At 36.4% G+C, this 72089-nt stretch overlaps 1 protein-coding gene across 1 annotated transcript; it reads left to right on the top strand.

The window, feature by feature from the left end:
* Positions 1-28758: 28758 nt before the first annotated feature.
* On the top strand, positions 28759-48649 carry LOC131166911 (uncharacterized). Its single transcript, XM_058125541.1, has 10 exons — positions 28759-28772; positions 33444-33564; positions 33857-34091; positions 34186-34257; positions 36482-36579; positions 45283-45418; positions 45638-45754; positions 46481-46841; positions 47299-47515; positions 48206-48649. The coding sequence occupies exons 2-10, from the start codon at positions 33454-33456 to the stop codon at positions 48377-48379; spliced, it is 1521 nt and encodes a 506-aa protein (XP_057981524.1). The 5' UTR covers positions 28759-28772; positions 33444-33453; the 3' UTR covers positions 48380-48649.
* The last annotated feature ends 23440 nt before the right edge of the window (positions 48650-72089 follow it).

Consider the following 72089-nt stretch of genomic DNA (forward strand, 5'->3'; position numbering starts at 1 on the left):
CAGAGGTCGGACGTGTGGTAGGTGACCGTTGCTCCCCGAACGGTCCTCGTGAAGGTTGAGGAATACCTATATAAACGGAGGAGATGGGGTAACTTAAAATGTATGTCGTTTGCTCATTTATTTTGAAATTGAAATTCATATTTTTTATTGAAGAGTTGTTAGTTTAATTGAACATATTGTTAGTGTATCATATATTACTACATAGCTCCTTCAATTTTTTGATTGAAGGCTTCGTTTGGAAATGCCCAAAAACTACAGGTTAGGGTTCTTCTTGGTTCATTTCGTTTGTTATGTGTTATCTGAAATTTAATTTTTAGTGTGTTGTAATGTAGTTTTATTAACATAAGTTTTTTCTTATATGTATGTCCAAATTCGTATGTTGAATGTTGTAAGGTTAGGGTTTTTCTTGTATTTTTTAAGATAAGTTTAGATATTGTAATTTTGATAATTCTGTTTGCTGTAAAATTGCAATTTTTGGATGTTATATCTGTTATGCTGCTTAGATTTTTTATTGTATTGATTTGTTATTCATTGGTCAACTTTTTTCAAAATTACATGCTTTTATATGCTCTCAAAAAATATCTATATATCTATCCAAAGATCATATGACTTTTACTAATTAGTATTTTTATTTAATTTTTTTTTAAAAAAATTGACATTTAAAGGTTTTCATTATTAATAATATCATATAGTATAAATATATAAGTAATAAGATATTCTGACAAATTATTGTAACTTTTAATTTTTAAAATATCTCATAACTCCATATTTTTAAAAAATCAAATTGTTAAAGTAATTCTTTGCCACCAACTACAAATTGCTTAGGCAAATATTGGTTTAGTGTTGTAGTTTTTTGTTCTTTTTGGTTTGTTCTAGTTTAAAATAATATTGTTGGTTACAATTTTATGGTCAGTGAAGTTTGATTTTGAATTCCACATGGTATTGGGTGTAGTGTTTAAATGATATGAATAAATTTAAACAAGAACAATTTTATGTTTTTCAGTAATTTCATGTAATTGAAATTGTTTTGTATTAAGAATTTGTCAAATGACAGTTTGCTACATCATGATTTAAGAATCGTACTTATATTTGTTGAATGTCATTATGTGAAACTTCATGCAAATATGATTTAATAATATTATTGTAATACGAGCATTAAATTTGAATTTATGTCAATTTGAAGAAAATAGTATTCTGCGTCGAATGTCATATCCAAACATGGCTTCTTCCTTGCCAAGTTGCTCTTTCTACTGTAACTCTCTGCTATTTTCTAGACCCACCTCTTTTAGACAGATTAAGCAGCTCAATAAAGATTGAAATTGACTCATTAAGTCACTCTTTCTTGTTGTTTGCTAGCTTAGAAACCCAAAATCCAGCCTGCAATATGAACTAACTCAATTTACTTCCTTAGGATTGCATGCTAATTGACCTGAATGCCGCCTCCATAGTTGATGTAGTGACTTGTGAATTGCATGCCGTATAAACTCATAAGATATCTGGCGCATGGTTTGTGATATGCAGGATGGGAAAATGTCCTGTTTGTAGATGGAATGCTGCTGAATTGTTGATAAAAATCTTTCCAAAATAATCAAATTGTATAAACCATGTGCCGAATGAATAACAAATGCTACATGCTGAACTTTATTTTAAAGGATTACTATATAATGAATTGAGTCATGATTATAGTTGATTAGCTTAGTATAAATGAATAGATGTCTTATGCGATGTGCTTATATATACAATTCTATTTTTTCGTAGGTCTTTACTATATCTTGAGGGTCGATCTAAATGGAAGGAAGCTCAAACAGTGTTCCGATAATAGTGTTGCTATATATGGGGGGGGATTATCATTGGAATAGAAGGTGTTAGTTATAGTATTAAGCCTGTTCGACCAATTCGAATTGGCCATAAGTGTAAATTAAATAAATTGTATATGAAGATATACAAATATTTGCATATTGATCCAGATCAATATGCATTGCGGGTGGTCGCAAGATATGATATGTGAGGGTTCAATGATATAGTCCTCTCTATGAGGTTGTTCTCATATCGAATGATTATGGTGTGCACATTGTGTTGGATGCACTGCGTAGGTCCGACTTATTTAACTGTGCAGTTATATGTCGAAACAATTCCTCAAATGGGTGTCGCTGTGGATAGGCAGGCGCCCTCGCCTGCCAAGCATTTGGCTGAAGTGGAGGAAGACACTCAACAAACACGTCATTATGATATGGGTGCGGAGGTTGGTGGTATGCCTACGGTGGATTTCAACTAATGTTCGAGATCATCGTTTGAGCCGCCAACGTACGAAACACATATTTTTGACATGGATGATCGGGGAGGTTGTGAAGAAGTTCTGACATAGGGTCCAGGATCATTGTTCACCACTGAGAATGATAAGGATGGCATTTGCCTTACATCAGATCGGCATCTAGGAATTCTCGCTGTAGTGTAACGCAATCCTGATTGGCAATCGCCATGTGCCCACCACTGATTTTGCCTTCGACATGTGGTCAGCAACTTTAATACGAAAGTACGGAGTGTAAATCTTAAGCACATAGCTGAGCAAGCGGGAAGGGAGCATCAGGTAAGAAAATTTGACAAGTGGATGGAGAGGATATTCGATGAGGGTGGAGAACCAGTAAAGTCGTTTATCTATCAGATCCCTCCTTATATGTAGACCCAGTGCCATGACGGTGGAAGAAGGTATGAGAACATGGCCACTAACCTTGTGGAATGTTTCAACGCCATCTTGAAAGGTGCTTGTAGCCTCACAATAATGGCCCTTGTGCAACTAACATTTTATTGCGTTGCACATTATTTCAATATCCAACGGGAGGCTGTTCATAATGTAATATCTGGAGGAAATGCATTCACTCCATGTATCCTGCTAGCAATGGAAGGAAGGAAGCTAAAGGCGACCAGACATTGAGTCATGACGTTCAACCGGTCTACAGGTAGTTTTAGCATTACAACCGTGTAATTAGGGCCACATAAAGGAAACAATGTCCAAACTTTAAGCATTCAAGGTAGACACGAATGCTCATGTGGGAAGTGGAAAACTTTACACTTTCACTGCTCCCGCATTCTCACCGCATGTGCAGAGACACGGCTGAACGCTGTCTAGTATGTTGAGTCATGTTGGAGCATTTCAGAGTACTATACGACATATGCTGTGGATTTTCATCCAATTATGCACGAGGCGTATTGGCCAGCATCCTCATTGCCGACTTTGCAGGCAAATCCTGCATATGCTCAACATAAAGGTTGGCCTAGGAGCTCACGTATACACAATGAGATGGACGCAAGGGAAGGTAGGAAGAATATCACATGCAACATATGTCACCAAAAAGGACATAACCGCACAAGGTGTCTGAGAAGGACACAACCTGGGGATGCAACTGGGCTTTCACATTGACTTATCACTTATAGGGGTTTGTGTACGCATCCTATTATTATTATATTGATTGTACTTCATTGGTAACTTTTGTAGGATCGATCCAGGGCCGTCTGATGCTAGTATCTTGACAATCGGCGATCAGCACCTGTCCAGCCGAGCATGGGCTGATTCTCATGCCTACCCCTTATACTACCAAGGGGGCACGCAGTTAGTCCAGCACCGGATAGATACATATGCCAGCATCACTAGATGGATACGAGATGCGGGCTTCTATGGGATATATCTGATTGACCATATCCAATTGGATTGACATCTGGTGACTGCTTTTATGGAGCGATGGAGACCAATGACGCACACATTCCACCTACCACACGGGGAGGCTATATCACCCTCCAAGACATTGCGGTTTTGTTTGGGTTGCCGATTGATGGGAGGCCCGTCATTGGTTGTATTGCTGGACTAGTAGAGGAGGAAGCAGCCGGTCAGGGAGGAGCACTGCGCCATATGTGCGAGCGATTGTTAGGGGTGGTGCCACCTGCTAGCGAGTTGATTGGTGCCCGCATCCACATGCTTTTTCTTGAGGGGGCAATGTTTTGCAAGCTCCTAGTAGATGCAGATGCGCATACTATAGCGTGCCACGCACGAGCCCACCTGTTGCATTTGATATGTGGGACGCTATTTTTTGACCTTTCGAGGAGCTTTGGCATCTCATGTTCCTTCCACTACTTGCAAACCTGACAGAGATGCGCTCGTACAGTTGGGGGTCCATGACGTTAGCATGGCTTTATAAGGAGATGTGCCACGCTATTGACCACGAACGGAGGGAGATCTTTGTCCTATTCCACTTGCTATAGGTTTGGGCTTGAGAGAGATTCACATCCTTAGCTCCTACGCGCCGTGGTGTCCTATATATTAAGAGGGATGAGCACGGTCGTCCGATTGACCCAATCCCACTTGCATTCCGATTAGTAACTTCATTACAATGCATTCATGGTATAAGTTCTACAAATACTAATTCGTAATACGTACTAGTCGTTACACCTATTAACTTACGTTTGACTTTGTACAGATGGAGGGATGAGTTGAGGGCGTCATCGATTGCGTAACACACGTTGCCCTAGTACAGGTTCAAGTTGGACATGTACCAGGAGCATGACGTATAGTACGATTCATGTGTAGCACATCATAATCGTTTTCTATCAAAGACATATAGTTCTCTTACATTTTACTTATGTTTAAGTGTAGTTCATATTCTTTCATATCATTGAGTGGTATCTCCTTGACCGAGTTATGTGTTAGTTTGGCTATCGGCAGGGCATTCTCGACCGCTTTTTGACGTCAATGGTAGATGTACATGGGGAGGACCTACACGACATTTATGCACGCGGTCGAGGGGTCATGGACTGAGCAAGAAAGCACGAGATGTACATGACTACATGGCATCATTGGTGAGAGTACATAATACAAGGAGTGGCGAAGGATAGTCCAATGCATCCGAATGACCCATACCATACGTGGTATAGGTCCATCACACAACGCTTCATGGATAGGACCACGGCTATCTATTTGAGCCTTGTAAGAATACTTTAACGCACACTTGCTTTTTTATTGTCTATGTTACAATGTCAATATGGTAACCAATTTTTTTCATATACTCCAGGCCGACGTACTACACAAGGTTGATCTACACTCTCTAGATCCAGTAGTTCAGAGCTTAGTGAGAGTTGGATTGGAACTTGTTCACGAGGATGGTTGACAGATCCCTAGACAGTGACCTACCCCGCCTGCACGAGGAGGTCGACCAGCTCTAATACAAGGAGGTCGAGTAGCTTCTTCCAGTCATCCATTGAGTCCGGCTTCTCGCCGCTGATTGTACAGGCGGAGTACGTATTCAGATCATCTGCACCGTATGCGCCTTCAACAGGGGCCGATATTGCGGGTCCTTCTAGTAGACAGCCAGATGCGCCGTCTGACTCTGCTGTCACCCTATCAATGTCATACCTGTTAGACGACCTCCTTGATGTGGAGGAGGTGGATGCACCCGCTATGCCACCTCGGCCTCGTCCAAAGCCTTCATATGCATTATCTCCCCATCCACTTCGCATAGATGTAGATGATGCAATACCTATTGGAGGAGATGTTGGGCATATAGCACGTTGACGAGATAGGACACAAAACACAGATGAGCAGCTAGGAGAGGGTAGACGCAGATGACAGCCACCCCGAAACCGGAGACGACCTCCATGCGGCACGGAGTAGTAGGATCGATTATTTTTATTTCATTTGTACAACATCTTTTTTTTTTTTCATTTGTATAGCATTGTTGTATTATTTTTGTATAATTAGGAATATTTATACATTTTCCACATTATGTATATGTGAATGAAAGTTGTGTATGACAGTTGTGAATGAAAGCTGTAAATGAATGTTGTGACCATTTCCACCCTCATGATTAAAATTATTTTCTTTTAATAGTTGCATGGATTTGAATAGGTGCTCTTATGTATTGTTTCCCATGGACTTATAAATGAAACTTTGAATGAAATTTGTGAACATACTGATATCGATTGCCGAGGATAAATGTTTTCTTTGAACAGGTGCATGGATGGATATGATCATTTTTAAAAGAAGACTCTACCGAAATTTTTACATTAATTTGATACTTTGAATGTGTATGAAAGTTGTGAATGAAATTTGTGAACATACTGGTATCGATTGTCTAGGAAAAATGTTTTCTTTGAGCAGGTGCATAAATGGGATATAGTCCTTTTTCAAAAGGAGACTCTGCCGAAATTTTTACAGTAATTTGATATGTTGAATGTGTATGAAAGTTGTGAAAGAAATTTTTGAACATACTGATATCGATTGTCTACAAAAAATGTTTTCATTGAGCAGGTACATGGATAGGATATGGTCATTTTTTAAAAGGAAACTCTGCCAAAATTTTTACAGTAATGATTATTTATATAATTGGATGCTCACACAATGCTAAATGATATTATTCATATTATAGAATATTCGTTCAACAAAAAATAAAAATTATAATTTAAGTTTTGTAACAACCAATGATAAATTTATAATTTATTTTTTGTACATTAATGATAAATTAATTATATTTTAAGAATTAGTTAACCAAAACATGAGCTTGTAAGTTGCAAGGTGGATATGTATATCAAATTTTGAGCTTCAATACTTACTTGATATTATTCATATTAAAGAATATTGGCTCAACGGCAAATAAACAACTCAAAGTGCATGGCTGAATATGGGCAATAAGAGTCACTAGTCAACAATATAACAGTCATACGTAATAAGTATACACTAATAACAAGATTATTTTTTATTAAAACTCTTCAATAACCATCATTTCAGTAGCTACAATGGCCTGAATCTTCTTACGCATATGACAGAGAATGAACAAGATTCTACAAGTCATCTACAGAAAAACCAACCTTATCTAACAACACATGGTAATGTGTGGGCCTTGTGGTCCCCTGCAAATTAAAGCAAGTAGTAAAATAATTACAATTGGCATATATGGTTGAAAGGCGTAAATAAATCTAATTATCCCACCTTATTAACATGTGAAAAAGTAACTGGGATTCTGGATCGTTAAATAGTCAGTTTAAGAATTTGTTTATATCTCCCAACCCACAAGACCCCAGAAGACAAAAGAAGAAAGAAATAGCATTGTTTTAGCTAGGCACTAGTTCGCATTTGAAAACATGGTATCTATAGCTACAACATTCCTTTGGACTATAGTAGAGTCCTCCTGAGTACATCTCATGTGGAGACGATGTTGACTTTTTGAGTCCGATCTTTATTTTGATGCTGACAAAACACCAATATCTTATGTGCGTTTAAGTATGTGAACAGGTCTAAATTTCAGCACACATAAGATCAAGGGATTTGGAAGTCAGAAGAAAAACCTCATATTTATCTGGTGCATTCCATGAATGAGCAAAGAAGAAGAAGACTATTTAAATTGTAAATGTATTTTTATTTTGATTTGGTCTGTAATATAATGCATGGCATGCGTGGTGTGAATGATAAGCTCAAACAACGATAAACTGACCCTAGGGACCAGCACTTTTCACAGAAACTCTTTTCTTAAATAACTAATTTGTTAGGGTCAAAGATTAGGGCTAAAACGAAATTTACAAAACTTTGGTCGACCAACGCCAGATTCTTTGGCTTAATTCAAAAGCTTTGACCATAAGGAACCGGACAAGGACCATAGCTAACCTTAGGACACAAAATCTTTCATGGAAAAATCCCTCACTTAAAAAACCATACTCATACATTGAAAGGGAAATTTTGTTAAGGTCAAAATCAAGGGAAAAATAGGAATTTCACTTGCCTCGGTTGACTGACCATCGCAAGGTCATTTGACCTTAGTCAACCGAATTGAGAAGTTGACCAAAGTCAAAGTTCGGTTGAACGAACCCTTAGTAGTATTAATGCCTCGGTTGACCTAACCGACTAGAAGTCAACATATTGACTTCACTCGGTCGACCGTTCTAAAATGAATGTGTCATCCACGGTCGACCGAACTAGCACGTGTTTGACCCCCAACAACAAGGTCGACCGAACCATTAGTTCAAAATAGCCTTGGTCGACCGAACCTTAAAAGTAGCTGACCGAACTTAGCCTTAGTCGATCGAACCCACAAAGGGGTTCAAAATCGCCTTAATTCAGTCGATTATATCTGTAGTTCAAAAGTGCCTCAGTCGATCATACTTATCAATATAGTCAACCGAACCTATTTTTCAGTCGACCGAAAACTCTCGGGTTGGATACTTTTATCGCAAGTTAAATGAGGTTAATTTTAATAAACCTTCATTAATATTTTCTAAAATTCCATCTATGTCCCCCAATGGTTATAATTTTGAGTATGTCTATATATACTCCTTTATTTGGAAAGATTAAATATGAATTAGCAAATATCATTAGCCAAAAAATTTTTTAATTTCCAAATCCTTGTTTTCTTTTGTACAAGCCAAATATCCCATTCTTACTAATCCTTCTTGCAAAAATCCTTTGGTAAGAATATTTTGGAAATTGTTCATATTAGCTTGCACTCTCAAATTGCTTGATTGATAATTGATTTTATTGAGAGTAAGCTTGAGTGTTCCCTTGTGATTTAATTCATAAGTCTTCATTGGGAATAACTCTCAAAGGCTTGTGAGTCTTGCATTTGTATTGCAATATTCTTGAGCTTGTTTTTGTGCTTTTGTGAAATACTTTTCAAATTGATTTCAAATATCTCCTATATTTTATTCTTGATATTAGTTCTAGAGATATTTGAGTGTGCTCTTGAGATCTTTGAGGTAATTGCTTGTGATTGGCATACATATTTTTTAACTCAAAGATATATCCACACCAGTCTCACATATAAATTGTTATTGTTGCATATGACTAAGAGTTGACATTTAGACTTCACTGAGCTTATACATTTATATCATACTAAAATGTAATTTGTTGTCGTATTGTGCATATCGGTACATATATGCTTGTTGGAAAAGCATGTATATTGCACACAAAAATTATACTGATCATCTGTTGTATTCCAGGTGTGGCCTGAGGTGGGTATTCTCTGCCCCGTAAGGAGAGTTTGTAAAGGTTGAAATCAGCCCTGGTAATTTGACCTGGTGTTGTATACGGTGTCGCTCCACCCATTAAGTGAGTAATAGTGGAATCCTCGGGCTTGCGAGCTTAAGGCGGAGACGTAGGCAGTATTGGCCGAACCTCGATAACATATCTTGAGTCTACTCTTAAATTCCTGCATTTTATATTCCTGCATTTTACGTTCCTGCACATGTATGTTATATTTGATATATTGTGAATGTTGTGCATGATTTAAGTACTAATGATATTTAGGAAGAAGTTTTTAAAATTCCAATTCACCCCCCTCTTGGGAATACACCAATTCCAACAGTAGGTCAATATGAGAGGGGAAGATAAATGAAAACTGACGAGATAGACAACAAAAAATGCACCAACACTTTAGTTGTAGCTCAAGATCAATCATGTACATTAAATTTAGTACAAACAAAAAACATGAAAATTCGATTGTAAAAAACCAGGCTTGTAATTAATACCACAACTTCATGTTTATACTCACAATCATTCCAGCATGTGCGCATAGGTAGAGATCACAGGGATTGCAAACTTTGTTGTCTATGATAGTTCTTGTAAAGTGAAAAACCAAAAAAAAAATAGGGGACATGTATGCGCAATGTTGTAACAAGTTTTCCAGTTTGAGCTTATAGAGTAGCTTACTAGGAGGAACATTGTTTGGACACCCACCAGCTTGGAAGAACTTGGTGTGATGATTCTTCTAAGTAAAAATTATCACAAATTTCGGACACCACTTGTAATGCCATGAACCCTAAAACTCGGTTCGAAGCGTTTCACCTGATTAAAATCCTGTTAATCCATAATTAAATCATACATACGCAGCGGAAAACATAACTATTATCCTCAATCATAATAATAAATACTAGAGTTTACTAATTCTATCTGTAATCCACAGTAACCATTCATCACCTCTATTCTCATATATACATATCTCCAAAACATTTCAGTATTCACAAACACCAGTATCTTTCACAACCATCCATATCATAGAAGACTTAAAACATAAAAACATAAAACATAACTGATATACATCCCAAAATATCATCAATAATATTTATATCCTTTTCTTTATCTAGAACCCCAAAAATGTTATCAACCTTGAGCTTCTCTAAGCTCGTTTACGTGGTGGTCCTAAAAAGAATATATTCTTAATCGGGTGAAACACATCTGAGTAAGGGAAAGAAACAATATATATTAAAAACAGCGTGTGGTCAATATGAGATTATAATCAACATTTAATATCATTTGCAAATCATTAACATTGTTTCTATAAAACATTTCCTGATCCTATTCATACACATTCAAAATATTTACCCACGAGACTACCCAAGGATAAGGGTGATTACCCGCCCATACAAGTAGCATTCCTCTGCTCTGATACAATAAGCAACCCAAAGGTCACAACTGAAGTATACCAGAGCACTCACCTTACTCAGTAAGCCCTCAAATAACAGATTAATCTCATACTTACACATACCATACAAAAGTTTACCAGCGAAGGCCCCCGAGAATAGAGAAATCTACCCACCCATACAAATATTTTCCTTCTGCCCTAGTGCGTTATGCAGCCTACTGCTACATCTGATACTACTAGTGCACTCGCCTTTCTCAGTAAGCCCTCGAGCGAAGAGTTTGCACCGCCCTCATGTAACATGTTCTACTAATATAAATACTTGATTATACCATAATACATTATTTTGTCTATTGTTATTCAACCATCCATATCTGTTCATGTTCGTAACTTTAGCATTTCTTGGCATTTCACTTTACGTAACCTTTAACATTTTACATCGTTCATATTTCATATTTCGTGTCCATTTCATTCACATTTCCATTTCATTCATTCGTACTACAGCTCCTTTTAGCTATACATCAGTTAGTCCACATAGATATGCGCTAGAATCTGCTAACACAACTCCTTTTAGCTGTCATCAATTAGTCTACAGCTCCTTTTAACTGTCATTGCATACATGGTTGCATTATCAAACACAAGCAACATGGTCCTTATACCATTTCATTAAAAATGCATTACTTACATAGCCTGCATTCATACATTTAACATACATTTACACTACATTACCATCTACTCATGCCACACAATTTTAGCAATAAAATTCATATTGTTGGCCTGGTAGTATGTCTAGAGGGGGGGTGAATAGACTTTCTTCCGTGATGTGCTCACTTTCTACAAACATAGAAATCTTACCAAGACTATGTGTATAAAATTGCTGTGTAAAGAAAATGTAAACAATCACAATAATAATATAAATGAGATATGAGGGAAGAAAAGCTTAACACAAAGATATTTACATGGTTCAGAACCCCGCCTACATCCACGCCTTGAGACTAACCCAAATATTCCCAAAATGCACTATAATCCTCCTTCAGGCGGAGAAGCCAATACACACCAGCTCACAAAGAGTTTCAACAAGGTGCTCATAAAAGAGTCTTTGTTTACAAAAGGTAGATGAAAATTAAATGCAAGTTTGAATGCTCCTTTTGAGCTAATTAAACCAATAACATCCTTACTCAAAATCCTCTTGTCAATAGAATAAATGCAAGACTAAGAGCAGCAAGAAGAGGGCAAGTGAGTTTGTGAGAAAACCCTAGAAATAACAACACCAATGAATGATCTTCTTACAATGTAATTTTTCTAGGTTTAGAAGTAAATGCAATTTACTTCTATTTATATACTAAATGGCGAGTGCAACGTTGGAGAGCCGTTGGGCATTTATGAATGTAGGACAAGATTCAAAATAGCCGTTTTGCAGCATTTAATGTTCGCTACTGCCCGACGTTCGTCGAAGAAGACCTGTGTTCTTCGACGAGCTCTTCAGTAACTTCCTCGACGAAGCCCTGTGTTCGTCGATGAGTTGCTGGTTCTGAATTCAGGTACCTCTCGATATATTTTCATCGACGAGAACCTGTGTTCGTCGACGAGGCCCTGTGTTTGTCGACGAGTTGTGGCTCTGAATTCAGGTACCTCTCGGTATCTTTTCGTCGATGAGAACCATGTGTTCATCGATGAAATTTGTGCTACACTCGTCAACGAAGCCCTGTGTTCTTCGACGAGATCCTTTTTCTTAAAATTTTTGTCCTTTAAGTTTCTAAGAAGGTTCTTGTCCGTTTGGGGGTTTCTTTATACACTTTAAAATGACTTTACTAGTATTTTGTTGTGTGTGTGTGATACGCCCCTTTCTTGCTCTTAGTATTGAGTTTCTCTCTATGTACAAAATATTTACAAGATGGTATCTCTCTTATTTACACACTCATTTTTCAGATGACTTTGAACATTTGTTGTATCGTTCTTGAATGCTTTGAGAGACTTGTGCTTCTGGTCATGGCACGAGTTGCTTTGACTGTTTGTTGGTTCAAATGCCATTCTGTATACTTGAAACATGTCTTAGAGATATGTTAGTGACCTTAAGAGCAGCTAATGGGTTGTTAACATCAAAACATAGTAGGATGAAAGACCTTTAACTATTTGGTCTAACATTCTCCCCCTTTTTGATGATGGCAATCCATTAGTGTCTCTTAAAAAAATAAATGCTCCCCTTTACTAAATAGAATGGTTTAGAGTTTAAATAAAATTCTCCCTCTTAATGTTTGCATTTTATGAAAGAGTATTTTATTTAAATTTTGGCAGCATGTCATTTATAGATACGATAGTTTCCATTTAGTCCTGCATAAACTATGACAGTCCAGTATATCAATCAATCAAGTACGCGGATAGAGCATTTATACTTAAAGGATGCAATGATTGTTCCATTACTAATTATATACCGTGTTTACAACAAGTGATTAAGGCTAATAGTATCAACTAGAATTGTTTTCTAATTACATCTGCATACACCTGAAAAAAAAATAATCTAAAACTACTTCTCCCCCTTTGCCATAATCAAAATTGGGGGGATAGTGGAGACAGCACGCTACTCGTGAGGGCGACCCAGTCGATCAAACAGTGCAGCAAAAGATGCGTCGAGAGTGTTGAAACGAGCGCGGGTAGTGCTTTCTAGCTGAGCAAGAGATGCACCAAGAGAGTCAAAGCGACGGCGGTGACGAAGCTCAGACTGCGTCATAGCATGCTGAAACCCATCCAGGAGTTCCAGTATGTGACCATAGACGGGGTCCTCATGCTCGCCTTCATCGGCTTTGGTTCGGCTTCGGCTCCGGCTTCCAGGGCAGCCTCAACCTCATCGATGGGAATAGGGTCTTGCTCATGGGCTTTGACCCACGTGTTAAAGGCTTCGTCCTTTTCAAAGTGCATGCGATGAAGAGTCGCCTCAGTGTAAATATCTTCGGGCGCAAGACGAATACAAGGCAGACCGGCGCGAATGAGGTCGAAGTGATCAAAGAAGGTTGTGAGGAGACGACCGTATGGGAGACAGCCGTGTTGCCGCTTGAGGTCTTCTTCCATGTTATGAACTATGATGGAGGGGAGATATATACCCCGACCGACCCAGAGACAGTACATGCAAAATGTGTCGCCAAGGGTAACTAAATCCCGACCACCAGTTCGAGGACACAAGTTATATGTGATGATATGGTGGAGGACCCAAAATTCCACTGTGAGGTCCTTGGATTTCGGGCGAGCGAGCGCAGAAATACGAGGGTTACCGGTAATGAGCTTGAGTGCAGTGTGGGATTCAAACCAGTCGAAGTGGGTCAGCCAAGAGGACTTGGGGATGCCACAAAGAGGATAAGAAGTGCAACCCAATACCGCAGAGAATGTATCGTTGGAAAGCTGAATGACGGTGCCTCGAACAGTAGAGTAAGCGGCAATGCCGTGATATGAAGGGACGAAATTCGCGTAGAATTCGTGAACAAGATCTTCATAAACTAGTTCATCGAGATTGAAAAGAGCATCCCATCCGAGGGCTTGAATCTTGGTGAGAAGAGCAGGGAAATGAAGCTGTAAAAATTCAGAGGGTACTATTTTTCCATACACGACATGTCGCTTGACAATGTTGTTTTGGTAGCGGTGGGCGGCTTCAGAGGAGACGAAGCGGGGTCGAGGTTAGCCGGAGCAGGACCGGAGGCAGGGCGAGAGGATCCTTCGCCAGCTTCAGTTTGAATGTGCCTGCGTTTGGGGTGAGGAGCCATTGAGGGATGGAGAGAAAAGCACGGTTGAGAGAGAAGAGCTAGGGGCTGGAGGGAGGAGACAATCGAGGGAGGAGCAGCTAGTAGCGTGTGGGAGGAGACAACTGAGGGCGGAGGTGGTGGAGGGAGGTGGTGGCGTAAGGTGGGCAAAGGAACAACATAAAGTTGAGAGAGGGAGATGTTCGGGAAGAGGGCTAGGGTTTGTTTTGTTTAAGCTTGGAAGAAATAAGTACCCCGACAAATTTCGTCGACGAGAACCTTGTGTTCGTCGACGAAATATAGAATTTTTTGGCAATGAATGCCCTGTATTCGTCGACGAATTATGCGGATTTCTCGACGAGGAAGACCTTGTGTTCGTCGACGAGAACCTGGAGAAAGGAAATAAACATTAAAGTGGAAAAGTAGGGAAAGTAATAGTGGGGGTAGGATCCTATAGTATGTCTGAAGGAGTGCACATTCTTAGGGCATGCCGAATTTTGTGAAATCTTTCTTCATTGAGAGGCTTAGTTAGAATATTGGCAAGTTGGTTTTCGGTGGGAACATAAACCAACTCAACGTCTCCTTTTTGGACATGGTCTCGAATGAAGTGGTGCCTAATTTCAATGTGCTTGGTTCTAGAGTGGAGACACGGATTTTTTGATATGTTGATGGTACTAGTATTGTCACAATGAATTGGAGTACCTTTAACTAAGATTCGAAAATCCTCAAGTTGTTGTTTCATGTATAATGCTTGAGCACAGTAGCTGCCGACTGCTATGTACTCAGCCTCGGTGGTGGAAAGAGCTACGGAGATTTGCTTCTTGCAAAACCAGGAAACAAGGGAGTGTCCAAGGAAATGACATGTTCCACTAGTGCTTTTTCTGTCGGTTTTACAACCACCGTAGTCAACATCAGAGTAGCATGTGAGGTTAAAGGGAGCATTTTTAGGAAAGAAGAATCCTAATTCATGGGTGCCTGCTAAGTATCTGAAGATTCGTTTGACCGCATGAAGATGAGATTCTTTAGGACAAGCTTGAAATCTAGCACATAGACAAACGCTGAACATTATGTCAGGCCTGCTGGAGGTGAGATATTGTAAGCTACCTATCATGCCACAGTAGAGTTTTTGGTCAATGTTTTTCCCTTTTTCATCAACGTCAAGCTTTGTTGTGATACTTATAGGAGTTGCCTTAGATTTCCCATTTCAAGGTTAAATTTCTTTAACATGTCCCTAACGTATTTGGCCTGATTTATGAAGATTCCATGCTTCATTTGCTTGATTTGTAATCCTAGGAAAAAGGTTAGCTCACCCATCATGCTCATCTCAAATGATTCCTGCATAGTTTGAGCAAAGTCTTGACATAAGGCCTCATTTGTGGCCCCGAAGATAATATCATCCACATAGATTTGTATAACTAGCATATCATTCTCTTTATGTTTTAAGAAAAGAGTGGTATCGAATTTTCCTCTTGTGAACCCATTTTCAAGAAGAAATTTGTTTAAGCGTTCATATCAAGCTCTTGGTGCTTGCCTAAGTCTGTAAAGGGCTTTTGAGAGTTTATATACGTGATCGGGATGAGTGTGGCTCTCAAAGCCAGGAGGTTGTTTGACAAAAACTTATTCATTTATGTATCCATTTAAATAGGCGCTTTTAACATCCATTTGAAACAATTTGAAGTTTTTGTAACAAGCAAAGGCAAGGAGCATTCTGATGGCCTCTAGTCTCGCTATAGGAGCATAAGTTTCATCGTAGTCAATACCCTCTTGTTGGTTGTATCCTTGGGCTACAAGTCTAGCTTTATTTCTGATAATGTTTCCATCTTCATCTTTCTTATTCTTAAATACCCATTTAGTGCCAATTATTGTGGTATTCTTGGGTTTAGGAACTAAGTGCCATACTTTGTTTCTTTCGAATTGATCTAATTCTTCTTGCATGGCATTTATCCAATCTGCATCATTTTCAGCTTCTTCAAAGTTTTAAGGTTCTAGGTGAGATACAAAGGCAATATGATTACATCCACTTCTAAGGTGAGATCGGGTGCTAACTCCTTAAGAGGGACTTCCTATGATGAGATCAATTGGATGATTTTTTACAAACTTCCATGCTTTGGGTAATTCATGATCTTCTTTCTCTTCTGATTGGTTAGATTCTTGAGGAGAAGATCATAGATGATCTACATTTTTATCATGACAATTTGTGTCTTGATCATTATTTATCTTGAGCTGTTCTAATTCTCTTTCAATTCTAAAGGTAGTGACTTGGTTTTCTTCATTTATCTCAACAGGGGTTTTGGATGTGTGAGGATTTGTTTCATAAAAAATGACATGGGTTGATTCTTGAATAGTTTGAATTCTTTTGTTGAATACCCTATATGCTTTACTATTCATGGCATATCCTATGAAGATCCCCTCATCGGACTTTGAATCAAATTTAGCTAAATGATCTCTATCGTTTAATATGAAGCACTTGCATCCAAAAACCTTAAAATGTGATATGTTAGGTTTTCTACTCTTCCATATTTCAAAGGGGGTTTTTCCTATTTTGGATCTAATGATGACTCGGTTACTAACATAGCATGTTGAGCTAACGGCTTTTGCCTAGAAGTATTTTGGCAAATTATGTTCATTGAACATTGTTCTAGCCATTTCTTGGAATGTTCGAATTTTTCTTTCAACTACTCCGTTTTGTTGTGGGGTTTTTGGTGTAGAGAAGTTGTGTGAATATCCATTTTCGTTGCAAAAGTCCTCAAGTTCTTTATTTCTAAACTCTCTTCCTCTATCGCTTCTAATATGTATGATTGACATTCCCTTCTCTTTTTGGATTTTTCCACAAAAATGAATTAATGCATTACATGTATCACTTTTATTGGCAAGAAAAATTACCCATGAAAATCTAGAAAAGTCATCAACAATAACAAATGCATACAGTTTTCCACTAATGCTAGCTATGTCATTAGGTCCAAATAGATCAAGACGGATTAACTCTAGGGGTCTTGATGTAGAGATTACTTTCTTAGTTTTGAAGGAGATCTTAACTTGTTTTCCATATTGACATGCATCACATATTTTGTCTTTCACATAGTTGTCTTTTGGTAGACCGTTGACTAGATCCTTGGATGAAAGATTATGAAGAAGGTCCATGCTTGCATGACCTAGTCTCCTATGCCATAGCCAACAATTTTCATTTGTGACAGCTAAACATTTAATGTTACAATTTGTGATTTCTTCAAATTCAATTGTATATATGTTGGACTCACGTTTTCCTATGAGAATGGCATTTCCATTTAAATCATTTATTAAGCATTTTGTGGATTGGAAAATAATGTTCAAGCCTTTATCATTATGTTTGAGAGTATCAACTAGAGCAACATTTTCAATAGCTAGGGATGAATTACCTATTTTACCTTTACCGATGATTCTTCCTTTGGCGTTATCTCCAAATATGACTAGCCCTTCCTTTTTGTATGCGAGAGAGAGGAATTTTCTTGCGTCTCCCATCATGTGCCTTGAGCATCCACTATCTAGAAACCATTTGTTCTTTACGGAGTTGCTCTTCAAGCACATCTGCACATAACATCAAGTGATTTGTTTTGGTACCCATATTTTCTTGGGTCCTATTGGGTTAGTGTTCTTAATCACCCATTTATAGTTCATATTTTTTCCTCTATTTCCCCTGAAGGGGCAAGTAAATCATACATGCCCCTTTTTTTCACAATATAAACAAACTTTATTTGCGTGTGAGGGATTCAGTTTAGGTGCAAAGCTTTTCTTTGATACAGAACTCCTTTTAGCATAGAGGTTAGCAAATCCTATTGACTCGGAAGATGATAGGCCGTATCCTAAACCTTCTTTGAAAATTCCAAATCTTTGGGCTCCAAGTAATCTATCAAAATTTTCTTTTCCACTTGTAAATTTATATATAGTATTGCTTTGATCCTCCACTTTCTTTTTCAATGAAGAGTTTTCTTGAAGAAATTCACTTACTTGACTTTTCAAGCTTTCGATTTCTTTTTTAGAGGACTCTTTGTATTTTAAGTATTCTTTAGAAAGCTTTTCCTTTTCAATATTAGAAGATGCATTTTCAGCTTTCAAGGTATCACACGAGCAAATATGTTTTTGTTTGCATTTTGAATAATTTTCTTCTAAAAGTTTGATTTTCCTTTTAGATGCTCTTAGTTCAACATAGAGTTTTCTATAGTTTTCTTCTAATTCCTCATATGAAGGGAGATATTCGTCATCAGAACTTACCTCACTTAGTTCATCAGCCATAAGGTAGAAACGGGCGACTTCTTCTTCGACTTCTTCGTCGGTTGAGGTTCCATCTAGTTCATTCCATTCAATTGCATTCAATGCCTCGAATTTCTTCTTGTCTCCTTGTTGATTGTTGCTGTTGTTTTTGAAAAGAGGGCAATCAGCCATGCGGTGCCCGATCTTTTTGCAATTGTAGCATCTGATGCTCGATTCTCCTTTCTCCTTTAGTTTGCCATTTCGTTTGTTTATCAGAAAGTTTCTAAATCTTCTAGTCAGTAGGGCAACTTCATCGTCATCATCATTCTCCTCTTCTTCTATGATATTTTTCTTCTTCCCGGCTTTCAGAGCAATTCCGGTAGCTTTCTTGGGTGCTTCAGCTTCAGCAACAGCATTTTTCTTCTTGATTTTGTAGGTCATGAAAGATCCAATTAGTTCATCAAGAGTGACCTTTGAGAGGTCCTTTGCTTCCTCAATCGCTGTGGACTTTGCGTACCAAGATGTTGGTAGAGAACGAAGAACCTTCTACACATTATCTTCCATAGAGTACTCTCTACCGAGAGCTTTTAGTCCATTAGTGATATGTGTGAATCGTGTGAACATAGCTGTAATTGTTTCACCTTCTTCCATTTTGAATATTTCATATTCTTTTACAAGCATATAAATTTTAGACCTCTTTACCTGGGTAGTTCCCTCATATGTTACCTGAAGTTTTTCCCACATTTCGTTGGCCGTGTTGCAACCACATATTCGGTTGTATTCTTCATCACTTACGGCGCAATATAGGAAATTCTTGGTTTTAAAGTTGAGTTGTGCCAGCCTTGCATCTGCCTCGGGAAGTTTCCCAATGGGTATGTCATCGCCGTCTTCATTTTTGAAGGTGTAGTCTCCTTCAGTGATGACATTCCACATACGGTAGTCATAGGCCTGGATGAAGATGGACATTCGATCCTTCCATGATGGGTAGTTAATCCCACAAAACTTGGGAGGACGGTCCACAAATTGACCTTGGGCAAACATATCTGCCATGTTGATCTTTTCGCCTGGATGTTACTCCGAATTTCAACGACTAGTGCCTGGTAGTATGTCTAGAGGGGGGGTGAATAGACTTTCTTCCGTGATATGCTCACTTTCTACAAACACAGAAATCTTACCAAGAGCAAGTGTATAAAATTGTCGTGTAAAGAGAAATGTAAAAAATCACAATAATAATATAAATGAGATATGAGGGAAGAAAAGCTTAACACAAAGATATTTACGTGGTTCGGAACCCCGCCTACGTCCACGCCTTGAGACCAACTCAAGGATTCCCAAAATCTACTATAATCCTCCTTCGAGTGGAGAAGCCAATACACACCAGCTCACAAAGAGCTTCAACCAGGTGCTCACTTAGAGACACCCAAAAATAGCTCACAAAGAGTCTTTGTTTACAAAAGGTAGATGAAAATTAAATGTAAGTTTGAATGCTCCCTTTGAGCTAATTAAACCAATAACATCCTTACTCAAAATCCTCTTGTCAATAGAATAAATGTAAGACTAAGAGCAGCAAGAAGAGGGCAAGTGAGTTTGTGAGCAAACCCTAGAAATAACAACACCAATGAATGATCTTCTTACAATGTAATTTTTCTAGGTTTAGAAGTAAATGCTATTTACTCCTATTTATATACTAAATGGCGAGTGCAACGATGGAGAGCCATTGGGCATTTATGAATGTAGGACAATATTCAAAATAGCCGTTCTGCAGCATTTAATGTTCGCTGCTGCCCGACGTTCGTCGACGAAGCCCTGTGTTCGTCAATGAGCTCTTCAGTAACTTCATTGACGAAGCCCTGCGTTCGTCAATGAGTTGCTGGTTCTGAATTCAGGTACCTCTCGGTATATTTTCATCGACGAGAACCTGTGTTCGTCGACGAGTCCTTGTTGTGATTCGTCGACGAGACCCTGTGTTCGTCAACGAGTCGTGGCTCTGAATTCAGGTACCTCTCGGTATCTTTTCATTGACGAGAACCCTGTGTTCTTCGATGAAGTTTGTGCTACATTTGTCAACGAAGCCCTGTGTTCATCGATGAGATCCTTTTTCTTAAAATTTTTGTCCTTTAAGTTTCTAAGAAAGTTCTTGTCCGTTTGGCGGTTTCTTTATACACTTTAAAATGACTTTACTAGTATTTTGTTGTGTGTGTGTGATACGCCCCTTTCTTACTCTTAGTATTGAGTTTCTCTCTATGTACAAAATATTTACAAGATGGTATCTCTCTTATTTACAAACTCATTTTTCAGATGACTTTGAACATTTGTTGTATCGTTCATGAATGCTTTAAGAGACTTGTGTTTCTGGTCATGACACAAGTTGCTTTGACTGTTTGTTGGTTCAGATGCCATTCTGTATACCTGAAACATGTCTTCGAGAAACGTTAGTGACCTTAAGAGCAGCTAATGGGTTGTTAACATCAAAACATAGTAGGAATGAAAGACCTTTAACTATTTGGTATAATACATACATTGCCTGTAAAGTAAGCCAACCATCATTTAACGTTTATATACTGAAAATACCTTTCATTTCTTACATAATTATCCTGAAAATATATTCCGCTTTCATCAGTTCATTTTCACATGTATGTAGCTAAATAAGCAGTCCTAAGCTCAGAAAACATAATTTACATGATTGACATTTTATACCCACATGAAAACATATATACATATATATAACATAGTCCATTTTTATTTAATTCATAAAAACTTGATTTAATATATAAATTTCCCCCTTACCTGAATCCTCGAACTACACCAATAAGTATCCCAAACTGATGCCTGTGATGCTTACTCGGTCCCTGGTTCAAAAATCCTAGTTTAATTAAATAAACCCCAAATAAACTACTATTTCTATATTTTCTCAACTTAATAACCTTAAATAAAATTTTAAAAGCCAAAAACTGAGAATCCAGACCTTTACCTCAACTTACGAGCATTTCTTGAAAAGCCCAGTTTAGGAAACTGATCCGCTAGATGTGTAGAGAATCTTCCCTAGAACACCATAGCAACCTCCGATTGTCGATTCGGGTTGAATCCAGGCTGAAAAGTTAGAGAGAAGGCAGAGAGACGAGTTTAGAGAGAGAAAAAATGGAGAAGAACTAAATTCCTTCGCCAAGAAGCTTCCCCATTCCTTTATATACCCGTCTTTGCCACGTGAACTCGTCGACGAGAAGATAGGACTCGTTGACGAACCACTAAAGAACACTCGTCGACAGGGCTGTGAGCTCGTCGATGAGTTTAAGAACAGCCCAATTCCTCTTAGTTAATCCTCGTTGACAAGACATACGTACTCGGTGACGAGTTTCTGAAGATATCTCGTTGATAAGAAAATCCTGCTCGTCGACGAGCACCTGTTTGTACCCTTTTACAATTTATTTTCCCTTCTTTTCCTTTATTCCTAATTTATCTTTTTCATCTATTATTTTTTCCAATTATTTTATCATTAAAATTTTCTGGGTTATTACATTCTTCCCCTCTTAAGAAATTTCGTCCTTGAAATTCTACCTACTAATTATCCTTTCACATCACTAAGTCATACAATTCAATATGTATATCACCCAAATCCCTACATTATTTACAATTAATCACATCATCATAAACATTTAGAATCATCGTGTATACTACTCAAGCATCCACAACTAAATTAATTTATAATTTCTTTAATCATAAACTTATACCTGCTTCTCATCAGCTTGAAGTGTATACAGTCAGGGTGGAGCACCTCTTCCAAGTGGTACCTGTTGTTTTCCCCGATCCTGGTTCTGAACAAATACCATAGGCAATGGTTTCTAATAATTTTTCTTGATATAACCCGACTTACCACATTTGAAACAATTCGGAGTGCTAAACCAGCATTCGCCCCTATGCCTTTTATTACATTTCTGGCATACAGAGTCCACTGCCTCTTTTCCTTTCTTCCCTGATCCTTGACTGACCTCAGACTAAAAACTAGATGGTGTAGGCCTCTTCTTCTGCTCCGAAGGCTTTGTGCTGCTTTGGATACTTTCTTCTAGCACCAAAGCCTTATCAACAAAATCTGAAAAATTCTAAACCTAAAACCCCACCACTAGCTCGTATATTCTGTGCCTTAGGATTTTCTCAAATTTTCTGGCCTTCCTTGCCTCGTTTGGAATCAGAAATGGTGTGAAGCGCGAAAGCTCCACAAATTTCGCTGTATGTTCTATAACGACCTGCTTGAATATTCATATAAATAAACATAATTAATAACAAAGTCAACCCAAACTCATGGGTATCGGGGACACCTGTCATACACAACAGAAACCTAAGCAACAGTAAATTTAAATCACATTTTCATAACCATGAAATCCAAATACCAGAGTTAACTATATTCCCAAATATCTGTGTTTATATACAATCTCCAAAAATACAAAATATATTTATATCTAGGAACCTACCACACCAATCTATGGCTCCTAGATAAAAAACTTACCCTCCTAGCAGGTTAGAACTACACTATCTCAGTGGTGGCCTCGATCCACCGGTCCTCCTGGGTTTCTTGAAAATTTATTTAAGGTTGGGGGTGAGACACTTCTCAGTAAGGGAAAATAAACTAAATGTAGTTGTGTGATAACATGAACATTTAATGCTATTATACATATACAGTACATTTCATATATCTGTAAACATTCATCATAACATGCTGAATAATCATATACTTTCGTATTTTCTAATAAATCATTCCGTTTATAAAATGTCTGTTATAGCTAATAATACTGAGAACATACCCAGGATGAATAGCTAGCTGATGTCATGTATTACCCCCCATGACAGGTTGTGTAGTCCGAAGGCGGGACCCGACAATGGCTGGCAGACCACTGCCGAGTAAAAAATGTCTGTAAGTCCGATGGGCCCGCCACACCCTGGTCTGGACTGCCAGGTGGACGTCTACAACTCTACATTGAAAGCCACATCGACTATCCATCTCCCACCCCCTCGTGGGGTGCTTAGCACCAATCTGAACATAGATATTTGATCTATATAACTACAATACCGTGCTCCTAGAACTGAAATAAACTAACATCCGGGTTCTGATAACATATAATACATGATAATATAGCGTTTAACATAAAGGAATTGATAGTTTTTTCTATAATTTCATAAATACAACCTCGCGCCAAACATTTCATAAATACGGCCTCGCGCTGAACATTTCATAAATACGGTCTCGCGCTGACCATTTCGTAAATATGGGCTCGTGCGAACATTTCATAAAAACCATTCTGAATAAATAAATCAATTATCATGCATTTTCAAAATCATAATGTACTGTATTATTTCACAATTCCTAAAAACATGCTTTACTCGTAAAATTGCTATAACATAATACTTGTCACGTAAAATAATGTTCATGCCACACAATGATGAGTAAAATCATACATTTCATTCTAAAATTTCATTTCCTGTATAACAATAGTATTTTCCCAAATATGCAATTTTCAATAATATTCAAATACATCACATGCTCTCCTAAAAATTAATTTTCTGATAAATAATACTAATTTACATGGAAAATTAACTGCTTTAGTTTATTCCTTACTTGACACTGAGAAAAAACCCCCTAAAAACACTCGTCTTGCACCCGCAGGGCTCCTCATTCAACACCCTGAAAATAATAATTCTCAGAACTAAATTTCAGTATTTTCACGTGAGTATCATTTCCTATAACTACGAAAAGATCAAATTTGGCATAAAAAACCTTATCTCAACTCAGGGATGCACTTCAACTTGCTTCCACCAACGATTTGCTCTGGCAGATTTGGAGAGAACTTCCTTGAGAACGTCAAGGTGGCCTTAGATCGTCGATCCGGCAAACGACGAAGCCGAAATCAAAAAGAAAGGATAGAGAAACCATAGGGAGAGAGAGAGGAAGTGATTTTCTGATTTTGCTGTGTTTAAATCCGAGTTTTAGGCTATTTATAGAACCGGATTCATTGACGAGACACGTCACCTCGTCGACGAGTCCCTGAAGAGTTTTGTCGATGAACCTTCGCCCTTTGTCGATGAAATTCAGGATTGCCAAAAATCCTCTCTCGGTATCTTCTCATCAACGAAACTTGTCTTTGTTGACGAGAACCTAATAAATTTTCTTGGGTCATTGCATACCAAAGTGCAATGTCATCGATGAAGTCGGTTGCTTCCTTCTGTTACTATTTCCATTTTCCTCCCTCTCTATTTAAATACCATTATTATTCAGGTCATTACATGCTCTGCAACGGTCATCTCTCTTTGGGTCAGATTAGTAAACTCCTCAATCTTTTCCTCTCTGACAGACGAAGGAAGATACTTGTCAAAGAACAGTTCCTTGAATTTTTCCCAAGAAAGAGCTATATTTTCCAGCCTCTGGTCCTCTAGCAGCTTTGCAGAAAGCCACCAACGTTTCACCTCTCTAGTCATCTTGAATACAACATAATAGACCTTCTGTTCATCTATGCAGTTGAGTACAACCATAATCTCCTCTATTTCCTATACCCAATTCTCTGCAGCCACTGGATTAGGTCCTCCTACAAAAGTCAGAAGGTTCATCCTCATAAACTCTTTAATGTTGCAGCCCTGACTTGCAGGTGGATAGTTCTATTCTTTGGGATCCTTTTTCATCTCTGCCCTAACCTGACGGGCTATACCCACAGCACCTTGGAGGTATCAACGTCCTATTCACTAGAAGTATCTGAACCTTCCCTTCCTTCAGTCTCTATGTCCTCATCTCTAGCATCCATCCTAAAAATAAGACAGAAAGGAGATAAGAATTCCATATCATAGCCCCAAACAACATAATCATTAAATTAAATCCAATAAAAATCCAAAATTTCCATATAAGGACCAATCTCACGGCTAGGAAACATCGTCTTCAATGGATTTACTGTGGTTTTTTGAAATCGTCGACTGAATCGAAAAATCACAAAAGTCCACCAAGGGATTTCTGCCTCCAAGTTATAAGACAAAATCCTATACTTCCCTATACCAAACCTACTTCTTAATACCTAATCTATTCATCTAGTATCTCCATCATAACTGTTTCCTATACTCTTGTATAAATCATTTCCTAAGTTCTCAAAATCCTAAAATCATTGCTCTGATACCAAAATGTAACGCCCTGAACCCTTAAACCAGGTCCAACACATTATACCTGATTAAATCCTGTTAATCCATAATTAAACCATACATAAACAACGGAAAACATAACTATTATCCTCAATCATAATAATAAATATTAGAGTTTACTAATTCTATCTATAATCCACAATAACCATTCATCACCTCTATTCTCATTTATACATATCTCCAAAACATTTCAGTATTCACAAACACCAGTATGTTCCACAACCATCCATATCACCGAAGACTTAAAACACAAAAACATAAAACATAACTTATTTACATCCCAAAATATCATCAATAATATTTATACCCTTTTCTTTATCTAGAACCCCAAAAAAGCTATCAACCTCGAGCTTCTCTAAGCTCGTTTACGTGGTGGTCCTAAAAGGAATAAATTCGTAAATTAGTGAAACACATCTCAGTAAGGGAAAGAAACAATATATATTAAAAACAGTGTGTGGTTTATATGAGATTATAATCAACATTTAATATCATTTGCAAATCATTAACATAGTTTCTGTAAAAAATTTCTTGATCCTATTAATACACATGCAAAATATTTACTCACGAGACTACTCAAGGATAGGGGTGATTACCCGCCCATACAAGTAGCATCCCTCTGCTCTGATACAAAAAGCAACCCAAAGGTCACAACTGAAGTATACCAGAGCACTCACCTTATTCAGTAAGCCCTCAAGTAATAGATTAATCTCGTGCTCACAAAGTTCATACAAAAGTTTACCAGCGAAGGCCCCCGAGAATAAGGATATCTACCAGCCCATACAAATAGTTTCCCTCTGCCTTAGTGCATTATGCAGTCTACTGCTACATCTGATACTACTAGTGCACTTGCCTTTCTCAGCAAGTCCTCAGGCGAAGAGTTTGCCCTGCTCTCACGTAACATGTTCTACTAACATAAATACTTGATAATACCATAATACATTATTCTGTCTGTCGTTATTCAACCATCAATATCTGTTCATGTTTGTAACTTTAGCATTTCTTGGCATTTCACTTTACGTAACCTTTAACATTTTACATTGTTCATATTTCATATTTCATGTCTGTTTCATTCACATTTCCATTTCATTCATTTTCATTTCATTCATTCGTACTACAGCCCCTTTTAGCTGTACATCTGTTAGTCCACATAGATATACACTAGAATCTGCTAACACAGTTCTTTTTAACTGTCATCAATTAGTCTACAACTCCTTTTAGTTGTCATTGCATACATGGTTGCATTATCAAACACAAGCAACATGATCCTTATATCATTTCATTAACAATGCATTACTTACATAACCTATATCTCATACATATAATATACATTTACACTGCATTACCATCTGCTCATGCCACACGATTTTAGCAATAAAATTCATACATTGCCTGTAAAGTAAGCCAACCATCATTTAATGTTTATATACTGAAAATACCTTTCATTTCTTATATAATTATCCTGAAAATATATTTCACTTTCATCAGTTCATTTTCACATGTACGTAACTAAATAAGCAGTCCTAAACTCAGAAAACATAATTTACATGATTGTCATTTTATACCCATATGAAAACATATATACATATATAATATAGTCCATTTTTATTTAATTCATAAAAAATTGATTTAATATATAAATTTCCCCCTTACCTGAATCCTCGAACTACACCAACAGGTATCCCAAATTGATGCCTGTGATGCTCACTCGATCTCTAGTTCAAAAATCCTAGTTTAATTAAATAAACCCCAAATAAACCACTATTGTACATTTTCTCAACTTAATAACCTTTTAAAAGCCTAAAACTGATAATCCAAACCCTTACCTCAACTTAAGAGTGTTTCCTGAAAAGCCCAGTTTAGGAAACAGATCCATTAGATGTGTAGAGAATCTTCCCTAGAACACTGTAGTGACCTCCGATCGTTGATTTAGGCTGAATCCGGGCTGGAAAACTAGAGAGAAGGCAGAGAGACGAGTTTAGAGAGAGAAAAAACAGAGAAGAGCTGAATTCCTTTGCCAAGAAGCTTCCCCATTCCTTTATATACCTGTCTTTGCCACGTGGACTCGTCGACGAGAAGATAGGACTCGTCGACGAACCACTGAAGAACACTCGTCGACAAGACCGTGAGCTCGTCGACGAGTTTCAGAACAACCCAAATCCTCTCAGTTAATCCTCATCGACGAGACATACATACTTAGCGACGAGTTTCTGAAGTTATCTCGTCGACAAGAAAATCTTGCTTATCGACAAGCACCTGTTTGTACCCTTTTACAATTTCTTTTCCCTTCTTTTCCTTTATTCCTTATTTATCTTTTTCCTCTATTATTTTTCTCAATTATTTTATCATTAAAATTTTTCGGGTTATTACACCACTTTTCATCAAGAAACTTACATGCCTACAAATATAAAACATTGTTTGAAAAATTTATGATCACATATCTATTTCAAATTAATCCAAGGAAATAGTGAGGGTAACAAGTGTAAAAAAAGGATTTGGATAAGCACAAACACCTCTATAATTTGATCCTGCTCAATGTTCAAAACCTGATTGAACCGGGATTTGCTAACCCATCCCTAAACCAAACAGTCAATAATAATTATTTTTAATTAATATTTAAATATTTTCTTTTAAATAAAATAATATAAGATTTCTCTTTTTAATTAAAAAAAATCTTGTTATTAGTATATATTTATAACGTATGACTTTATATTAATTTATGATAAAAATAATATTTTTAATTAAATTAAAAAATTTAATTTATTTTATGTAAAAATTATTCTTCACTCCAAAAATTTAATTTATCATTATTATAATAAATAAATAAATAAAAAAAGAGAATACAAAAAATTGAAACTTGTTACCAATTAAAAAAAAAAAAAATACATAGTAAATGTCCAACTTGGTTTAAATAAATTTCGTTAATTGATTTAAATGGTAGTAGTGTTGAAGTGTGCAAACAAATCTCGCAACTTCATTCAGGTAGGAATAACTATTTGTGGGAGATTATGTGAGCGCATTTTGAAAAATATTTTCCCGCAATCCGGAAAAAACTCACGAAGGCTCTCCCTGCAACCATTGTCCGTCGCCGTCGGCACTGCGCAGAACCGCCACCTCTGGCCTCTCTCTGTGGGCCGCTGACCTCCACTGACGTTGTTGCCATCATGTGCCAGTTGCCGTCTTTGGTGCGCTTCCTCTTCCTCGACATCTAAGAACGCAGAAGCCCCAATGGTTTGTCCTCTACAACCATCGCCAATAGGTCCTCCCTCTCTCTCTCTCTCGGGGTGCACAAGGCACCTGCGGTTACCCTTTTGATTTCTTTTTGGTTCTTTTATTTGTTTTATTTTTCTATTTCAGTTCATTTCTCTGAGAATCACTCGGCACAAGCCCTAACTTTCGTCTCTCTACTTTCTGAGACTCTCAATACTCGACCCTCCGCAGTCTTGCGCTCATCCAAACTCCTCGAAACTCTCAGCTCACAACCATCCCGAATTCCCTGCTATTCTAATTCCCGATTCAATGTACTAATCTCTACCTAGCCTTTCTAAATTACATTGATCCCAATGGTTTCTTCTAGGTATTTCATGACTTTAGCTTCTGCCACTACTACCAAAACCATTCTAATCCCGCAATTCCAATGTTTAATAAAATCCTAAGTGCTGGTGTAAGTTATAAATTATGCAAACAAGTGTTAGACTAGGCCATCAGAATCACTTAGGACTCATGCTTTAAACCATCATAACTTCCCCATCAAGGATGATTAAGGCGATTCCCTTTTGTCTAGCTAATGATGAAATCAAGAGGCAGGGCTAGGTTCCTCCTTACAAAAAACTAGTAGCCAAAAATTGTAAAGTAACAACTTAGTCTCTACCTTGGAATCCCAATTCTAGGATTTCTCCTCCTTATTTAGTGCAGAACAATCATTAATTGAGCAAAATTCCTTCTTTCTATTTCCATAGTGTTCTCACAGCATTTCCCCCTTCACTGTGCTGCTCTCTGAATTCTGCTTCTCTTCTGATTTCTAGTTGCTTTCCTCTTCTCTTTATCTCATCCGAGTCCCCACTGTTTCCTGCGCACAGTACCTTTAAATAGCCCACCTCAACAATGATTTTCACCCATTTTATATATTATTTTTCTTGAGTTGGAATCATTTGACATTCCACAAGCAAGCTGTTGGAATACGAATTTTTATTTTCATTCTACTTTTTAATTATTTTGTGACTATTTCTTGGCCTCTGAGTGGCTGGCAGGTGAATGGGGGTTAGGAAAGAATATGTATGATATGGGTAAGGGAGATATCTATGGTGCCCACATAGGTGAGAATGGAATGTGAATGTTTGTTTTAAGTGTGCGACAGGGCTGTGTAGGCTTAGATTTAAGAAAGGCAACCCATGTAGGCTTCAAATAATTGGATTGGTCTATAGTAGGCCTTCAATTATAAGACAAGCCCAATTTGGGTTTCAAATACAAGCAACAGGCCCATAGTGGGCCTTAAGATATAGCATAAACCCCCCTTGGGCTTCAAATTAAAACCAAGCACTCATTCTAACTCTAAATTACACGTGTGCTTGTATGTGCAAGTGAAAGTAGTTGATAGCAGCTCGACTTGGAAGACCTAAAGATGAGGGCGGAGGGCCTTCTATATATATATATTTTTTTTTCTTTCAATTTTTCATATGTTTTCAATTTTGTATTAATTAAGAGTCTAAGACAGTAGTTAAATGGACTGTTCAGACAATATTTGTAATAATTTTCAAATTTCAACTTTTATTACTCTACTCTAAAGCATTATGATGCAATTAAATGCACTAGTGAGGAGGAAGGTGAGAGATTGAGGGTTAATGCACACACATGAGAAAGATAGAGAGGCTAACTTTAAAAGCTCAAAGGAATTATGAAAAGAAATAAAAGGAAAGTTAAAATGAAATTCATCTTTTGGGTTTTTGTTACACTTAAATACTAAAATTACCTACTAAGCAAAATTCGAAGATTTTTGTTCAATCTATAATATTTTGAACTCAAAGAAATTAAATTGATTTATTTATTTTTGTATTTATTATGAAAATTCATTTAAATGAGTAAATAAAGGGAGTTTGGGAAATTTTATTTTAATTGAACTGAAATTAAGCAAAAAAAAGCCTAAAAATTTTAAGAGAGCCTATCTAAATGAAATTTATTCAGAATGCATCAAACATGGTCAAGAAATGGCTAAAAGGTTTTATTGAGAGAAAATGGGCACAAGAGCCCCTTAAAGGGAAGGGAGGCCCCAAGTAGGGTCCTTGAGGGCTTAAGGTTGGCCCAGAAAACAACAACCCCCTTTTGTTCATCACCTCAATTAGAAGGATGTAACAAATCTAAAAGCACCAAATTGGTTTGAGGTTAACTTTGAGCACTCAAATGGAGGATAAGATGAGTATAAAGGGTTATTATGAAGATGTGAAGTGCAATGAAGAGTGATTGACATGAAAGGTCAATGTAATTATGCAATGGGGTAAAAAAGAATAAAGGGATTGAGTGCTTTTGAAATAACCAACACAATCATGTTTATTGTAAAAGATAGAACGGTGTGCACTGGCAGTATTGAATACTTACTGTTTATGCATGAAAATAAAAAAAGACATAGTGGCCGTGTGTCTAGTTACCATCTTTGCGTATGAAAGGAGATGAAAAGTTGATGGCACAAAGGCTATACAAAGCAAGATGGCTTGAAGTCACAACATATGGCGCAAAATCGGAGTAGGTAAGATGCAAAGTTGATGCATGAAGCCATAACAGAGTAACACAACACAAAGCCATGGAATATAAGTTGCAAATTTAGTGCCACAAAGCCACAATGGAGCAAGACGCTGCGAAGTTGCGGCATGTAAGATGCAAAGGTGATAGCACAAAGCCACAATTGAGCAAGATAGCATAAAGCCACAAGGAGTAGGACAATGTATAGCTGCAAAATGTAGATGCAAAGTTGATGACATATAGTCACAATAGAGCAAAACGGTGCAAGGCCGCAACATGGAGGATGACGTGAAGCCACAATGTGTAGAAAGCATGAACCTATAGCATGTAAGATGCAAAGTTGTTGGCACAAAGCCATAATAGAGCAAAAGGTGCGAAGCCACAACATCTAGATGCAAGATTGATGACATATAGTCCCAATAGAGCATAATGACGCAAACTTGCAGCGCAAAGGACAATGCAAAGTCGTAGCATGTTAGACAAAGCGAAGTTGCAGATGGCACAAAGCCACAACAAAGCAAGACGACATGAAGTTGCAATCTGTAGGATGACACGAATCCACAACAGGTAGATGCAAAGTTGATGACATATAGTCACAACAAAGCTAAATGGCATGAAGCCGCAGTGTGTTGGACAACACAAAGTTGTAGCATGTAGGATGGCTCGAAGCCATAAAATGTCAGAAATTCAAGAGTACCTGTGGAGAGTTGCAATATAAATATATAAAGCAAAAATGTAATGATGTGAAAATGATGGCATGAGGCCAATATGATGTAGATGATAATTTCATAGGGTCACAATGGTATAAAAAGTGATTAGTATGAGGTTGTGACGTTGTAAATGAGGCGACTTGAAGTCGTAGTTATGTAAAATTGACCACACAAGGCCACAATAATGCATTTTCTAAGAAATGTAGGCCGAGGAAGCTGCAAGCTAATAAAAAAACCTTTGAGAAAAATGAGCATTGTCAATTTTTGAAAAAAATGTATGATGGTGTTCAACATGAGAGGAGATGATCAAATGTGATTATCTGTTGCCAATAGTTTAGTATCCGTAATTAATCTTTGTTGATTAAATCATACATATTACACAATTTTTATTAATATTAAAATAAAATGCCATGTGAATTGCGAAGTTAAAATATAAATAAAACCAAAATATCCAAAAAAAAATTTTGAAAAAAAAAAAAACAGTAAAAGCCTTTTAAATATATTTTTACTAATTTTCAATTGTCATGTACACTGAATATTCTTGTTGAGCTAAATAGTCAATTAAAAATTGTTAGTTAGAAACATTAATTAAAAATGTTAATTTTGTTCCTAATATTATTATTAACATATTTTAATAATCATATACTATCATTTTCATTTGTTGTGTCTTAAAATGTATTGATTATATACTGAAATAATATGTTAAAATAAATTCTTACCGGACTTATAATAAAAGTAATTATCCAAACACTACTTATTTTATGAGTATTTATACTTAATATTATTTTTAAATACAACCAGACAATGCTTATAATTTTTATCACTTTTTTAACACCATATTTAATATTTATTATTAGTAAATTTTCAATTCTGTACTTTTTTTTTCTTGCTTAGTTCCAAGCTATATAGTCAACAGTCGCGGTACATACTTGTATGGCATTGCAATCTATTTTCAAGCTTACGAACTTTAACATCATGATAAAAATTGTAGAGAGTTTTACAACTGATTGGAACTTCTACGCATTAAAAAGTTTTTTTTTTTTGCAATTCTTGAAAAAGAGGGTGATTTTCTGTCAAAAAATCTAGTTTTCTAAGATTTGCACGTTTTCTTTGGGTGGGCATTTAAGCTTTACTAGTAATAATCTTACATTTTTAGTTACTTGAGTTGATCTTCAACTTCATTAGTCTCTGATACATATGAAGGACCTTTTGTTTTTTCTTCATCATTTCATTCTTCTTCACCTGGTGCATTTCTTTATTTTTGTTCTTCTTTATTTTGATTTTTCAAAATATTGGTCGTTGATTTCTGTAATTATTTGCATAAAATTCGAGTTCTGTTTGTTAACGATGGAATTCTATCAACACAGCCCTCACACACTGCCTTTTCTTCTTTCGCCAGCTCCCTGTGATCGCTGTTGAATTTCATTGTTTGAATTTTTTATTTTATTTTTATTATTTTCTGAATCGGCTTTGAATTTGTGAAACAGATATGTCTGTATGAACATGGATGATGTCAAGAGATGGAATGTAACCTACACAAAGCATATAAAACGGAAAAGGAAAGTTTATCAAGATGGTGTCTTAGTGCTCCACAGCTTACTCAACAAGGTCCTACTCTCTCTCTAAATAGTATCAACAAAGGATTACTAAAATTTTAAATGCTGAAAATAGTGCATAAAAGCACTCACTGGTGATAAAAGTTGTGTGCTTGAACAAAACATGTTAAATCTCACTTTGGCTTCACCATGATTTTTGCTGGTGTTGTAACGTTGGCAATTTACAGTTCAATTCAACTTTTGTAAGGCTAAATTTTAGGGGTTTAGTTTGGTTCGGTTGCAGTGGCAGCTAATTTCCACTGTCTTAGCATCTTTCCTTCCTTACCGGTTGGATTTGTGTGTAGGTTGTGCTTTACGATGAATGTGAGAAATTATTGAATAGTAGATTTCTGAAGAAAGATGAGTTTGTTGAATCCGGTGAAACAGTGGCATTGGATACTTTTCTTGTTGACATTGGAGATCCCAAAGGAGATCCTAAGCCCTTGCCAGAGTCTAATTTTCTCAGAAGAGACCAGAAAATTACAGGGAAAGGCAGGTTGATGCATGGACAAAGTTTTGGGAATAATTCAGCTTGTGTTGGTAGAGCTTTATTCTAATTTTTCTTTGGAGTTTCTTGAACTTCTCACTCAGTTCTATTTTTCCATACAATTCAATTTTGTTTTCCTTTTGGAAGATAGGAAGACCTGTGCAGAGAAGAATAAAGAACCTTCGAGTATTCCAAGTTCTTCACATAAAATTATTCGAGGTTGGTGCAACCACAGGCACCATCTATTTTCTTGCAGAATCTGCATAGCAGAATAATTTGTCCATGTTCTCCACTTGTCTGGTCAAATTGTTTAAGGTTATATTGAAATTGCCTGTGTAGAAATGATAAATAAGTGTATCATGTATGACTTTGATTAGGTTGAATAGCAACTCAACATCTCATAAACTTGCTATATGTCATCTGTCTCTCCGCACTAAATGTATGTTTTCATCATTTATCAAGAGAAGTATGTTTTTTCTCCTGAAATTTCTCTTTTAGACGCAACCACTGGGGAATCCTGTCAGGTGTCAAAAATGCGTACAAAATTAGGTTTGGACAGATCATGATTTGCCTGTTGATTAGTGGCTAGACTTGTCACAGTTCATTGCATTTCAGAGTTCAAGAAGAGTGAGCTGCATAAGTACCTAGCACCACCAACTTGTTCAGATGCAACAAAATCTTGTATTGCTGCTTAATTTTTACATTGACACTGTGGTTCACATTTGTAACTTACATTTGTGTCCTCTCTCTCTCTCCCTCAAGAAAATTTCTAAATCGGTGAAAAAAGCAAAAGAATTGTCTTCTAACCAAATACAAAGAAGCACACAACATTCCAGGCATGTGCATGCATGTGTCGTAGATAGTACTACATAAATGTCATTAGGGATGAGCATTCAGCCGGTTCGAGCAATTCGATCAACTAACCAAATTAACATATTTTTTCGGTTAAGAATTTTCCATAACTGAACCGACCGAATTAATCTTATTAACCGACCATTAACCAATCAAACCGAATTTTCGGTTAACCAAATTTAACTGAACCAATTGAAGCCTAACACAATCTGGAGTTGTTTGAAAAACTGAAAAATCAGATTGAAGTGAATTATTTCATCAGCACTATTGATGAAAGAAAATAAGTAAGCTGCAAGAGTGAATGTTAAATTTGAAATCCAGCTTCAGTGTACTGTGGACTGCAGAGTCACCGGAGTGCAGACTGTGACTGGTCTAGGTCCAGTGGTGACTGTGGACTGCAGTGGCGACCAGTCCAGTCGGCAAGGGCGAATCGACTAGACAAGGTTCGGAGGCTGTGGAGTGACTGTGGATTGCGGAGTCGCCGAAGTGCAGACTGCGATTGGTCTAGGTCCAGCGGCGACTGGTCCGGGTCCAGTAGTGCTCGAGGTTGAGGCTGGAGAGAGTGGAGTGGAGTGGAGAGTGGAGTTGCAACCCTGAAATCCCCTGCCCGGTTAGAGTTAGAGATTATATATATAAAAATATAAATATTATTGTATAATTTGGTTAACCGAAATTAAAATTACTCCAAACTGAACTGAAAACTGAATTTCCCCTAAAATTAAAACTGAGCCGAACCGACCGAATTGGATCAGTTAATTCGGGTAATTCGGTTGTCACCGAATTTTGCTCATCCCTAAATATCATTCCTGTTGATGCCTCTCCAAATTGTACTAATGTTTGTCCAGAAAGAAGCACTATTTATCAGCGAGTCTTTTTTTGGGCAATAATTAGCCAGAGTGCTACCTCCATGAAGTCATTAAACTCAAAAGACTTTTTCTTCATACAGAACACTTTGCAACTCAAATGTGTTCAAGTTGTTAATGAATATAATTGGTGAAAACATTTTGATACACACTTTATACATAAATATTATACTTTGGTCTGTGCATAGTCAATTTTAAGACGTCATCTAAAATATTTTTAGGAACCAATCCCTTTTATCTTTTTGATGCCATGAAAGTTGCAGCTATGCATTTGAGCTGCTCTCCTGATGATCATCAATATTAATTCCCCCCCCCCACAAACATAGGCAATCTCAATTCCTTTTTCAAAATTTTGGCATCTCGGATATATTGGTCATTTTGTGGTGATACAACTACTCATTATACTCATCACTAGAAAGATGTACTTGAGAATCATTTAAAAGTTCCATTATATTTATTTAAAGAAAAATGTAAAAAAGAAATGTTTTTGTTGAGCTCTTGAAAGCTCATAGCTTTGTAGTGGTGTTTATACGAATTTATCTTACTTTAGATCACCCTTTATGTAATTTTGCTCCAATTTAGTCGAAGCAATGGGCAGTTAAAACACTCTGTCATTTTGTTATTCAGATCAAGAAAGTCATGGTTTCCTTTTGTAATCTATGGCATTTTGTTATATCTATTTTCTGTTCTCTTTTCCTTTTTCCTGGTTAAGATTTTCGTGTTTTTAGAATGGCAGGTCCTGTATACCACACAAATTACTCAAAAGGCCAAGAAGTATCATGATGGCATCTTACAACTTGCAATTTGTGGGTCCCAAGGGAGACAGGTAGACTTTTATCACTTTTATGTCTAAACAATAGTCTCTTTTTTTTTTTGGGGGGGGGGGGGGTTGGGGTAAGCTTTGTGGTCTTATCAAGGTCAATTTCACTTAAGGCTTTTTTGTTGTTATTGTTGTGTCCTCGTGGTAGTTGTAAACTGAAATAAATTGAAAAATCAAAGAAGAAAATACAGCACTTGGGGTTAGAGATGAAGAGAAGAAGAGGAGGAAGAGAAAAAGGGCAGTTGGATGTTCTCCTGGAGCCTTACACGCAGCTCCAGGTCTGCCCACTTATTTCTTAATAAGAGTAAAAAAGATTTAAGGAAAAAAACCTTACTAAAATAACATATTTTTAGAAAGATTTATAAATATAACCTAAGTGCGGCTTGTTGCTGCCATTTGTCTAGGCAGGCTTAAATAAAGGCTTCGTGAAAACATCCCTTAATTGATCCACTGCTTTAACAAGGAGTCCTTGCTACTTTCTTTAACACAGCATCCCCACAAAAAAAAAGTCAACTTCAATGTGCTTTGCCATCTCATGAAATACTGGATTGCTAGCAATATAAGTGGCAGCTTGATTATCACAAGACATATCTATTGGCTTCGTTATCAAGAATCCCATCTATGTCATAAGAGACTTCAGCCGCATAAGCTCACTCACAGTATGAGCTATAGCTCGGTATTCTGCTTCAACATTAGATCTTATTACAGTAGTTTGTTTCTTACTACGCTAGGTAAAAAATTTACCTCCCACAAATGTACAATATCTAGTAGCAGACCTTCAATCATTAACTAAGCCAACCCATTCTACCTTAGAGAATCCCATGGTCTCACAATTTTTATTACATTTATAAACCTTTCTTGAGATGACCTTTGAGATACCGCAAAATCCTACAAACAACATCCCAATGTGGCTGCTTGGAGTTTTCCATAAACTGCCTTTCCACCTGCACTGCAAAAGATATGTTAGGTCTAGTGACAATCAAGTAGGTCAATTTCCCAACCAACTGCCTACATTGATGTTTGTCTTCAATGTTTAGCCCAACATCCTTAGACAACTTCATATTTGGACCCATAGAAGTATTGGTTGGTTTTGCTCCCTACAGGCTAGTCTCTTTAAGCAAGTCCAAGGTATATTTTTGCTAATGTAGCCTTTCCTATGTTGTATAATTTTGGTGCCATGGAAGTAAGGTAGAGTACCAAACTTCTTGTTTTGAAATTTAGCTTGAAGCCGCCACTTAACATATGCTATCTTGCTTTGGTCATTTCCAATAACGATGATATCATTAACATAAACAACAAGAAGTAACATTCCTGTTTCTTTTTTCCGACAAGGACCAAATGATCAAAGTAGCACTGGATAAAGCCACATGTGGAGGCCACTGCACTAAACTTGTCAAACCAAGCTCGAGGAGGCTGTTAAGACCTTAAATGACCTTATGCACCCTACATACTTTACCATCCTCCCCCTGAACAACATACCTAGGAGGTTGCTCTATGCATACTTTACCATCCTCCCCCTGAACAACATACCTAGGAGGTTGCTCTATGCATACTTCTTGTAAATCTCCATACCAACATGCATTCTTTACATCCAATTGGTATGAGGGCCAATCAAAATTAACTGCCATTGATCAATACTTGAACAAGATATAGTTGAGCGACAGGAAAGAAGGTCTCAAAATAATCAATACCATATGTTTGGGTGTAGTGTACCCCTTGCAATCGTTTGGGCCTTAACTCATTGAACAAAGTCATCAGGAAGATATTTGATGGTGTAGACTCAATAGCACTAACCAACTCCTTACCGGGAGGAAGATCCACCAAGTCCCATGTCCCTCGAGTGGTATAGCATCCATTTCCACATCCATTGCATGCTTCTGCCCAGGTTTAGCAAGGGCTTCAACATGTAAGGAAGGGATAGAAATAGAGGGGATACACAAGGCAAAAGAATGCATAGGATGAGGAAGTTCAACAACTAAAACATAATAGGCAATGGGATAAAAGAGGACAAAACAGTGATGAACAAAAGAGGCGGCTGCATTGTGGTAGTGATCTTAATTATTTCTCTGGGTTTTGGAAGAGTAGAATATTTTTGGAAAGGGATACAGTAGGAAAGGAGGATCAACACATGCAAGGGGATCAGAAATTTTTGATGAACTCAAAATAGATTCATCCTAGGAGGACCCTGCAGTAGAGAAATAAGGTGTCCCCTCAGAAAAGGTTACATTCTGCACAAACAAAGCTGCCCATTCTTTCTAAAAAATCTTCCCTTTTCATGGACAACAAGATGTTTGCGCTATCAAAATCCTTTCTTATTTTTTTTTCTAAATTTTTATTTTGCACTAACCCCTTCATCTAGAAATTTTTATCAATGGGAACTCCTTCAGGTTGTCCAAAAGGACTTCGCATAGGGCTAAATGTAGATGCTCTAATTACCCAATTTTGGACCTATATTCACACAGTTATTATGCAGCAGCTGATTATCTTATGGTTGCACCTTTTCAAAAGGCTGCACCCACTGCATGCACTCAAAATTTGTCCTGGGGATATGTGTGTCCCCCTACTAGTCTCAGTTGAAGGATATTCTTGAGGGTTTTGGCTTGGCAGATATAGTTCAGGATTTGTTAGAAAGGGTTCGACCCCCCCCCCCCCCCCCCCCCTGCTTTCTATCATGCTGGTCAAGTGTCCATCATGCGTCACTTGTCATACATGCCCCCTTTTGTCTCTAAATACTGTGACCATTTGTCATATCCAAATGGGTCTGCAACTGTCTCTTTTATCATTGACCAAATTTCCACATGGCATCCTATCATTACATGGTTTAATAAAAAAGAGGAAGAAGTTTTTTTGTTCAACACTTGTTAGACACTGACATGCCTGCTGCATATGTCAGACATTTTTTTGGTATGCTGGGCTTTTATTATTTATTTATTTATAATTTCTGGACATGAGTTAGACATGACAAATTTGACGTGTCCAATTTGTGAGCAATTGCATTTGTTAGACATGCTGGGCAATTGCATTTGTTAGACATGCTGGGCAATTTGTGAGCAATTGCATTTGTTAGACATGTCTAACAAATTTGACATTTGTTAGACATGCTGGGCAATTGCATATTATTAAACGAAGAAAATTAAAAACATGGCGGATAAGTTGTAATAGTATCATAATTTGTGAGCTTAATTATAATTTCAGAAATATTTTTTTCCTTAGTTAAGTGAATTTGTAACTTGGATTGATAAAAAAAAAGTCTGAAAATCAATGAATTATATTTATGAGCACTTGATGCAAATTTAATGATGAAATGGGCCATATTTGGACAAAAAATTATTGATATATATGTTTATAATCCCAATGCCCTTTTTGTGTCGTGTCTTGAATTTTTAAGAATTGGGGTGTCAGGAATGTACCATGTCAAACGCCCGTGGTCCATGTGCGTGCTTCAAGTGAACACCTTAACAATGTGTGTTCTCAAAGTGTTCTAGTGAATTCATGTGATTTAATGATGAAAACAAATTCGTTCTTGAAGTTGGCCTAATTTTGAGGGAGTGTCATATGCTGGTACCTATTTCTAACAACCCAGCATCACACGTTAACCCTTACAAACATAAATAGCCCTCACCTCAGGCCTTAAGTCTTTGCTTCTTTGTACACTCTCACTACCCCCCTCCCCCTGTCCCCAAGAATCTCTCCAATTTTGGAATCCTCCCAACCTTAGGATTCACTCCAGCTCAGCTAGCAGAGCACCCTCACCTGCAACTTCCCACACTCTTGGGCTTCCTAAGGATTGCTTAGTTATGCTCTTTGTGCCCTCTCTACTACTACTATTCTTGTGTATATCACAGTCTCTTCTCACATCTCATGAAGTGCCTCTGCAAGTGTTCCTTTCTTGAGTTATTGTTTGTAAGGTACAAAGTGAATCTTCAAACTTTGACTTTTTCCTTTCAGTGTAACTGTTAATGGTTATTTAGTCATTTAGCATTAATATTAATTGTTAGAGTTTGGTTTGTAATAAGTGCAAGTTAGCAAGGGTATTATGGTCATTCCTATTGTACTTGACATATATTATAAATAGAGGGAGAGACCTATCATTGAGTTTAGGTCTTCCATTTTACCCAATTATTCAACATGGTATCAGAGCATGATTCTAAAAGCTAAACCCTAAGTGTTACCACCACCATCAAGCCAAAGCCTGAAACCCAAAATCTGCTGCGTGGCTATCATCATAGAAAATTTTTCAGTGATACTATAACCCTAGAAAACAGCCAGCAGCAGCAGAATGTCAGACCAGTTGCTGGAATTTTCTGGGTGACACTGCCAGTTTGAGAACTTCAAATCCACTATAGATTTGTCAAAACCAACATCATAGTCACCCACAGACACTGCTGATCTGCCCCCCGCTGAAATCCCACCTCCAGGCAGTGTTCCATGTGCCCTCACGTGCTGGCCGAAGCCTGCAGGGCCGAGCCCCCGCGCTGGGTCGTGAAGCCACTTTCAGACATGGTTTTGACCTGAAATGATCCAGCAGTGATCCAATCTCTCTATTAACATGTTTTTGGATTTTTTTGTGATGTTTTTTGCCCAAAAATTTTACTTTTTTTTAATTTCTCAAGTACAGCACCCAAGGAATGGTTGTTTGATGCTTTGTGAAGCAGTTTATCAATGGTTTTTGAGTTTATTGGGTCTGAAACAGTGGGATTTGCCGTGTTTTTTGATTCAATGATCTAATTTCTTCCATAGATCAAGATACCAAACTGTTGGACATGTGTTTTGCTCAAAGATCCAATCTTTGTTTAACCATGCACTCGTGGTAATTAATCAGTTGTTGTTTGGTGTTAGTAACAGTCATTGGCAACATTCTTGGAGCAGTGACAGTGCTCATAAGCTGTTTTTTGTGAGGCTATGGCAGTGTTATATAAGTTAGTTGGTGATTTCTCCCTGGTAGTTTCAGTGGGTCACTTCTCCAATTGTTTCAGTGCTGCGAGTTGCTTTCTTGGGGCTGTGTTTGAGTTTCTTGGTGCTGTGGCGGTCTTGTACTAATTTATTTGTGACTGTTCATGGTTGGTCACCTTGTGTGTGATTATTCTGATTGTTCCAACAATTAATCTTGTGGTTATTGGTCTGAGTTTGTGAATGTTGGGATGGAGTTTGCAAATCCCAAAAGTATGGATCCTTTGATAATCACTTGTTCGAGTGAATGGCGTAGTGTGACTATATTAGAGGAGTAGTATTCAAGGTTTCTACAGTATCAATCGTCTCAACAAGCATCTTCTCACATTGTGTATTTTGCCCAAAAAGGTAATCCTATAGTTTGTATGTCATTTGGTATCCTTCCTACTAGTCCTTGGGTTATCGATTCTGTTGCCCCTAACCATATAACAGGTGCAACCAACTTTTTTCCTGAACTCTAGTATCCTAAAATTCTACTTCTAAGTTACCCTTGCTCATGGGTTTACTATTGCTGTTAAGAGGATAGGAACAATAAACCCTTCTCATCTCTCTTTCTTGTGCTTTATGGAGTCCTAAATCTCCTTTCAATCTCATGTCTGTTAGTAAGCTTACAAAGTTACTAAATTGTTCTGTCACAGTCTTTCCTGATTCTGTGGTTATTCAGGATCTGAAGTGAGAGACAATTAGCATAGGATATGAGGCTCGTGGGCTTTACTACTTTGAGTTGCCTTCTCCACCCATTGCCTACATAGTCGTAGCTACACCACTTCAAATCCATTTTCGCCTTGGTTATCCATCCTTGGACAAGTTAAAACAACTAGTTCCTACATTGAGTTTCGTGTTTAATCTTGAGTGTGAGTCTTGTCAATTGGGCAAGCATCATCTTGTTCCTTTTGCTTCCCGTCTTGATAAACGAGTGGTTAGTCCTTTCATGCTAGTCCATTCTGATATTTGGGATCCTAGTCCTGCCACATCAAAGTTAGGGTTTTGGTACTTTCTTACATTTGCTGATGACTACTCTAGGATGACTTGGTTATATTTAATGAAAGATTGTTCCGAGTTGTTTGATATCTTTTGTGCCTTTTGTTCCGTAATAAGGACTTAATTTGATATGTCAGTCAAGATACTTCGTAGTGATAATGCTAAGGAGTATTTTTACCCAATTTAGTACATATATGACTAGCTCTGGTATGATCCATCAATCCTCTTGTGCCCACACTCCACAACAAAATGGGGTTGCAAAGCGAAAAAACAGACATATTCTTGAAGTCATTTGTACCCTATCGTATCAAGTGAATGTCCCCTAAGAGTTTTGGAGTGATGCCGTGCTCACAACTTGCTCCCTCATCAATAAAATGTCATCCTTTGTCCTTCGTGGCAAAATCCCATATTCAGTTATCTTCCTTAAGGCTTCTTTGTTCTCCCTTCCTCCTCGTATATTCGGTTGTGTCCTTTGTCCATTAGTTTACTTTAGGAATGGATAAGTTGGATCCTCGTGCTATCAAATGTGTCTTTTTGGGCTATTCCTATACTAAAAAAGGATATCAATGTTATAGTCCTACTTTACATTGATTTTTTGTCTTTGCTGATGTCACCTTCTTTGAGTCTACACCATACTACTTTGATTCCTTGAGTTCTGTTGACCTTAATGAGCCTTTTCCTCTGCCTTTACTTCCAGATCCAAACCTAGTATCTATGCCCAATCCTCCTACATCTTCATCTAGTTTGAGTCCGTCTTGTCGCTTGGATCATCCCAATTTGCAGGTATACACACGCGACTCAAGGGGGAAGTGCCTCCTCTTGCTTTTACTACTATGCCTCTAGTTTCCTCGTCGGATGATCTTATTTCTCATGATGTCGATCATCCTATAGCTGTTTGAAAGGCTAAATGCACTTGTACCCAACATTCAATCTCTAATTTTGTTTGTTATGATTTCTTGTCACCCTTTTATTATTGTTTTGTTAGTACTTTGTCTTCCGTTGCTCTTCCAAAACCTATTTCTGAAGCCGTATCCCATTTTGGGCAGAGGACAACAATGGTTGAAGAGATGCGTGCACTACATGATAATGATACTTGGGATTTGGTACCTCTTCCTCCTGATAAGTCAGTGGTTGGTTGTTGCTGGATGTACATTGTTAAAGTCAATATTGATGGTTCTGTGGCTCATTTGAAGCCCCACCTTGTTGCTAAAGGGTATAATCACGTGTATGGTTTGGATTATTCAGACACATTCTCTCTTGTCGCTAAACTTGCCTCAGTTCATTTGTTCATTTCTTTAGTCACCACTTGTCATTGGCTTCTACATTAGTTAGATGTGAAGAATGCTTTCCTACATGGTGATCTTCATGAGGAGGTATATATGGAGCAACCATCTGGGTTTCTTGCTCAAGGGGAGTTAGTCTCAGTATGTCGACTTAAGAAATCATTGTATGGATTAGAACAATCTCCAAGGGCATGTTTTGGCCATTTTAGTGTTGTTATACTTGAGTTTGACCTTCATCGGTGTGCAGTAGATCACTCTATTCTTTATCATCATACTTCATTTGGCAGGATTTTGCTTATTGTGTATGTGGATGACATTGTGATCATTGGTGATGATGATTGAGACATCCAAGACCTAAAACTTTTCCTACAAAGTAGGTTTCAGACCAAGGACTTGAGACCATAGAAGTACTTCTGGGTATAGAAGTATCGAGATCTCGTATGGGAATTGTATTGTCATAGAGAAAGTATGTTCTTGATCTTTTATATGAGATGTGGCAGTTGGGATCCAAACCTATTGATGCACCTATGGATCCCAATGGTAAGTTAGTAGAAATGGGTGATTTGTTGATTAACCCAAGTTAGAATAGGAGACTTGTTGGAAAATTGAATTATCTCAGTCACCTGACCTGATATATCCTTCGCAACAAGTGTTGTGGGTTAGTTTCTTGATTCCCTGAGAAGAAGTCACTAGGATGCAATAATTCACATTTTGAGATATCTCAAAGGTGCACCAGGGAGAGGTCTTTTATATTAGGATCGGGGTCACACTCATATTCAAGAATATACAAATGCATATTGGTTTGAGTCACCTTTCGACCGAAGATCCACAATTGGGTATTGTATCTTTTGTCAGTGGTAATATGGTGTCTAGGAAAAGTAAGAAACAAATTGTGGTGGCCAGGTCAAGTGCTGAGTCATAATATAGGGTTATGACACATGTTGTGCCCGAAATTAGGGTGTCTACAACGCACACTACATGTGAACTTGTTTGGCTGAAGAACATGTTGAAAGAACTAGGTTTTCCACATTCTCAGCCTTTGGAGTTGATGTGTGATAATTGAGCTGCTGTTCATATTGCCTCCAGCCCTGTCTTCCATGAGCGGACAAAGCACATTGAAGTTGATTGCCATTTTATTCGAGAGAAACTTGTACAAAAGCTCACTACAACCACTCATGTGAAGTCCGAGTTTTAGCTTGCTGATTTGTTCACTAAAGCCTTGGGAGGTGCTCGTGTGAAATTCATTTGTAACAAGCTAGGAGCGTATGATATGTATGCTCCGGCTTGAGGGGGAATGTTAATGATTTTAGTCATTTAGCATTATTATTAATTGTTAAGAGTTTGGTTTGTAACGAGTGTAAGTTAGTAAGGGTATTATGGTCATTCCTATTGTACTTGACATATATTATAAACAGAGGGAGAGACCTATCATTGAGTTTAGGTCTTCCATTTTACCCTATTATTCAACAGTAACCCATCATTTTAACTATTCCAGGTTATTTTACTGAATGAAGGTAGAGCCACCCTCAGTAGTAAATACCTCAAGTCATCAGAATGTGTGAGCACTGGGAGTACAATTGAAATACAAAAATATTTAGCTGAGGTTGGCGAGCCATGGACAAGTTCTGAAGGTATTTTCCTAATCAAATTATCTGAATAGCTAATTTTACTATTTTACTTGGCTGTCAATGCTGATTATCTGGGTTTCCAATAGCTATGCTATATGATTACAACATATCATCAGGTTTTGTTGTTTGTAACTACTTTTTCCTTTTCTACATATAATTTCTTCTATGATGTCCTTATATACATATTGATTCTTTCCTGTTAATGTATTGTCTTGAATGTAGGAGAGTTTCAAAATGATAATTGTTTTAGGAAAGATGCGGATTCAAGTTCCTGCAGCCTGAGCACTGACAGGATCAAATTGAGTATGAAAGTGTCTAAAAAGAAGCCTCTACGTGATGGTGTGTGATTCTTTCTTTAAGCTTAAACCAGTGTTAAAAGGGTTTTAGTGGATTATGCCTAAAGCATGAAAGAAACACCTTCAGTCATGGCATCCATAGGATTAACCTCAAGCCACAAGGTGCATGCGAAACCTTGCATCTTTAGGCCCAGCTAAGATTTGAGGCATGTGCCCCACTGATAAACTGAAAAGTGATCCTGAAGTGTGCAATGTTTGTTTTAATAATTTTTTTAAGGAACATTTGAACTGGCAAGTAGTTTACCATGTTTGACACGACAGAACCTCTCATCCCAACGTCTTGGGACCAGGTACACGAACACACTGTTATGGTCTATTTAGGCCATATACTCCATGTTAAGTCATATGCCATTTATTTTGCCATGTTAAGTCATATGCCATTTTTTTTGCCATGTTAAGTCATATGCCATTTTTTTTGTCTTACTACCTCATCCTTTTGTCTTATTAGTCCCTTAAACTTGAATGAGATGTCCATTCCTTATTAGTGCATTTCTTGATATTTGAACATGAATAACAGCCTGATATATGCATTTCATCTTCTTCAATTGATGGCACCTTTGTTTAAATTAAAATATGCATTTTTTTTTTTCTGGGGGGTGAGGATTCCAAAGCTGAACCTGCACCTATTTCGCACATGGACGTTTTATATGTTTCATACAATGCCATTTTACTGTTTTCTGCAAGTGAATTTTTCTGTCTGTTTGTGCAGCCCATCAAATTTTGTCCATTCTCAAAAGGCCTATGGCTCTAGAAAATATTGCTAACATGACAAAGACAAATATGGAGCAGTGCCATGTGTCAGAGTCCACAGACTTGGTTCAATTTGACCTTAAGGATAAAGTACGGGGACAACTTGAGCAAGACCCAAAGAGTTTAAACACAGATGCAGTTGAAAATCATGAATATGACTTTAAAGTTTTAGAGGAAAGAGTGATTACAATGCAGCCCCACAAAAATGAGACTTCAGTACCCAGAGCTGTTTATAATGATGTTTCACGTGATATCATTAGATTTGCAGATTCTGAGAAAAATGGACTAAACAGCTCTACTCCATCGAGTTTATCTATTGGGTAAGAGTATATTTATTGTGTTCAAACTATGAACTAATTTTTTGATAATACATAAAAAAAAAAAACCCACTTCAGGAACACTGAAAATTGAACTATATATATATAAAAGGACTGATAAAGTAAATAGGATGTTTTTTCTACATTTGAGGATATTGTTCCTCCTGTGAAATTGCTGTCTTAAGGCTCATTTTTGTGAGTCCATACTCCATGGCCTGTAAGAGGAGAGGTAGTATAAACACATTGAATGGCAGGTGGTCACAACTCATTGACAATGCAAACAGAATGTCATTTTGGTTATTAGTGGTTTAATAGATGTTTATATGAACTCATGTCACCAATAAACAAGGGTGAATGATGGTATATTACAGTCTCTCTTGGATATGCTGAAGAAATGACCGTTGTGCTTCTTTTTTGGGCATAACAACTTTCACATCTCACAGAGATGATTCTATAACAGATCAGGAGCATCAAACATCTTGAGACCCTATTCTGATGCAGCATCTCCTGATGAGAGCAGAATGAGGCAGGCTTCATGCACTTACAAGCATCACATTTCAGACTCAGATACCATTCATGTACCTGAAGATTCCCAGGCACCAAGTGCAATGATGCCACTTAATGGATCAGCTGAAAGTACAAGCACGGGCGAGTCGCTAGGGCAAACATCATCCAATGTTAAGTTCTTAATTATGTCTGCTCGCATACTTATTTGTTGAATTTCATTTGTTCACTGGTAATCATACATGAAAAATCTGATTGAAATTGAATTACACAGCAATATCTAGACATAGTGGTAATCAATCCTACAAGAATGATGAAATGGAAACTCACACCAGATTCGGGCCTTATTGCTCCTTCACATCTTCTTATTCAAACATTTTATTTCATTTTTGTCAATTGTAGATTTCTCTTTTCTTGCTCCATACTTTGACCCTAATGTTCTTCCAGTCCATCTTGAGCCTGAAGAATAGAGGGAAGCTTGTAGAAGCTGATTGTGCCCTTCACCTCCTAATGGCTCCACACACACAGACACACACATAAGAAGAACCCCCAAAAGGATAGATGCATTAATAAGCAAAATCTCTCAAAGTATGAATACGAAAACTAGATGAGGGATTTGTATTGGATCTAGTTGATGGGATAAAGCTTTGTTTGGTATGTCTACAACCAAATGCATTGTAGGATATTCATGTGCAGTATTAGTATGATATCAGAAGTACACTTCATAATAGCAAATGTGATAAGTGCATGGACCTTTTTGATTTTTGTTTTTTTTTTTTTTTATTTTTTGTTTTTCTAAAAATGCACCTTTTGTTTTAGCTTGGTTTTAACACATGGTTTCTGTTGCTAATTGTTTGGTGTAGCCCATTGGAGGCATGGAGAGTGATCCTAGATGGTCTGAGAAAACATTCATATCTGGTTTATCAAGATCAAGTGCTGCTTCTCAGGGGCCCTACGATGTTAAGAGGGAACGTTCTGAGGAGCCTATTAATGTGCAAGACTCAAACGCATGCCCAAGCTATGATCTTGGATTTTGAACGGCTAGGACAAGTTCATTTTTGAGATTAACACCATTGATTGTGTTTGACCATTTTTAAAATGTTACAAATCTGGTATATTGTTCTAAAGCTGTATATATGACATGTATGAATTTAACAGGACCATCAAGGGGTTTTTTTTTTTTTTTTGACCATTACTAATCTCTTGCTGATTTTGAGTAAACCAAACAGCTGCTGTATGTCCTCCTCTTAACACAATTTGACATGGTTAAAGGGCGTGTACGCGCACGCCCGTGCATGTTCTATTTACATTTTTATGTATTAATCTCAAAATGTATTCTGCATATTAATACAGCTCTTTTTAATTTTGTATTCAATGAGTTACATTCACTCACAACAGGGAATATGTAGAAGTTGGAACTACTATAATTTTCCTTCGGCTAGGACACAACCACTGATTGAAGATGTTACAAGGCGGAATAAAGAATTTGAATTATTATTATTATTATTATTATTATTATTTTAAGTTTATATAAATCTAAATTTAAATCTCGAAATCCATAATTTTAAACATTGTGTATTTGCTTGGGCTTCTGACCAATTTTTATGTAATCATTTTTGAGTGGCAGTAATTGTTGGCCTGCATATATACACCAAAAGTTTCAAAATTGATCATGTCAATCAATTATATATATATATATATATATATATATATTTTTATAATGTCTTTGTAAAAAAAATTTGCAACTTTTTCTTCGGATGAACAAAATTCAATCGTAATGACATGCTCATGAATGGCTCAATTACATGCTTAGCTGGGCTCGTTTGATAGGGTTGAATTAGACTAATTTATGACCTCATTTCAAAAATTAAATTAGTCTCATAAACTATAGTGGGCTTAAAAGTAAGGCGTTGTCTAGGTGTAGACTTGTTTAGCTAGTCCAAACTCTATTACTTGAATTTAGTGACCGAGTAGTGGGCTTAAAAGTATGGGGTTGTCTAGGTGTAGACTTGTTTAGCTAGTCCACACTCTATTACTTGAATTTAGTGACGAGTCAAGGCCCCAAACCAATAAGATGGATTAATGGGGGCAAAAAAACCCTAAGGCAGCCTTAGTAAGAGCCTCTTCGTACCTTTTTCTATAACAAAGACCTGTAGCCTCTTACCTCTTACAATGAAAGAATCCATAAAAACTAAAGTGTTTGTGGTTCAATTTAGTAAGTCCTCATGCGCTTGTTTATTTACATAATGAACAAATTTGGACAAGTATATCCAATCTAAGTTTGAGAACGACTTGAGTTCAAGTTCAGTAAGATTTAATAAACAAGATTGGGCAAATAAAACTCAATTTGACTTAACTTGTTTGCATTCCTATTTTGATTATTCCAAACCACATCAAGATGAGAAACTTTAACAACTTAGAAACTTTGCAATAAATTGAACTAGGGAACCATCATTTAAAGGATAAATGACTTCTTGATTTATCATCATTCTAGTAAAATAGGCAAGTACTTGAGCAAATTCTAATCCAATTGCCAAATTATCCAATGTCTTAAGCCTAACCCTCAATGCAAGCCAAAGCATGAAATCATGTCTTGGGATGTAGCTTTTAAACCAACTAATTTGACCAAGGAGTGGTCCCTCTCTCCAATGCGTGATCCCAAGCAGAGACAATATTCAACTTGGAATAAGTATCTTGCATAGCTGGATTAGGGTCAAAGTTTAGTGCTCCCTTAATTTCAAAAGCTAAACAAGAGCTCTTCTAGCCCAGTGCCAACACCCGTTCTTCTTCTTCTTCTTCTATTGTTATTATTATTCCATACTGGATTTCTTCTATAGCTCCTACATATACAGTCCAGTGCTCAAGTGGTAAGAGTAACTTGTGACTTTGGTGACCAGAAGGTTACGAGTTCGATTCCCCTTGAAAGTTTACTTTGGTGAATTATCAGGAGTGTGTCAATGGGCAAACGTCCGCACCATAATATCCAAGGTAGTTCGATGATGAACGAAGTTCCTAGATTATAAATATAAATATATATATATATATATACACACACACACACACACAGACACACTCTTCTTTGGAAGAGAAGCTGGTATGATCCCAGTATATTCATCTTCCTTTGAAGTGTTGGGTATGGGAGATCAATGGTTGCATGAATGCATGCATGGCTTCTTTTATTTGTATTTATGTGATACTTGTTGGCTAGCGAGCTGTGGGTTTTCCAGGCCCAACCCATCCTTTTTCATCTATCATGCATATTGATCACCTTGACATTCAGCTGGCAGACCAAGTTCCACTTGACCAAAGTGATCGTCAAGAAGGGGGCTAGGTTTACATGTTCCGATTGTCAAAAAGATGAAGTTTTTCATTGTCATTGCCATTGCATTACCTTTAATTTTTTGTGTTTGAATTAGCCAGTTCTAAAAATTACGTATTAATAATTTGTATGTTTATTTTATTTATTATTTTGATATTTTATTTTTCACTGAGTTGGGTAATTTAATTAATATTTTATATTTATTCATTATTTTGTGTGCAGTATATATTGTGTGCGTGTCTAGATATATACGTAAAGTGATACTTATCCAACTTAGGAATATTTTAAGAATAGAAAATTATTTTTATCATCATTCCCTAGTGTTAGGAAATCTAATAAAATAAAAATAATAAAACTTAAATACAAATATAAGCACGATTCACAAATAGGTTGATGCATGGATATCTCGCTCTCTTTAAGGTGATTCAAGCCCTCTACGGTTTTTGGTTTAGCCCACGAACCGGTGCAGCATAACTCCTCAAGGCTTGTCTCTCCCAGAAGACAACAGCCTGATTTGAATCGTATGAATCTCTCCAATTCTGCACAAATGTAAGAGTCTAAAGCTCCACTAATGCCTCACGGGTCTATTTATAGACACAAAATGACCCTTCATTCTTCATGTACTTAGTAAATAAGATGTGAATATATTAAATAGATACAAACCTAAATTTTAAGGTACATTCATATAATTATTCTTATTCATTTATGAAATACATGAATGAATGACCTAATTAAATGTAGATGCGTAACCCATTCCAAGATACTTGCCTTTTTCCAAGTTAATAAAAAAAAAATAAAAATATTAAAATACACCAACAATTCACCCCTCATTTTAATATTATGTATATACCATGCATGTAAAGAGTTTAACAATCAAAGATGAATAATTATGTATGATGAAGGTGTGCTCTGCATTGAACCTTCACTTAGTAAACAATAATCTTTACTCCAAAAGTAGTAATGGTCTCAGACTTGAACTATGACTGGTTAAGGGAAATAAAGTATTACTGCACACACATAATCATTCAGGTATTGACATGATCTTTAATAGCAAGCACGTTTCGGCCTTATGTTAATCCCAGTTTCATGAGCATATTTGAGAATAAGCCCAATTCTCGTAGAGAGCAACCTCACTCTTATGCTCAAATACGTGGAATCTGTCAAGGGTGCTTCTATAACTCAAACACCCCACTCATAAAAGATATAGAAAATTATCATTAAGAGTTTTAAAAACTCAACCTCCTCCATTACAGGATAAATGCACTTACGCCAAAGGGATGAACTTAAAAATAATAGAGCATTTTGTACAACCACCGTATGATTTGTTCTTCCCATTAAACCAAATTACAGGAGCTCTGATCCTTGGGTTCGGTATCCTTATACATGTTTCATGATTTTATGGGCTTTTATCCCATCCCCATTGATGTATTCTAGACCCTTTCTCTTGCTAGGGCCTTGGTTAATGGATCCGCAAGATTTTCATAAGGTTTTATATAACTCAAATTAATGATGTCACTACTCAAATATGATCTCATAGTACAGTGTTTTATTCTTATGGGTCTAGATTTACCGTTATAATAATGGTTATTCACTCTACCAATTGTAGCAGTACTATTACAATTAATTAGGGTATGTGGTATTAGTTTTTCCCAAAATGAAATTTCATAAAACATATCTCTCAACCAATTTGCTTCTTCACTAGCTAATGCAAAAGCAATAAACTCAGTTTCCATAGTTGAGTTAGTAATTATTGTTTGTTTTTTACTAGCAAATAACACCACCACCTAAAGTAAAAATATGACCAGTGGTAGAGAGAGAATCACCTAACAAAGTATTCCAACCAACATCACAAAAACCTTCAAGTGTAGGGGGATACTTAGTGAAACATAAGCCATAAGTACCAACTAAATATTTTATTACATGTTCAAGAGCATTCTAGTGTTCTTTACTCGGCTTGCTCAAACTCTACTAAGTATTCCTACTACATATGCAATGTTAGGTTCAGTTAAATCAGTTGCATATCTTAGGCTACTAATAATGCTAACAAGGCTTAATCTCATTTTGATGATAACAAATCAAGGTCACTTAACATGTCTTTGTGTTTAGGACTTAAGTGATCTTATGGTTTCAAGTGGATATACTTGAAGAATCTGAATGAAAATCTCATTTAAGGCTATGAGACATAAGAAACATGAAAGTTCAAGTCATGTGAGACATGAAGACATATTGGAAGCTTCACAACATGAAGACTTAGACACTAAGATAGGAAAATCGTATGGAAGTCTCATGTAAGAACTTCAAAACTCAATACTAATTGATTAAAGCTCCTAGGAAATGTCCTTGGATTTAGATACCTGATTTTATTCATGGAAAATAATTTCTCAAAGTCCAAAATGAGTTTTCAAATGAATAAATTAAGTTTGGAACCAAAAATCTTTGAAAAACAAGTTTTCTAAAAGGATAGGCGACTGATGAAGAATCATCAGGCGACTGTGGTGCTTCTGTGTTTGAAAATATTCAAATAGAATAGACACAGGTGACTGACCTATCGGGCACAGGCGACAAACCTTATTCTGACTTTCAGAATACGCTGATTTTAAAGGAGCAAAGGCGACTTACCCTTTGGAGACAGGCAACTGATGGGAGTGTTTAAACATTAAACAACGCTGATCTTGTTTCCAAATCTTGTGTGAATGGTTTCCAAATTGAGATAATATTCAGAAGAAAGTTTTTGAAACCCTAGTGCACTATAAAAGCTTATTTTTCTCACACATTAGGGTAAGAATATACGGAGAGAACACAAACAACACACATATTTTTCTATTTACTCTTTTGTCATGTTCTTACAATGAATAAGAAGAAATTCTGAAATGTTCTTTTGAATCTTACACACGTAAATTAGATTTCTGGGGATATACTTCGAGCTTCAACTTTCATATTATTTTTGAAGTATTATTTTTGAATCTAATGTTGTACTAGTTTGCTCATTTAAGGAGTTTTTTTTCTTGTACAAGCAAGTATTTGTTGTTTCTTGTATTTTTGACGGATTAGGGGATTTAATCGTTGCCTAGCAGAAGGGGATTCTCGTAAGTGGGGCTAACTCCACCTCTGAGGGAGAGTGGGTGTAACTTCACCTGGCAATGAAGTTGGTAAAAGAAATCCTTACAGCGTGTTGCTGGAAGCAAGGACTTAGGTTGCGGTCAAACCTTGTAAAAACAACGAGGTTCAGCTTCCTCTTCTCTACTCTTTTATTTTTTGCATGTTATACTACGTGAATGATTTTAGTTTTATAAGAACTTGTTGAATATTATTTCATGCTCAATATTAAATCTTGTTGAATAATTAAGGTTGAGCTAAATATTTGAAAATTTGTTGAAAAGAGGAATCTTGTTAAACACAGTGAACTTGCTGAACATATTTTGTTTGAAATCAAATATATATCAGTTGTACGAGCGAAGCATTAATCAATCACTGAATTATTTCTTGAGTACATTATTGTGAATCTTCTTGAATTAAGCTGAAAATTATAATACGAACAAGTGCTGAACTGAATGTGTTATCTCTTACTGTAAATTCAGTTTGTATATCCATATTCATATCTAAAGACTTGTAATTAACATAGTTCTGATTGCTGTATATCTACATACATACATACATACATACATATATATATATATTGGAAAGTTGATTAGTTAAGGGTTGAAAAATTTAAAATTTCACAAATAATTTTTAAATAACCCAATTCACCCCCTCTTGGGAATACATCCTAATTTCAATTGGTATCAGAGAGTAGGTTGTAGTATATCTTAACAAGTAGTTACATAAAGATCCCTATGGCAAAGTTAGGAGTATCTCCATTTGGCGGGCCAATCTTCATCTAGACCTCCTATCTTCTGCGGTGAAAACTACACTTTCTGGAAGCAACGAATGAGAATGTTTTTGCTAACCATGGATTACAAAGTATCAAAAGTAGTCACACATGGTGACTTGATTCCCACAAAATCTGTAGACAACAAAGAAATCCCTAAAGAAGAGAAAGAATGGAATGTGTGAATTACGGTGTTATCCCAATAGTGGGGGAGGGGGTGGGGGTGAATTGGTTATTTTAAAAGATTATGAGCTTTAAGATCTAATTTCGAAAAATCTTCAATTACAAACTTTCAAGTTACCTAACAATGAGGTTAATGTTTCACAATTATTCAATCTAATATGTGTATTTGTCAAGCATACACTTTTACCCAATTACTCATAGATGTAACAAGTGTTCAACACATACACAATGCACGAGTAATTTAAATACAATGCAAAAATTAAAAATGAGTTAAGGGTAAGAGAGATGCAAACACGATTTTATGAGGTTCAGCCAACCCGGCCTATGTCCTCGCCTTGAGCAACCCACTCAAGAATTCCACTAAATCCCTACTCCTTTAACCGGGATGGAGCTTCCCTTACAATCTGCTGCTTACAAGAGGTACAACTTCCTCCTACTCCTCTGCTTACAAGAGATGCAACTTTCTCCTTAAACCCGGCTCACAGCCCGAACCGTGATTACAATATAGAAGTTACAATTTCTGCAACTATATTCAAATGCTTCTACACAGAGGTAGTGAGTACTATAGCAAATCCTAACACATATCCATATGATAAAACTTGAAGTTCAGTATGTATGTAACGATGAGATCGTTATATGAATGATATGCTTCACAAAATTTACCTTCAAGTTAATATCTCCGAAAAATAATTTCTTATAAATAAACGCTTTGGAGATTTTAGGGTTTTAAAACAATCCACTTGATGCTAGAATATCAAGATATGATCCTTGTAAAAATAATCTTTAATAATACTCAGATCTAGGTTCTAACTATCAAGTAATTTGTAAGATTAAATCTTTGAATAAAAATATGACTTGAAATATTGCAAAGATTTAAGAAATATTTTTCAAAACAATATTTCTCACAAATATATATTGAAACACTCTCAAATTTTTCAATCAAATAGTTATTGTAGTAGTAAATATTTGAACAAAAATACATTGAAAAATATCTCAAAGATTTTAGTTTAAACAAAATTTTCTCAAGTATGTATATTCAATCAGTGAATAAAAATATTCAGATTATTATTTTTGTTCCCAAGAAATATATATAAAATCTAATGAGTATGGGAAAACAAAAATAAGATTTAAATGCGTAAAATAATTTTACCAAACCTCAAACCTCAAGATGAATGATACGTTGCAATAAGATATGATTGAATGCTCTTGAATCTTGAATGTCTAGAATGAGAATATCCAAAACTTGATGTGTATAAGTTGGAGTGCAGGCAAGAAGTGTATTTTCGTTTAACGCTCTCAAGATTAATCAAAAAGTGAGGCTCTAGGGTTTAGGGCTTTTGTTTATAAAGTTTTCTTAGAGTGAGTTTCCTTGTTGCCCTAGATACTTGGAATATCCCTCATTTTTATAACATTTAAATTTAAAAAATTTAAAATCTCCGCAAGGTCGGTCGACTGAGCAATTGGGTTCAGTCTTTTGATGTTCCTTAAAGCACTAAAAATTATAGTCTGGACATAGGGTCAGACGAATGAACTGTAGGTTCTGTCTTTTGATGTTCCAGCTTTGACGATTGAACTGAAGGTTCAGTATTTTGAGGGTGTTCTTCCTATTATGTGTTTCAAAAAATAAATCTTCAGTTGATTGAACTAATTCTTCAGTCTTTTGAAGAAATACTTCAGACGTCTGAAGTAAAACTTCAGTCGTCTAAGCGTGTATCTTTAGACTTCTGAGGGTACACCTCATTCGTCTGGGCAGACCAATTTTAGAATTTTTATTTTGGTTTTCAAAATCCTTTTTTTGCTCTTTTGCTTTGATGTCTTATAAAACATTTTCCCGGTTTTAAAATAAGGTCTCTAAGTCCATGTTTAACTCTAAAAGATTTTAAGGAGATGCATGTGTCCTAAGGTCAGTCTAGGATATATTTTGAGCTTTTAGCTATATCATATAAAATATGCAAATACAATTAATTCTAAATATCCATTCCCATGATGATCTCGAACTTGACGCTTGCGTTTTCATTCATCTACTCTTTTAGTTCCATGGATTGTGCCAAGTTGTATATGCTTTAATCCTCGTGGCTTCCATGACTTCCTCACCTTCTGTACATACTAAATAATGTTCCTACTAAAAAGCTCAATGCAAAGATGAGATAATTGTGTTTGGTTATTATCAAAACGAGATCGGTCTCAAAAAGTCAACAGAATGATATAGACATGAAACAAATTCAAATTAACCATAGTGCAATGAATGCATTGTATTATGCCTTGGATGCAAATGAATTCAATAGAGTTATGAGTTGTAAATCAGCTAAAGAAATTTGGGACAAGTTAGAGGTTACCTATGAGGAAACCGTAGACGTTAGGGATAGTAGGATTGATATGCTCACCAGCGAGTATGAAGCTTTTAAGATGAACCCAGAAGAATCCATCACCAGTATATACACTAGGTTCACCCATATAATTAATTCCTTTAATGCACTAGGAAAGAGCTATTCTACCTATGAGATGATTAGGAAAGTGCGTGGAGGACTTCCTCCTATTTTGGAACCTAAGGCCACTATCATAACTGAAGATAGAAATCTGAAAACCACTTCCTTAGATGAATCAATAGGTTTGCTTCTCACGTATGAGATGGTGATGAATGGAAGAGTTGCTGAGGGTAATAAAAAAAAGAAAACAATAGCCCTAAAAGCTTCAAAGGAAATTTCCAGTGAGGAAGAGGATGATGAGGGAGATGATGATAATCTAGCCTTGTTCACTAAATGCGTAGGCAAATTCTTTAATAAGAACAAGAGATTTGCTAGAAAATTTAGAGGATAAAAAATAGATAAGAGTGAGACTAATAAGAAAGAAACAAAGAATGAACCCCCTTACCTGTTATAATTGTAAGAAAGTAGGACATATAAAACCTGATTGTCCACAACTCAAGAGAGATGCAAAGAAGAAGAAAAAGAGAGCAATGAAAGCAACTTGGGATGACTCAAGTCAAGTGACTCGGAGAGTGAATCAAGCGATCATGAGATGGCTAACTTATGCTTCACTGCAAGAGAAAATGAGGTAAATTCCTTTTCAACCTCATCTTATGAAACTAGTGATGAATCTTGTAATGAATCATAGAGAAACCCAATCTGAATTGTTTTCATTACATAATTGATGCATAAAAGTTTCGAAGAGGAATATAGCTCTAAGACAACAAAGTGAAACACTTGTGAATCAACTAGAATCCTATAGATAAATTGAAAAAGAAAAGGACTCAACTATTGATGAACTCATGGATAAAATATATAAGATGTCCCAAGAACTAGTTAAGCTACAAGTAAATGGTGAAAGTGCAAAAGACATAGAAATTTGTAGTCTTAAAAGTAAAGTTGAAGATTAAGCAAAGATTAAGCTAAAATTATATGTAACTTTACTAGAGGAAAAGAGAACTTTAAAAAACTTGTTGGAGTTCAATGAATGTCATTGGACAAGGAAGGAATAGGCTTTAATGGAATTAAGAACACTAAGAAGAAACCTCTATATGGGGTACTTTGTAAAAGCGTCCAACAATTATGCTGATACATCTTTAACCAATACATATGAACACACTACATGTTTCCTATGTAAAGAAAAAAGGCACATAAAATTTGAATGTCCATATAAAAAGAAAGAGTGTCAAAATTAAGAAAGTATGGAGAGTTAAAACTAAATATAAATTAAATTCAAGAATACCAAAGAAGGTATAGATACCAAAAGTAACACATTGAATCCCTTCTTGTAGGTATGCTTTAGGTCCACACCAACAAAATATAAATGGTACTTGAATAGTGGATGCTCAAGGCATATGATCGGAGATAAGTCCAAGCTCACCTCATTAACATTAAAGGACGGTGGTGGATATGTCACCTTTGGAGACAATGCTAAAGGCAAAATTATTGGCATCGGTAAAGTTGGTAAGAAACCTTCCTTGTAGATTGATGATGTGTTGTTAGTTGAAGGGTTAAAACATAATCTGCTTAGCATTAGTCAACTAAGTGACAAAGGCTTTCAAGTAACCTTTAAACAAGACAAATGCACAATTGAAAATAGTAAAAATCATAAAATCTTGTTTATTAAAATCGAGTTGATAATGTTTATTACATAATTTTAAGAACCTGATACCTCAAGAAGTTCAATGCTTCCCAGCCATAAGTGAGAATAGTTGGCTGTGACATAGGAGATATGTCACGCCATAAACCCAAAAATGGGACCCCATGGGTGAAAATATAAACCAACAAGTCCCTGTATCATACAAAACATCCAAGATACAGAGCAAAGGATGAGGGTCCGAACTCGTGGGGTTCCCAAACACCCTATACACATCCAAACATAATAGAATGTACACAGCAAAATAAAGTCATTCTATATACATACAATACCATACCAGAGTCCATACAAGGACAAAATCAAGGTTCCATCAATAACATACAAACGGGTGCCTAACATATCCCAAAATGGCAACCTATAAAATACAAGTCCTAGCATTTACCCAAGCGCTACCCGCAGTACACCGGCCACTACGCTCCCGACACAAGGACGCTAGTTCCGATTACTCGCAGGACCTGTAAAAGTGTACATACAGTAGGGGTGAGACACCTCTTAGTAAGAAAAAATACATTGTTGACCCGATTGGTCACACCTAGTTTTGATTATGACAAATACTCTTGGTACTAATGGTTGTACTGAGAATTGAATGTAGGTTCACCTTGTGCGTGCTTTAAGACTAAAAGACTTATCATGATGGCGTGCGGTGTTCGTGTTGATGAATGAAGAATCTTGTGCTGCATTTGTATTTATTATTTAGTTTCTTCATTCTAGAATGTAATTTTATTATGGACTGTACACTCATATGGCTTGTAATAATTTGCATTATGCATGATAGGTAGGTATGCCCAAATTGACCTTAGTTGGACTTTAGGTACCTACACGGACCATAGAAAGACCTTAGGGAACACCGGTCAACTGACATCGGAACTTTTTGGTGTCCTCAAAATTGGACCCCAAGTGACCTTAGGACACACACATTTACACATTTGTTTGTTAGGCACTTGAATAGGGCTTGTATGTTTCGAAACGGGACCGGAATGCACATATGGTGCACTTTCCGTTGACCAGCAAAGGTAGTTCAAAAAGCCCTGGTCGACCAGAACCTCTCTAGTCAACTGAATCAGATAGTTCAAGAAGCCTTGGTTGACCGAAACCTCTATGGTCAACATTTTGACCATTTGGTCGACCGAACCAGGTAGTTCAAAAGGCCCTGGTCGACCGAAACCCCCTGGGGTCAAAAGTTTGACCATCTGGTCGACCGACCACTTTTGTACTACAACTACCTGGTCGACCGGAGGGTTCTCGGGAGAATTCCCAACGGTCTGGTTGACCGAACCAGTAAGTTCAAAATGGTTTGGTCGACCGAAACTCGAAAAATTGGGAAATCGCCCTCTCCTGGTCGACCGTGCCCTTAGTTCAATATTTCCTGGTCGACCGAACCATTTGAGACTTGGTCGACCGAAACATTTTTGGTCGACCGGACCTCTCGGGTTGCCCTGATTTTTACCGCAGTTAAACATATTTTAAACAGGGTTAATTATTTTAAAATGATTTAAAACTTTCTTAATAATGCCCAATAGGTCCCCAACGGTCAAAAATACCTCCTTGCCTATATATACCCATTCATTTATTATTATTAGCAGGGATTAGCAAAACTTGATTAGGGCAAAACTCTCTCTCAACTCTCAAAATCCTATATTAGCCAAATACTTCTTGTAAACACTCACATACTCTTCAATCTTGATTTCTCTAAGCATTGTGAGTATTTCTATAAAGCTATAGTGCGTAATCTCTCTAGCTCATACTCTCTGTTAGTATAAAATTTGATTGATTTTATTTGAGAGTATAGCCTAAAGTTCTTCCACAGATTTCATTTGATAAATCTTGTGTGGGAAGACTTTGAGGGTTGTGGTTCTTGCATTATTGTCGCAAGATACCTAAACCTAGATTTTGTGTCCAAAAATCATTTTACGAAAAGCTAGTCTTTCAAACAACTCCATTGTGCTTTAGACATTGAAATATTGTATTGAGTTTGTTTGATCTATCTTGCCTAGCATATTTGAAACCCTGATATGATTTTGTGATATTCAAATATTGTGTTTTAAATCTTGCTTAGATACACACTCTAGATCTTGATTGATTATTATACTTGATTGAGTATTTAGCACACATTAGATCACTGAGCATATCTACATATCATTCGTGCTTGCTTTATTGATTGAGCTGTATTGGTGCACACATATGCTTTTCTAGAAGCATATTTCTGTGTACAAATTTTATACACATATGTTGTATTTCCAGGCACGGTCCTGAAGGGGGAGACTAGCCCTGGAATAGTCCCAGATTGGCTTTGACCCGGTTAGGAAAGCTAGGTGCGTCGTCCTGTTAAGGCGTATAGGTTGAGGTTAGCCCCGCTAATTGACCTGGTTAAGGTTGAGGTCAGCCCTGTGTTAATTTGACCTGGTTGTAAACGGTGCCGCTCCACCCTTAAGTGAGCTATTAGTGGAATCCTCTAACTTGCGAGTTAGAGGCGGGCACATAGGCAATTTGGCCGAACCTCGATAACATTTCTAGGTGTCATCTCTTTTATTGCTTTATTGTGCATGCTTGGTTAAACATTTATTGTAGTTTAAAATTCCATTGTATGTTTACAATGATTTATTTTACATGCACTAGATTGACCTTAAACTTGTGTAATACTGTTGTTAGTGGTTTGACCTAAGGCAATAAATTTTAAAAAACCAATTCACCCCCCCCTCTCGGGATTGCACCAAAGCTAACACACATGTTATATCGGTGTGTGGCATTTGAGTGTTATCATGATGCAACATACACGTAGTTAAATGTAGTTCCAGTACTAATTTCACAACAGTGCATACACGCATACACACATATGATCAGCAATCCCGGTGTCATCACACCCTTCAGCCTGAAGTCGGCCTGTGACATACTGTATTGGCTTGTAGCCAACCCGCGTAACACGGAGCCACCGACACATGGCTAGTCCCTGACTCCCATGGCATCGTACCGACGCTAAAATGGTGGATCCACACCCTTCACCCTAATCTGTCGAAATAGGCTCACACCCTCAAATATAGAGCTGGCCACTCTGCCAATCTATGGCCAGCGATTTCATACGTCCCTCGGATATAGAGTCGGACACTTACAGTACTTGGAACAATTTGGAACCACGTTCCTACTAGCATTTCAACCAATCACACACATGCATGCATGCTCATATAACCAAACAAACCACACCCATTTGGTAATCTAAAATCATGGTTTTCCAAAAAAATACAGTTTAAACAAGTCAATGCACGACCATCCCTATAACACAGTATAAATCAACATATACATTTGGTTTTCAACAAAACCATGGATACAACCTGTCGCCCCCTTTTACCCAAAACTGTAATCATGAAAAACTCATAGTTTTCCCCATTAGATCCCCCCAAATGAGTAGCCAAAACACGCATAGGACCGTGAACCATAGTTCCACCGAGTCCGATTTAAAAAATAACTGATATAAATACAATTCCCCTTACCTTTTCCCCAAATAGCAAATCCTGAACTCTAAGGCCCCTAAACAGCGAAACGAGCTCCAAAACCTACAATCAACAGTACAAAACATACTCACAACCCCATCCTCTACCAAACTATCGAATCAGAAAAGAAAATCGAGCCTTACCTCAATTTTAAGCCGAAACTCGAATATACCTAAAACTGGATTCCGATCTGTAGGTTTTGTAGAAAATCCTTCCACGATCCTCGTGGTAACTTCAGATTAACGTTTATCATGACGAACGGTGAAGAAATTTAGAGAGAGGAAGTGTAGGGAGAGTTCTAGAGAGAGAGAGAAAGAGAAGATTTTTAGTTTTCTTAGCTGAGAAGTAAAGAGAACTTCTATTTATAGCCCTTTGACTCGGGTGTATTCGTCGATGAAATGGTGTCCTAATTGACGAGGTCATATAGAGAGATCGTCGACGAGATGGTGGATTTGTCGATGAATCCTAATATCACCGATTTCCCAAAATCTCTCAGATTCTCCTCGTCGACGAGCCTCTGAACTTGGTTAGTGAAACTTACATGGACTTCGTCGACGAATCTTGGCTTCGTCAACGAAATCTACTAAATTCCCAATTTGCCCCTCTCTTATTTATTTAAACCCATATATCACGGTTCAGGTTCTTACAAATTAGGACATGCAAGTATGGATCTGTTGTAAAAATTAGTAACAAAAAACTTAGTAAGAGGCTTGCCTAGTACTAAGTTTGTTAAGGACAAAGTGTGTGATGCTTGTCAACTTGGGAAGCAAACCAAGACAAGCTTTAAGAAGAAAACGCATATCTCTACTGGTATACCACTAGAGCTTATCCATCTAGATCTTTTTGGTCCCACCAGAACTCAAAGTTTAGGAGGAAAGCAATATGCATTCGTCATAGTTGATGACTACTCTAGGTTTACTTGGGTGCTTTTCTTATCCTCCAAAGATGAAGTTTGTAAGAAGTTGATCAATCTATGCAAGAAGTTTGAAAATGAAAAGGGATATGGTATTCAAAATATTAGGAGTGATCAAGGGAGAGAATTTAAAAATAGATATGTTGAGGATTATTGTACTGAACATGGAATATCACACAACTTCTCAGCTCCTCATACACCTCAACAAAATGGAGTTGTTGAGACGAAAAATAGGTCACTTCAGGAGATGGCTAGGACCATGCTAAACGAACATAACCTGCCTAAATATTTTTGGACTGAAGCGGTAAAAACCACATGTTATGTAATGAATAGAGTCTCACTTAGGACCAACTTAGAAAAGACTCCATATGAACTCTGGAAAGGAAGAAAACCAAATATATCTTACTTCCATGTGTTTGGATGCAAGTGCTTTATTCTAAATGAAAAAATGACCTAGGAAAGTTTGATGCTAAATCAAATGAAGGTATCTTCCTAGGATATGCTGAAAATAGCAAAGCCTTTAGAGTCTATAATAAAAGATCTCTTTCAATTGTAGAATCCATTCATGTTACATTTGATGAGGCTAATCCATTTTCTTCTAAACCCACTGAAGTTGATGAAGTTGAATTAAGAAAGAGTTTATAAGATCTAGCAATTCAGGAAGTAAAAGATGAGAGTTATGAAATAAGTACACCTATAAACGACAACTCTCAAAGTCAAGCAGAATTGCCTAAAAAGTGGAAGTTTGTAAGGAATCATCCCAAAGATCAAATTATTGGTGAACCTTCACGAGGAATATCCACCATATCATCATTAAAGAATCTTTGCAATCATTGTGCATTTCTATCTCAAGAGGAATGAAAGAACATAAATGAGGCAATTAATGATGAATTGTGGATAGCTGCCATGTAGGAAGAGTTAAATCAATTTGAAAGGAATAATGTTTGAGAACTAGTCCCTAGACTTGAAAATCACTTATAATTGGCACTAAATGGGTGTTTAAAAATAAAAAGGATGAGAACGGAATTGTAGTCTGCAACAAAGTTAGACTAGTAGCTTAAGGTTACAATCAGGAAGAAGGAATAGATTATGATGAGACTTTTGCTCTAGTAGCTAGAATGGAAGCAATAAGAATGTTGCTAGCCTATGCATCCCTCAAAAATTTCAAACTTTATCAAATGGATGTAAAAAGTGCATTTCTAAATGGATTCATAAATGAAGAAGTTTATGTTGCACAACCCCCAGGGTTTGAAGACCTTCAATTCCCAGATCATGTATTGAGAATAACAAGAGCCTTATATGGATTGAAACAAGCTCCTAGAGCTTAATACGAATGAATAAGTGGCTTCCTATTAGAAAATGATTTTTCTAGAGGGAAAATGGATAACACTTTATTCATTAAGTTTAAAGATAATGATATGCTTATCATACAAATTTATGTTGATGACATTATCTTTAGTGCTACGAATGAGGATTTATGCAAAGAATTCATCAAATGTATGCAAGACGAGTTTGATATAAGCATGATGGGTGAGTTAACATACTTCCTTGGTCTTTAGATCAAGCAAGCTAAGAATGGCACATTCATAAACCAATCCAAATATATTATAGAATTACTTACGAAATTTGACATAGAAGGTGGAAATCCATTGGGAACCCGTATGAGCACTTATAAGAGTCTTGGTAGAGATGAGAAAGGAAAGTCGATAGATGTGAAATACTACCAAGGCATGATAGGAAGTCTGCTCTATTTGAAGGCTAGTAGACTTGACATTATGTTCAATGTCTGCATGTGTGCTCGCTTTCAAGTAGATCCTTAAGAATCTCACCAAATAGCTGTAAAGAGGATATTGAGATATTTGGTAGGTACTATTGACTTAGGTCTTTGGTATCCTAAATACATAGCATTTGAAATGATTAGCTATTCAGATGCAGATTATGTCGGGTGTAAGATAGACAGAAAAAGTACAATTGATACTTGCCACTTTTTGGGACGTTCTCTGGTATCTTGGTTCTCTAAGAAATAGAACTCTGTGGCATTATCTACTGTTGAGGCTGAGTACATTGCAACAGGAAGTTGTTGTGCACAAACTCTATACATGAAACAACAACTTTAGGATTTCAATTTGGAATATTCAATGGTACCAATTAAATGTGATAACACGAGTGCCATAAATATCTAAAAAAACCCTATCTCTCACTCCAGGACTAAGCATATTGATATATTCGTCATCATTTCCTGAGAGATCATATGCAAAAAGGACACATAATTTTTGAATTTGTAAATATAGATGAATAATGGGCTAACATTCTCACAAAACCTTTTCAGAGGATAGAATTATCTCAATACGACGAGAATTAGGTCTATTACATTGTAGAAAGGTGAATTAAGAAGGAGACACTAAAGTGGATGAGTGGGTGAGCTAAAAGAATATATATATATATATATATATATTTCACTTGCCTGAAGGGCAGGTGACTAACTTAGTGAAGCGTAGTCGACTAACTCGCTACTGACTTGTGAAATTTGAAGGAACACACATGTCAGGCGATTGACTCTTCGAGCACAGTCGACTGACTCTTCGAGCACAATCGACTCACTCGCGGCGGTACATATACTTACTGTGAGTAAAAACCCTAACTTTTCACATTCCAATCAACTGACCACATACCTCCACTCACCTGAACTCTTTGTTGTTAGTATTGAAGTCATATTTCAAGAAGATTCAACCGATTAAACTTCAAGATCTTCTTCAATCTTTCATTTCCATCTCATTCTCAAGGATTTCGCTAGTTAGGTCTTCAGAAAAATGCGAAGAACTAAACATATGGCTAACAAAGTTTCTTCTTTTGGAAAAGAGGATGCAAATGACATTGAAAAATGGTTGGTGGCTCCTCAAGAAAAGCAAATCTATCAGAAACATCTTCGATCCACCAAACCCATTTTAGGTAAAATTCTGGACCTTGAGTTCTTTTGAGATGAATTTCCTGATATTTTACCAATGTTTAATGCTTTGGGATGGGAAAGATTCATAACCTATCAAACTAGAGGCATGTATCCGAATATGGTTAAGATCTTTTTATGCAAATTTGGTGAAAGGAGAAAATTTAATTTCTACTCAAGTCATGGGTATTGTTATAGCTTTAACTCCATAGATTTTAGCTACTAGATTTGGAATTCAAAATGCAGAATTTGAATGTCCTCTGATTGGTACATCTTGGATAATGGAGCAAGGTTTTACACTTGAGGAATTTCTGCCATTAATAATGAAAGAAGCTCCTATTTATTTTGGTAATCCTCCATTGTATCACCACCTAAATCTTCAAGCACAAATCCTATAGAACTCATCACATACAATATTTTGCCCAGAGTAGGATCACATGATCACATTTCCTACCTCAATTGTTTTATGATGTGGTGTCCGCTCAAGGAGAAAAAACTTGATCTTTCCAGTCTTATTTTAAAATGGATGATCACAAAAGAAGAGGCTAGATGAATTATTCTTCCGTATGGAGGAGCATTGAATAAAATCTTTGATTATTTAGGTATTACCACTTAATCTACCCTATTCATAGCTCGTTCTCACTATGATATGTTTTCATCTACTACGATTAAGCAAATGGGGTATGAAAATCATGATCAAGTGTGGTTTCCAAATGGTAGACGTACACGTAGACAAGTTCCAGAACCTCAACAAGCTCCTGAACAATAGCACGATGCACCATCAGCTGAGAATGCTCCATCATGGTTTATAGCTTATCAACAGCAACAAAATGCTTTCTATGGTGAAGTGCGAGAGAATTTAGTTCACTTTAGTCATGTTATAGTTCCCTGGATCACCGTGTTAGACGCATTGACCAGTTTATGGGAAGTTCTTCATCACGTGGCAAAGCTCCTATGGAAACAAATTCTGGAGATGAAGATGAAGATGTTGAGGAAGGCCCCAACTCCGATGGAGGCAATGAAGATTAGTTTATTTCTCTTTTGAACAAACAACTTGGGTTGTAATATTTGAGCTGTTCTCAACTTTTTACACTTTATTTTGTTTGGACATGACATATTTGGGTGCTCGTTTGTGCTTAACTTGAATATTTTTTTGCATGATGCATAAGTATCTTTTTGGTTATTACATGTTGGATTGCATTTACCCTTTTTGTTGATGTCAAAAGGGGGAGAAATATGTGCAAAATGAGATATATTGATATGTTGACATGTTGGAAAATATGTGGAGATATATTGATTGATATGATTGTTTGAGAAATACTGAAATGTGTATCATTGGAACATATATTCAGGGGGAGTTACTATGCATGAGTTATTGAAAAGTATAAGATATATTGAAAATTCTAAATGCTTGAATAACATGAGTTAGTGAAAAGCATGATATACATTGCAAATTCTAAATGCTTGATATTACTCTGGTATAAATGTTGAAAGCATGATATTCTAAACATGTGATATATTATGATATGTATGAATGACTTGTTAAGAGTATGCTTATTATTGTAAGGGGGAGCCTTTTAAGGCTTTCTCATTATTGCTCCTTATTTGTCATCATAAAAAGGGGGAGATTGTTGGTCTAACAAGGATTAATCTCGTTTTTATGATAACAAATCAAGGTTACCTAACATGTCTTTGTGAGTATAAGTTTCAGGACTTAAGTGATCTTATGGTTTCAAGTGGATATACTTGAAGAATCTGAATGGAAAATCACGTTCAAGGCTATGAGACATGAGAAACATGAAAGTTCAAGTCATGTGAGACATGAAGATCGTTGAAGCAATGAATAAATCTCAGAAGACATATTGGAAGCTTCACGACATGAAGACTTAGACACTAAGATAGGAAAATCATATGAAAGTCTCATGTAAGTACTTCAAAACTCAATACTGATTGATTGAAGCTCCTAGGAAATGTCATTGTACTTAGATACCTGATTTTATTCATCAAATAAATTAAGTTTGGAACCAAAAATCATTGAAAAACAAGTTTGTTGAAAGGACAGGCGACTTATGAAGAATCATCAGGCGATTGTGGTGCTTCAGTGTTCAAATAGAATAGGCACATGCGACTAACCTATTAGGCATATTAGACTGACCTTATTCTGACTTTTAGAATTCGCTGATTTTAAAGGAGTAAAGGCGACTGACCTTTTAGGGATAGTTGACTAATGCGAGTGTTTAAACGTTAAACAACGCTGATCTTGTTTCCAAATCTTGCAAGAATGGTTTCCAAATTGAGATAAAATTAAAAGGAAATTTTTTTAAACGCTAGTGCATTATATGAATTTTTTTTTTCTCGCACATTAGGGTAAAAATATATAGAGAGAACACAAACGGCGCACATATTTTTCTGTTTACTCTATTGCTGTGTTCTTACTGCGAACAAGAAGAAATTCTGATATGTTCTTTTGAATCTTACATACGTAAATCAGACTTCTACTGATATTCTTTGAGCTTCAACTTTCATATTGTTTTTAAAGTATTATTTTTGAATCTAACATTGTACTAATCTGCTCGTTTAAGGAGTTTTTTTCCTGTACAAGCAAGCGGGAGGGGATTCTCATTAGAGGGGCGAACTCCAACTTTGAGGGAGAGAGGGTGTAACTTCACCTAGTAACGAAGTTGGTAAAGAAAATCCTCGCAGCATGTTACTGGAAGTAAGGATGTAGCTTGCGGCTGAACCTTGTAAAAACAACGGTGTTTAATTTCCTTTTCTCTACTCTTTTATTTTTTTGCAAGTTATAAACTGCGTGCATGATTTTATTTTTATAAGAACTTCTTGAATATTATTTTGTGCTCAATATTAAAACTTGTTGAATAATTGAGGTTGAGCTAAATATTTGAAAATCTGTTGAAAAGATGAATCTCGTTAAACATAGTGAACTTGCTGAACATATTTTGTTTGAAATCAAATATATATCAGTTGTATGAGTGAAGCATTAATTTGACCTTTCAAAAGGGTTTATAACTATGAGTTTGAAAATAAATAATCTGAGGATTAACTTGTTTGTGATCATATTTTGTGAATGAAGTATATGTGCTGAAACTAAATAAGCATTTTACAAAATTTGTTTTGAAGGAAAATACATGTGCTAAAAGTTAGATCTTAATATTGATTTTCATTAAGGCATAAATCAATCACTGAATTTATTCTTAAGTACATTATTGTGAATCTTTTTGATTAAGCTGAAAATTATAATACGAACAAGTGTTGAATTGAATGTGTTATCTCTTACTGTAAATTCAGTTTGTATATCCATATTCATATCTAAAGGTTTGTAATTAACATATTTCTAATTGTTGTATATCTACATATCTACATATATATTGGAAAATTGATTAGTTAAGGATTGAATTATTTAAAATTCCATGAATAATTTTTAAATAACCCAATTCACCCCCTCTTAGGAATACGTCCTAATTTCATATTCCTCTTGATTAACCACTCCATTTTCATTCGTTACAGGAAATAAGTGATTACTTGAATTCAAAGGAGTAGTAACATGCTTGCGATTATTATAGCTATATTTATTCAAATTTTTTTCCATGTAATGCGACTGATCAAGAAATATACCATCACATGTTATTGTAACTTTCATGCCTAAAATGACATTATTCTCATTTAAATCTTTCATCTCAAAATAGTTTTTGAGCATAATTTTTGCTTTATTTATGACATGCAACGAATAAGCAAGTAATCCACATAAAGACTAATAATAACATGTGAATCTCCAAGTATAATAATTTTGAGTTCCTTAAAAGAAGTGTACACATTGAAATCAAGATTTATTATAACATACATGTCTATTAGCACCTGAGTCTGCCCACCACCTTTCAATATTGTGGACCGTATTTATATCAGTAGGCATCACCACAAATGGTTCATCAATTATATTAGCTTGAAGAATATGTCCATGTTTTCCAAATTTACAAACTCGAGCTATATGCCCACTTTTGCAACAAACATAACAAACATTGTTATTTTACTTGTTATGATTATAAGGGGGTCCTTGATTCAATTTTTTTTTTATTAAGGTTGGCCCTATTCATTTTGTGAGGTCTACTATTATTTTTCATATTTCTTCTCTTAGGCTTTAATTGAGGGTCTTTAGGAAAAAGACCTTTGGCAAAGTATTATGTTAAAAAACAATTAAATTTACCTTTGTGGTATTACCGTTATTAGTATTACCATTTTCTTGCATAATTGCATCTCGCCCTCTTGCCTCCTCGCTATCATACTTATTCTTTCCATCTCTTGAAGTGGACTCTTTTAAACTAAAAAATCTTGTTGAGATCTCTAACATTTTCATTCGGTTTTTCAATTATAGACTCCATATATTGAATCTCCTTAAAATTGTTAGGAAATCTAATAAAAAATAATAATAAAACTTAAATGCAAATAAAAATACAAATATAAACACGATTCACAGATAAGCTGAAGCACGGATATCTCGCCTTCTTTAAGGAGATTCAATCCCTCTGTGGTTTTTGGCTTAGCCCACGAACCGGTGCAGTATAACTCCTCAAGACTTGTCTCTCCTAGGATACAATAGCCCGATTTGAATTGTATGACACTCTCAAACTTTGCCCAAATGGAAGAGTCCAAAACTCCACTAAAAACACATTTCTTTTTCTTGTCAAACTCTTTAGACTCATAAGTATTGTGATTAGAATGAAGAGATGTGGTTGGTAGTGTATTACGCTAATGCCTCAAGGGCCTATTTATAGGTACAAAATGACCATTCATTCTCCGTGTACTTAATAAATAAGATGTGTACATATTAAATAGATGCACACCTAGATTTAAGGTACATTCATATAATTAATCTTATGCATTTATGAAATACATTAATGAATGACCTAATTAAATGTAGATACATAACCCATTTCGAGATACTTGCTCTCTTCGGAGATAATAAATAAAATAATAATATTAAAATACGCCACACCTAGAATGAAATTGAACATGAAAAATACTAAAAACCTAAAAATCTACTAATAATAAACTTTCATGCTAAATGTGCAAATCTTATATTTTCAAAAATTAAAATGTTAAAAGACATCAAGATGCTACATGTCAAAATCCACAATTGTATCATTATCTCCTAGTTATCTATTGGGGGATGGGAAATTTTAAAGGTGGGGGAGGGGGGGAGGGGGGGGACTTCTCTCTCCACATGTCTCCGCACATGGCATTTAAAATTATGACATATGCCATGTGGTATCTAAATTTTGAAGCCCCACCTCAGTCACAACACGACAGTTAATGCCATTGCGTTAATCCACTAAAATATTTGGTACTTTAAAACAAATATAAAAGGTCAACTTTAGAAAAAAATAAATCTTGCATTATCTCTCTATGTTTTTCACCCAATAGAAAAAAACCTAAATTTACTTTAGAAACCTAATTTCCTTGAGTGAAGTAACCAGTGGAAAAATCTGTACCCCCCCCCCCCCTAAAATTTTTGTCTTGTATAATGCACACAATGGTAAATCCACCCCACCGTAATAGGATCTCATTCTCACTGTCTATTTTAAAATTTCTATTTCTAGGGTTTCTCTGTATGGTAGGAAGAGTCAACTAGCCGCAAAAAAATTTTCTTGCCTCAATCACTCCATTGCACAGTACAAAAAAAAGTCCTTTTTAGTGATAAGATTATTAATAACCAATAAAAAACTATCATTAATAATGCTTTTATTGAAACAAAAACAAGATTCGTCACTATTACTCACTAGAAGTGACGAAATTAACAGTTGTCACTAATATAGGCTCAATAGTGACAAATATTTATTCATCATTGCTAAATTCATCACTAAAAGGGTCTTTTACCAAGTTAATTGTTGACTCTATGAG

This window comes from Malania oleifera, chromosome 10, assembly GCF_029873635.1.
Source record: "Malania oleifera isolate guangnan ecotype guangnan chromosome 10, ASM2987363v1, whole genome shotgun sequence".
Taxonomy (NCBI): Eukaryota; Viridiplantae; Streptophyta; class Magnoliopsida; order Santalales; family Ximeniaceae; genus Malania; species Malania oleifera.

What these genes read in the sequence shown, in the direction of transcription:
- LOC131166911 (XM_058125541.1), top strand. Translation starts at nt 33,454, where the DNA reads ATGAACATGGATGATGTCAAGAGATGGAATGTAACCTACACAAAGCAT. An exon ending in GCCATGGACAAGTTCTGAAG is followed by an intron (nt 45,419 to 45,637) that starts GTATTTTCCTAA and finishes TCTTGAATGTAG; the next exon opens with GAGAGTTTCAAAATGATAAT. An exon ending in TAGGGCAAACATCATCCAAT is followed by an intron (nt 47,516 to 48,205) that starts GTTAAGTTCTTA and finishes TGTTTGGTGTAG; the next exon opens with CCCATTGGAGGCATGGAGAG.